The following is a 72,089-nucleotide window of genomic DNA, read 5'->3' on the forward strand; positions in this document are numbered from 1 at the left end:
CACACTCCACACGCCAAAAGGTGACTCTTGTCGATTGTGAGCGGACGGTGAAGCGAACTTGCGCACGGACTCTCCGGGAGATTGCTTGGAGTTCATCAACCATGTCTTCATCTCGGTATTTCAAAATCTCAAGGACTTTGTCAGATTTATTCAAATTTGGGGATTCTTCAAATTTTCTCTCTGATCTAGAATTGGGCAGTGGATTTACAAATTTGATTGGTGAAATTGCTAGTGTTACTCATTGTAAATATTATGCAAAAATTTGAACCGATTTGGATGGTTATTTTCTGTCGAATCGTTGATTGAATGAATGGGGCGGCTAGGATTCTAAAAATCGCCCCTGGACAGTCGCGGACCGTCCGCCAGGATGGCGCGGACAGTCTGGCTCTCTAGCGCGGGCAGTCCGGCCCCCTAGCGCGGACAGTCCGGCCCCTGACAGAAACTTACACTTTCTTTCTCTATATTGTAGCGTTGTCAACTATTCACCAGTGGCTATTTCTCATATATATTTCAGTGGTCTGGGTGGTCTTAGAAAGAAGCTTGTCGGTCGTTTCAAGTCAAAGCGCCCTCGGGCAGATGATGCAGATTATAATCCAACTACAGACTCAGAGGCCCAATCTTCAGCTAGGGGTAGCATTTCTATGGACATAGAAGATGTTCCACACGCTCATCCTGACTATCCAATTGACATCACAGGATGGACTTATCCAAAGAGGAGATTCTCTATGGCTGAGTACTGCTCCAGGAGGACAGTTAATCAGTATGATCTGCCCTCAGACACCAACATTCAATTTTTTCATACTCAGCTTCATTTTGATGTCTTCTGGGGAACACTAATGGATACAAACATTCACAAACACCAAGTTATCGATTGGACTTTTATGCTAGGTCAATCAGTCATGGAGGGATTGATTACAAAATTTGAGGCATTTGGTCTCTATCACTTTATGGGCTAGAGGACAGACTTCAGTGAGATGGCTGTGAAACAATTCCTGGCCACTGCTGAGATTGACAATGATGAGCAATCCATCACTTGGATGACTGGCTTCAAGAGGTATTCTGCAACCTTTGCTGAATTTGCTACTGCAAACAGTTTGGACTATGATACAATTTCAGCTGGGATTGATTTGTACACTGAGGATAACTTTGAAGAATTTGTGCAATTCTATGAGCCAGTAAGGCTAGGCATATCTAGGAGGTTTGGTGAGACTCCAGGACTGAGGCATCATCCTGCTGTTATTAACAAGATTGCTAGAGTGACAATTCTTCCAAAGAGTGGAGATAAGAGCAAGATCAGAGATAAGTTCTAGAACATCATCCACCATATCATGAATGGTGAGGTAATGAATGTGGTGCTATTCATGATGAGACAATTGAATGACCTCAAGATGGACAAGAACCAAAATTTGGCCTATGCTCCATACATCATGGCTCTCATCAAGGCTAAGACCAGATTTGAGGGGCGTTGTGAGATAGCTCACACTCCCTTTAGGCCTTTCAAGATTGAGATTGGATTCTTCACCAGGCCTCTTATACTTTCCCAGATGATGAGGAAGAAGCTGGCGATGATGAAGGAGTTGCTCCTGAAGCTGATGCAGCTCAGCAGATGCCTCCTCCTCCACCTCCTCCTCAGCCTCAGCAGTTCTGGCAGCCTGGTCTAAGCTATTTCGATCCTTACTTTCAGAACATGCAGCACGGGCTCTAGACACACATGTATGGCCGCTTTCAGGGCATGATGACCCATATGGACTAGCGCATGGATGCCATGCAGTCTCGCTTTGATGATAATCTTGATGCGCTGAACTCTGAGCTTTCTGAATTTCGCTCTCACATCCAAGAAACTATTCATGATCCTCTTACGACTAGAATGAACAACATGCAGCAAAGTTTTCAGGATAATATGAGAGCCTTGTCTAGTCAATTTGACAACCTGTCCACCAATGAAAGCATTCAGGATATCTGTTAGGGTCAATAGCAGCTCCAGACTGACTACGGGCAGTTCTCCTCTCTCTTCGACACCTTCAGCACTCATTACTACAGCATGTACCCTCCACCTGGTGATCAGTGAGATCCCTCCTTTGTGGCAATTGATGCCAAAGGGGGAGAGAAGAGAAGTAAGTTGGGGGATGTCATATTCAGGGGGAGCTCATGTGGACATTGAGACTTTGCATATGCATGTTTACAATTTGAACTTTATGTCCTTATGCATTTGGTGAACTATGTCTTATGTTTGTGGACAAATGTTTGTAATATTTTGTGGATTGAACTATGTTTGTTAAATCTTATGTTTTTATTAGTTTGAATTATTCTGTCAATGGTTGATCGAGGAGTGATTAAATATGTTGCGTTTATTTTTACATATTACTTCTTGTATGCCTCGATAACCATGTCTGTAGGAAGATCTCCATCAAAACTCCGATCAATTATGTGTGTCATATCTTCAACTAGAAACATCATGCACACATATAGGGGGAGCTATTCCTACACTCTGAGTTTTGTTAAGACTTATCTATCTCTCGGACGGAACTTCAAATCAAGATAAGTCTTATGAAACTTATCTCTAAAATTATTCTTATACCTAAGGTATGAGGAAGATTTGAAAATCAAAACTTCTCTTTGATAAAATATGTAGTGTTGTCATCAATTACCAAAAAGGGGGAGATTGTGAATCATCTAGGCCCCTTAGTGATGTTTTGGTAATTAATGACAACTACTTGTGGACTAACGGTTCTTGGAGAAATAAGAATGAAGGTTGGACCACATAGAACAGAAAATCTTGGAGACTTACAAGCATTGGTTGTGGATCAAGTGAAGGCAAAGATATAACATAGGATTTTGTTTTTGCCGGTCTCCAGGAGTTTAGAGAAGATATTTGACCGGATTAGTAGGCTAGATGGCCGTACTATTAAGAGGGGTCAATGACTTTGGTTTGTGTAAAACTTAGTGCCTCATAGAGCATATAGTGGTTGCATTTGCATGATGACTAACAGCGCTTCCAATTTCGAGAGTTAAAAATCTTTTCAAAAGTGTGTTTGAAAAGTTGCTAAGTCATGGGATAGGCGGACCATCCGGGCCATGTGGGCGGACCGTCCGTGATTCATCCAGTAGGGTCTAAAGTGTGGTCACTTCGGACTTGTCCTATACTTTTGTACTGCGGACCGTCCGGGCCTTGGGACCGGACCGTCCGCAGTCCTGACCAGAGAAGATTGCTCTCTACACAGACCCTGTATTATTGTGCGGACTGTCCGGCCAGGGTCGGCGGACCGTCCGCAATTGCCAAATGGATTTGGGTAGGGACTGTGTGTTTTTGGGTGTTTGTACTACGGACTGTCCGGGGCCCAAGCCCGGATAGTACTAACTCCCAGGTCGCAGACCCTCCGGCCTTGTATGGCGGACAGTCCACGTGTGTTAATCCTTCGTGGTCAGAGCTCTGGTGCTCCAAGTTGCCAGGTCCCGGACGGTCCGACCAAGGTTGGCGGACTGTCCGGACCTCGCTTTTCTGACAGCTCTGACAAATTTCAAACGGGAAAAATAGTCGTTACTTGTACGGCGGACCGTCCGGTCTCAGGGCGTGGACCGTCCGCGTGTGCGTAGAAAGTGTGCTAGTTGCACATAACGGTTGGATTTTTGAGGTCGTGTGTGAGGGCTCTCTTGGCCATTCCTTGTACACATTGAGCTCATTTGTGATCCTCCCACTCATTCTCTCACACTCCTTGCTTGAGATTGCATTCTAGTGAGAGATTGAGAGTTCCTAGTGCATTTGCATCCATTGGTGATTCTTGAGGCACTAGGTGGTACACCGAGCAAGCGTCATCGGCTTGTTGCTCTTGGAGGTTGCCGCCTCCTAGACGGCTCGGGTGTTGTCTCCGTCGAGCTCTCCAATAAGATTGTGGAGGAGCCTCGGTGTCGATTGTGAGGGGTTCACACCTACCTCACCGGAGCGGCAAAGGTGACATTAGTGGAAATGAGGTATTGAGTGATTTCTTGTCCACTTGGCTCAAAGATCAAGCTACGTCTTGATAGAGGAGCAAGTGAGAGCTTGAAGTCCACCTCAACATGGATTAGGGGTGATCGGCAAATCACTGATACCACGAGATAAAATCTGGTGTCTTTCTTTTCTTGCATTACTTATTGTCGTGCAAGTGATTAGTATTTTGCATATTGTTCTTCTTGTATACAATAACCATAGTTGATTCTCATAGATTGCTTACTTGTTGTCACTAGAGAATTTATACCTCTTGTCATATTGATTAAATTTCTCTAGTGTTTTTTGATTCTAGTCAAAACCGTCTATTCACCCGCCTCCAGCTGGTGTCCCAGATCCTAGAGAGGTGTATGGGGTCTGATCAACTCTGTGGCAAATGGGTAACATGACTTGTGGGTAAAGATGTGCAACCTCTGCAGAGTGTAAAACTGGTATATCAGCCGTGCTCACGGTCTTGAGCAGCTCGGACCCTCACATGATTAACTTATGGAATTAAACTCAATTTGTCATTTGCATTGCATTGTGGGTATTGCGATTAATATTGATCTCTTATTTAATTGGGTTGGTATCTACTTATACCTAGCAACTGCTAATAAATTTTTGACCAACTTTAAAAGCAATGCTCAGCTTTAACCATCTCTTTTGGTAAGCCTTACACTTCACATGGGCTCCCACCTTTTGTGAGTTCATGCACATTATTCCCCACAACTTGTTGAGCGATGAACGTATGTGAGCTCACCCTTGTTGTACTCACATCCCCCAGGTCAAGAACATGTACTGTAGGATGAGGCGCATAAAGGATGCTGTGATGAGTTTGTGAGTGGTCTAGGCCATCGTCTCCCAGTCAACTTTGGGTTGCTGGATCGTTGTCTTCATATGATGTAATTATTTAACTATTTTGTACAGAACTCCGTTATATATTAGTGTTGTGACATTCGTTTCTGTACCATGAGTCATCATAAGTGTAAGACTTGGTCATAGCACACTTGGTGATTATCTCATGCCCGGGTTTTGGTGCCCCTGAAACTCGAGTGTGACAACCAGATAGTGAACAATGTCTTTGTTTAGCAAAGCCGACTATTGCAGCCACCAGCCTCATGGCACACCGGACAGTCCGGTGGCACACCGGACAGTCCAGTGCGGCTTGGTAACCGTTGGTGAAGTCCACGTGTCGTCGGCTGATCCTGCGGCCGACCGTTGGCTGGGCGCTTGGTGTAACACCCCTAGTGTTACTGGCACTAAAACTTGAGCATCACATCATATGCATTGACATTTCATTTTTTTGTCACACCTAGAATGCATCCACTAGGTAAAATTTCAAAGTAAGTTGTGATGTGGTGACTTTTAGTGTGCTTGACCCTAGGGTAGGGTACTTAACCCTAGGATTAGGGCATGTTGGGGGCCTTCGTCTTCCGAAGGTCCTCAAAAACACGACTAACATATTCTCCATGTATCATATATGTACAGGAACCTTCGGACATGGGATGGAGTTATACATGATATGGAAAAGCGCGGATCGGGAGAAGGTTGGACCAGTTCCGAAGCTACCCGTGGAAAGGCTTTGGCTTAGCAGTGGAAAATGAAACCAACTTAAAGGGGAAGAGGTTGTTTAGTCCTCGATAGGTTATCCTTAAAACAATAGTAAATGCCAAGGGTATGAATATAATTTTACACAGGCTGTGTCCTATGCCTATAAATAGATGAACAGTAGCACTGTACTGTTCACGCTGACTTGTATTCACTTGCACGTCACACTCAGATTTTACCTTCTGTCAAGCCGAAGGTACAAATGTAATTGAATATTCTTTATGTTTATTTATGATAATATAATAAAAATGTTCTAATAATGTTATATGATTATTCATGTTGTGATTCATCTTTCATATGCTTATGCTTTCATTATTATGCACTAAAATGATGAAGGACTATCCTTCATAACCTTCGTCTGAAGATCATTATATCCTAAGGGAGATAATGCTTCGAAGGACGAAGGCCTTTATTTATTAACATTTTGTGTTGCATTGTTCTTAACTCATAGCATTTGAGAACAAGTCCCCAACATTGGCGCCCACCTCCGGTGAACTCATTTGACCACCTTCAGCAAGCTCTGACCTTCGTCATGCCACCGAAGAAGTCTTCAGGGCTAGGGGCTGCACTACAGCCACTGGACGTCAACCAAGACTCATTGCGCGAAGCTAGAAGCCAGAAAAGGAAGGCTAATAGTCCGACACCTTAGGAGGAAGAGTTGGACCAAGAGATCAGGGATCTCGAAGCCATTCATCAACAGGTCCAGAGGAAAAAGGAGAAGATGCTTCGTCTCGCCGATCTTCAGAAGAAGATCGATGAGGCTGCTGAAAAAATGCGTCATCTCACTCAAGATGACTAGGACCGAACACTACACCAAAATAGTAAACTTCCTAGAGCCTAAATCCTAGGAAGTTAGGCCTAAACTCTAGGAAGTTAGCGAAACACTCGGAAGTTAAGCCATCCCGTCGAAAGTTTGGCTCTCGAAATTTTTTTGTCAGAAGTTAGCTTAACTTCCTAGAGGGCTCTAGGAAGTTAGCTAACTTCCTACGGCTTAATAAGCCTCTAGGAAGTTAGTAGATTCTCAGAAGTTAGTAGTTTCACGCCGTCAGCGCCGTCAGCTGACTAACTTCCTACGAGTAACTTCCTACGACTAACTGTAGCCCCTAGGAAGTTAGTTGACTAACTTTCTACGACTGACTGTAGCCCCTAGGAAGTTAGTTGGCTAACTTCCTACGGCTTACTGTAGCCCCTAGGAAGTTAATTTGACCAGCAATACATATGTTGTTTATATTTTACACCACATTCCACAACATAACAAATATATCAACAGCTATATAGCACAACATATTTTCGCATAAAACATCTCACACACAATCACATAACAATATTTAAATCCATAGTCTCATCAATTACATCACAAAAGTCTCATCCATAGTCTCATCAATTACATCACAAAAGTCTCATCCATAGTCATAATAATAAGACACATATCATCATCCAGTACTAATAAAAGACAATATCTCATACATAGTCATAATAAAAGTCTCAAGTATCAGAATGCAATAACATAGAAGCTCACGGTCGCCGATCGCCATCGGGTTACAGTGAAGAGTGATGGTCGATACCTCCACTATTGAAGAGGGTTTCAACAAAGTCTAACCCATCCTCTTGTTCATGCGTCGGTAAGGTAGCTGGAGGGGTCTAATATACATGTACAAATGACATTTGCTGAGTTACATCATAATATAACTAACAAGTAAATGATGATGAATATGCATACCTGATGTTCGATAGATGGAGATGTAGGTATAGGTGGAGGTGAAGACCAAGGATAATGAACGGGAGGTGGGGGGGCACCGGGACATGTATCCCTTGGGCCTGTGCTAGTTGCTACAAATTTGTCGAACTCATTCACATCAGCGTTTTAAATCAATACATATCTTAAAGTGAAAGCTATTATCTTTTGAACTTACTTGTATGAGTGTTTGCTGTTGCTGAATCTGTGTAGCATAATATTCATGTTGCACAGCTTGTTGCTTCAAGTAATCCTGATGTCACCTAAGTTCTTCTCGTAGTTGCTCCACTTCTACTGGATCTTGAGTGGAGCGATGGGAGCTACGAGCAGCAGACCTCAATGAACCTCCACGCTGAACCCTCACCTGGCTTGAGTCGATGACGTTAGCAAACATTGTGTACCTACAAAACAAGTAACATCACGACAGGATTAAGAATACATGTATTGCACTCAACCAATGAAACAATATAAGATATGTAGAGTCCTCACCTTCCATGAGCTTTTCCACCACTTGCATACACATCCTGAGGATCAATAGGTGAGGTCCTCCAGTCATAGTCTGGTCCGTGCTGACTAGACATCGCCTAGCCATATGCAGCCTCATACAAAAGAACAATGCAATCTTACATACAAAAATCCATATAAACAGAACCTACCAAACATTTCCAAACACTCACCACACGATCTGTTGCCTTTGGGCTGCACAACACATCTGGATTTGCAGGATCTGGTCCTCTTTGCCCCCTAAGGTATATTTGAACATCACTGGGCATTGCACCAGTGCTAGCTTCCTGTATGTACATTTGACAAACACTATAACCAGAAATTACAGCAAGTCAACTACAGTCAACGAAAATGGCTTAAATTGTACTTACCATTTGTTTTGCCAAACGAAAGTGATCATCACCTCCATACCTGTGATACGACTTGGTTCCACAATTGGAACTGTGTCGCATAGACTTTGCCTTGAATTTAGCCGAAGCCCAGTAACGACATAACGCACGCCAAGCAGCATCATTGGCAGCTATCCATGGATTCGAATGCTGCATGAACACAATTCATTTATAAGTAACTGTAATATCTAGAAGCAATGGAAATTTTTTCAACACAAGCAAAAACATCCATTACCTCAAGATATTGTTGCTCAGTCATATCGAGTCCATACTGTGTCGCCTTGTTCTAACTCTCTGGACGTCGCCCTTCACTACCAAACATGGCTTGACTAATCACCTAGATTCGAGCATAGTACATCATATCCCCAACAACACTTGCCGCATTCCTATGGAACACAGAGTGTGTGTGTTCCGTATGAGTATCTCCTTCAGGCAACTTGTAATGTTTCTAAAAAAAGAACCATAGCCAAAATCAATAATGTGATAGCTTAACAAAAAATTACAACTTGCCGCATTCCTATCGAGATTACAACTTAACAAAAAAAATTAACATACCCAGAAGTCGTGCCAAACTGCAGCTTGTGCATTCCCATGTTGCACATTTATTGCAAGGGCATATTGATCCCATCTTGTGACAGGGACCTCCTTACCATCCTATATCACCAATCCAGGCCATTTCATACGACATGTGCTGCCCAACACTTTCTTTACTTGCCTTCGACAACCTGTGCCAGTGAAACTACTATCGACCCAATCTCAAAAATTTGGAGATTGTTGTGAGTCCCTACTTTGTCATCATGATACCTCAATGTAGGGGCATTGATATTGTGCTCGCCTGCAAAGTATACACTCGTGAACGCTGCTACCTCTTTATATTTGAATTCTTCAGCTATGCACCCTTCAACTCTTCCTTTGTTACCAACCATAGAACTAAGCTTCTTTAATGCCCTTTCAATATGATACATCCACCTGTATTGCACAGGACCTCCAACCTTAGCTTCATATGGAAGGTGGTCAAGTAGATGTTGCATTGGATTGAAGAATCCTGGGGGGAATATTTTTTCCAACTTGCATATAAGGAAAGGAATTTCTGTCTCTAGCTTCTGCATCACATCTTTCTTTATTTCTTTAGCACAAAGTTGTCTATAAAAGTAGCTTAATTCAGCTAACGCCTTCCAAATACTGACATTGAAGTACCCACTAAACATTATAGGGATGAGTCTTTCCATCATTATGTGATAATCATGTCTCTTCAATCCAGTTATTTTATTTGTCTTCAAGTTCATAGCTCTCCTAAACCCTGCCGCATAACCATCTGGGAATTTCAAATTTTTCAACCATTCCATTACTTCTTTCTTCTGTTTAGGTTTTAGACAAAATTGAGCATGTGGCTTTTTTCTATTTTCGTCGAGTTCCTGGGTTGGTCGGTTACAAAGTTTTGCTAAGCCTTTTCTAGCATTTATATTGTCTTTTGTTTTGTCGCCCAGATTCTTGCAAGTAATTAGAATGCTTTCACCAACATTACGTTCCTGATGCATAACGTCAATGTTATGCATCAGAATCAATGTCTTAATATATGGGAGTTCCCATAAACCACATTTATGGGTCCAGTTATGCTTAGTTCCAAACCCGATGTATCCATCACCACTTTCTTTATCTTTCAAATTATTAAGCATAGCCTCATTCTCAAGTCCGCTCAGAAGCCTGGGCGGTCCCTTTGTCACGATAGTGCCCTTCTTAAAGGTGTTAACCTCGAACCTATACAGGTGAGTTTGGGGTAAGAAGCATCTATGGCAATCAAAGTAACAGATCTTCCCCCCAAACTCAAGGCGGAAACAATCTGTATCCTTGCCACATATTGGACATGTTAGAATTCCATGGCAGCTCCATCCAGTAAATAAACTATATGCCATGAAATCATGAATGGACCACAATTAAGCAACTCGGAGTGTGAATCTCTCCTTTTTGTAGCAATCGTATGCTTCAACACCTTCCCATAACTTTTTGAGATCATCGATCAAGGGTTGCATCATCACATTCAGCCCTTTCCCGGGATGGTCTGGTCCAGGAATAATTAGGGAAAGAAACATGTAATCATATTTCATGCACAGATGAGGTGGAAGGTTGTATGGAATAACAAATACAGGCCAACAAGAATATGATGCCGCATTTGTATTGAAAGGTGTAAACCCATCTGTCGCCAACCCAATTCGAATATTTCTCGCTTCACTAGCAAATTCTGGATCAAAGTCATCTAGAGCCTTCCACGCATCACTATCAGATGGGTGTGTCATCACATGAGTGTCCTCTCGTTCATGTTCTTTGTGCCATCTCATGTGCCTAGCTGTGTTTCTCGAAAGAAACAAACGCTTAAGACGAGGCGCAAGAGGCATGTAACGAAGTTGCTTTTGAGCTATTGTTGATGTGACCATTTCACCATCATCGTTTTTTACCTCTACATATCTCGACTTGCCACACTAACACTTCTTATCATTCTGATGATCCTTCCAGAAAAGCATACAATTATCTGGACAAACATCGATTTTTTGATAGTCCATACCTAGACCAGAGAGCAGTTTCCTGCATTGATACACGTCTTTCGGCATCTTGTGATTTGGTGGAAACACTTTGCTGATTAAGATCAAGAGCTCGTTGTAACAATTGTTCGAGAACACGAACTTAGACTTAATAGCCATAAGTCGAGTCACGAAAGCGAGGATGGAAACTTTTGTGTGTTCATGCAATGGTTCTTCCTAGAGGAGGTCGTAGGAAGTTATGTTTATTTCCTAGAGGTACCAGTTGCCTCTCGGAAGCTATTTGTTTTCTACGGTTTGTTATAAAAGCTGTAGGATGTTAAAAAACCGTAGGAAGTGTATGATTTTGGTGTAGTGGAAGGCCTCAGCACAGGGAGCTTCGTCAAGAGGACTCATTCAACGAAGATGAATGGTACGATGACTTTCATCATGGTAACTTTACTTTTGATGATGCTTCTCCCCTGGCAGTAGAATTGCAGGCTATTCCATGGCCACAATCCTACAAGCCACCCCAGTTGCCCATGTACGATGGGCACTCGGACCCAAAGCAATTCTTGATGGGCTATGAGGCAACAATATCCTCATATGGAGCCAACGTTGCTGTCATGGCAAAGTCTTTCGTCATGGTAGTCCGAAGTGTGGCCCAGACATGGTACTCTCTCTCTCCGGCCAGGGACAATCACGTCATGGCAGATGTTGGGACTAGCTCTCCTGGGCAAGATGATCCAACGGGGTTTCGAGCCCCACGGTGGGCGCCAAATGTTGGAACTTGCTCTCCTGGGCAAGATGATCCAACGGGGGAGTAGAAAGAATGCAAACAAGGTTTAACTCGAGATGGCAATTGCTCTGTTAATCCAGCCTCTCAAGGGTACTGTACAGGGGTATTTATAGGTGCCCGGGTGCACAACGTCCCGATGTAAGGACTCATGTGCCCTCAGGCACCTAGACTATCCCTAGAATATTCCCACAAGGGAGGGTTACAGACTGTCATTACAGAAAAGCCATTACAAATCGGGCCCGTAAGACGCTTCTTCGTGCGGGGCCTGTTACAATGGGCTGAATCCCACGTGGGCCTCCAGGTTGGGTGAGGACGTGGGATGGAGAGACTTCGTCGTAGGCCTTCGTCTTGTGGTGAAGAGGACGAAGGGTGGGCCACGCCGGTCAACTTGCCTTCGTTGGTGCAGCGAGGTGACGAAGGCTTGGAGCGAAGGGTAGCATCTTCGCCTTCACCTCAACATTTTCCCTCCGAGGGACCAGTTCGACTAAGTCATCTGGTGCCGAAGACGTCGCTAGATGGTGGAGACGCTGCCCTCGCTCGAAGTGGTTCCGCAGGGGTTTTTGATGTGACCTTTGACGGACGTGGTACTGTTGGACTGCGGGCTTCCCGAAGCGTCGCGTCCTGTGTATAAAAGGGGGGTGGCGCGACTCAGGCTCTCTTACCTTTCTGTGCGCCGCAAAACCCTAGCATTTTGAAGTCATTCGCCCGCTCGCATGCCCTCCTTGCTCCTGTTCATCAGAGATCTAGCCCGCGTCAAGTAGACCGCGCGCCGTCACTGACGGTACGTAGTAATGTCGTCTTCTTCTTCATCCGTTGCGAATACGCCGCTGGGCGAATCATCGTCTGAGGATACCATAAGTGATTTGGCGGCGGTGGAGCTGCACCCGGGCCACACGGTGGAGTTCGGTGTTTCAAGGATCTCCTCGGTTCTCATGCAAGACATGCAGTAGTTGGGGTATTTTGGAACGAAGTTGGACGAGTTCTGGGGGCGGAAGAGATTCCTGAGCCGGAGGGTGAGATAGTTGTGTTCGAGGCATTTTTTACTGCCAGCCTTCGTTACCTGCGCATCGTTTTGTGGCGGAGGTGTTGTAGAGGTATGACGTGCAGATCCATCAATTGACACCTAATGCCGTGGTGGCCCAGGCGAAGTATGTCTGGGCACTGACTTCGTATGGCGGTCATCCCTCCATAGAGGTCTTCGCCAAGAATTATTGTTTGCACTAGCAGAAGAGAAAAGTTGGAAGCAAGATTGCACAATTTAGATCATGCACCTTTACGCCCAGGACTGGTAAGACTTCAGCGGAAGTTGTGGAGCTAGTTCCTTGCGCCCGCAACAAGTGGGGCAATTGGTATGATTATTGGTTTTATGTGGCGGGAGGCGAAGTCGAAGACCTCCCAGTACTCCCGGCGGCCGTGATGTGCTCTCACTGCTATGTGGTGTTCCCGCCGTTTGAGGTGGCGGAGGATGACAGTGATGAAGGGGCCCTTCGTTGTGTTGCCCGCATGAGTAGCGGGCACAATTTAGTTGAGGAATTCATCGGCTATGGAGTGTGGCCCTTGGCGCATGGCTGGGCGTTGGGCGTAGTATGCCCTCGCCAGATGCCCTCCCTGGGCGAGCAGCTAGTGCGAAGTCCTGCCTTCGCGTTGGATCTGCGTGGCCGGGATCCCGCCGCATTCGTGCGTGAAGTGGAAGACGGAGCTGTGCGGATTGTGGGGCGTTATGTGCCAAGGACGGAGGCTCTGCAGAGTTGGGATATCCGTGGATCCAACATTCGCCTGAATAGGGTCTTCGAGCTGAATCGCTTGCCATACGACGGCTATCCCAGGGATGACGTTGTCGTGGCCGTCGACCGCCACGGGAAGAGACCAGTGGCCGTGACTGAGGAAGGCCCTTCGCAGGAGGCTGCCTGTGGCAGAACCGCCCGAATTATTCCAGCTTAAGTGCCTGAGTCACGCCTCAAGGGCCGTAACACACTTAAATCGGAATAACCCATCAGTCCCTCAGATCTAGTCTGATAAAGCCACATAACTAGGATCAAATACCACAATATCACACGAAGGTGAGTCACAGAAGAAATACAATAAAACAGGAAACCTCAAATTAAGTACTGAATTATTACATAGATCGGAGTTTTTCGAGTAGCAAATAAAAGTTCACAAAATAAGATGCAACGGATAAATGATATCGTCGGTAGCGAGGAAATGGGCAAGGCCTGGCCCACTACTCCTCCTGCTCCTCTCCCGTGGAAGCAGCATCCCACTCGACCGTCCAACCCGGTGGCAGGGTGGTAGGCCAAGTCACACCATCAATCATATCCTGCAGCGTACCTGCAAAATTATGCCATAAGCAAGGCTGAGTATACTAATACTCAGCTAGACTTACCTGGTGTGAGGAAACTACTCCTCTACCTCTAGACCATGCAGCTGTTTGGCTGAGGGGTTTGGTTTGCCAAAAGCACTAGCTGTTTCTAAAATCAAGTTTTAGCTTTTCACTTTCTAGCATCATTAGATTAACTAAGTTTGCTCTTTCTAAGCATACATGGTAACAAGCATTTAGTACAATCAACAAGTTATCTCATGTAAACCTCATTTCACTTCTTACTGAATGTAGTACAAGGGGTCAAGCAGTCTCATTAGCTGCGAGAAGCAGATGATTCGAATCGAGTTTTTATCCTTGCAAGGTAAACTTAAACACGCGACATGTCAGGGTACACTGACCCCACACATGTCAACCGTCCCCATCGATTCCCCGTTCGCGGACAGGGCTCACCGCCTTGGTATACAATGCTCCACTGACCCCGGCTGCCGCCATGCAGTGACCGCACTTGTACCCATCATAGCTAGCATGGGAGACCCAGTCTCAGGACGTGTGAGGGATAAAGTCCGCGCCCGGCTTCACTCAGGTACTAGGTTTACGGTTACCATATTTCCCGACATGTGCTTAGTGCGTTCAAACGCTTGACTCAGGTATCCACACATTAATCCTTAATTCTTTTTCTCGTCTCATGAACAAGGAATCCTCCCTAGATCCAAGTCTATAGACCATTATAGATCCCGTTATCAAGATGAATACAATCAATTCCTAACCTCGCGCGAGTGCTGGAAAAATCACTCGACTTCTACCAAGATCCTGATTAGCAAAGCAGCTACTCGACCTAGCATACTAGTATCCATCTCACAAGGGAATCCTAAGTTCATGCAACTAGAGGTTTCAAGCAACTCCTACACTTAAGTGCACATTACAATCCTACAAGCATTAAGTGTAGTAAAGTAGCATATATATAAATACGATTATGCATAAAAACCGGGGCTTGCCTTCAATAGCTGGGGCTGCAGGGAGATCCTCGATGGCAGTCTCGGGAGCTGGCTCCTGGTCCTCCTCTTGGACAGTCCGTTGCTCGGGGATGAGCACGTACTCTCCGTCAGCTAGATTGCAGTCTAATGAATGCAACGAGTAAGATATATGCATGATATCATAGGTAATTTAGCAATTAACTCGATGGTGAATCATTCACTTAAATTAGATAGGGTTTACTCTTGCTACTAAAGATTCTTGTGGTATATTTAGTGATTTAGATCACATTCAGTTAAATGAAGTGGTAAGTCTATCTCGGTGTTCACTGAATCCTTTTTAAAGCCTTGGTGAGAATTTAATAGGATTTCTAGTTGAACTTATTGGAGTGAGGTTTATTATTTTCCTTTCTTCCTCTTATTTCCTTTATGCTTTTAAGATAGGTTTGAACTACAAGTTATATCAATAAATTTTCAAAAATTCTAGAAAAATTACAGTAGCTTTTTACTGGTGTATTATCCTCTGTCTCAAAATTTGGGGTTCAAAAAGTAAGTAGTTCTCTCTAGATAAAATTATTAAATATTAGGGCAGAAGGGGTGGTTTGAGCTACAACTAGCATTTAACAGAAGGTTATTCCTTAAGACATACTAGGTGTGTGCCCGTGCGTTGCAACGGGAGTATGCTAGAATGAGCATCGATACATATCTGATCGGATCTTATATTTCCTTGGAGGTCTGGAGAAAGTTTGCTTGAAAGCCAAACATGTTAAGACCTGACCATGAGTTACCCTTGTGCCCCATCAGCACATTGTTCCACGCTTGTATGAGTCTTGCTAATTTGCATGCCTCGTGCATAGTCTCTATAATATACAGAATCCGTGTGACAAACATTATCAATATCGCACAAACTATTTTAAAGAGTCAATATAGAGTTTTTAATAATAGACAAATATGTCGACAACCATACATTAATCTAATCCTTTTTAATGGCCAACGATCGAACAGCCATGTCAAAACATTTTAGAGTCAAATCTAGATTTACCCTTAATACGTTTTGCAGGTCTTTGACAGATATTTCTATCTTAAAAGGGTTGAAACTTCACACCTATGTCATTCTATAATGCAGCATGACAAAAATCTATATCAAAACTCTACGTAGTTGGTACCTATAAAATAGATAAAACAATAAACACTTACTCTAATGTTGTATCATCTTGAATTGTCATGATGTAATCACATAGAACATCTATTAAATCGACTTTGGTCACTGGCATGTCCTTTGTGGAAAGGCCACTCAGTAAAAATTCATTAGTGCACTCATCGATCGAGATTTTTATAGGAGTTCTTTTATCCCAATCATGAACAAACCACCTTTCTAAGTCTGCTTGAGTGATGGGGCCATCATCATCTTCCATCAATACTTCGCTATCTTCATATACACAAAGTAGTTTCCTCTTCTTAGGATTCGTGGGACTATCTAATATCTGAACATCAGAGGAGCTTCCAGCATCGACTTCTTTGTCATACTTGTATAACAGACACCCCTTTGTCTTGTTTATATCTGAAGATAGTAATATAGCAGCCATTTTTTCCTAAAGTGTGACATGCCATCCTGCAAATAAGAAACAATTTATTTAGCAATTATATGTACAATTGACTGTAGATGTGCATACTATTTTATAGTAGTAATAATATACCTGGGTAAAATTATCAGATAATTCATCCCCTGTCCAGTATTCGATATAGTTTAGTAGAAAGAGGCCACACGAGGAGCTACATCAACCAGATGATAAAAATGTCAATATTAACAGCAATGAATATTAATAGCAACTAAGAAGAATGTATGGTGTACCTATCTGTTTGCTTTGCATATTCCATTTCTATTTCTCTAAGTGGCCAAGAAGCAACTCGGAGGTCTGGCCACCTGTGATCTTTTAACTCCTTACGCTGAGATACCGTATCAATTTGTCTTTGGAGTCCTTTTATCTTGATATTATTATAAAAACATAGAATTATAAGTTGAGATTTTTTTAAGTTAATAAGGGGTTAGTAATTGTTGAGTTTGTGTAAACTCACAGTGTCAATGAGGTCATTGCGATCGGATGATGTACCAAGTGAGTCGAGCACTTGTATCTCCATATTTCTTGCATTGATCACGACAAGATACCAGTGCATTTCTCGGATATTTATTGGAATAAACACCTACATCTCAATTATAAATATTGCAAAAAATACATGTAAACACTAACCGTGTAGATTGCAAACTCTTATTTACCATGTCATGGTCTAGATAAAGTAAAACCCTTCTTTCAGCGCTAGATATTTATGACATGTCTTTAATTGGATATAACTCATCTGTTTTAGTTTCAACATCACCGTCTCGCTTTAGAAAGTTGAACTGAAAAGCATTTTCTATGTGTACACGACCTCCAGATCGGCATTTTAGATGCTCTTGAGCTTTTATTAAATTTATGTAACAGTCTATCACCTACAAGTGTGTAAGTTATGGTTAAAAATACCAGGGTGACTAATATTTTTATATATAGTAAGGCCACAAATGAAAAACTAATCATGAATTACCTCATCACCTAGATATGTGTCCGGTTGAAACAGACATTCCATCCACTTCCTTTCCACAAAGACATCATCAATAAGCACGACTTCTACCCTTGGTTCGCAAGGGATTTCTTTAATCCAATCGATGAGTGCAAGATCACCCTGCGTGCAAATATAATTTAGGAACAAAATAGTCGTGAAATCAAACATAAATCACTTACAATGAAAACAATACAAATGGATCCATACGGTACTATGGAAGTTATCATCTCACCGTTACTCGCATTTCTAGCAAAATTTTTCTGCAGATAGCATCTTTCTAATTTCCAACCCAGTGAAGACAGCAAGTGCCCTTTGTGTTGTGTATACACGAAACACAAGCTTAAGAGGAATCATCAGCTCCTAGGTGCATCAAGCCTTCTTTGTAAGCTTCAAATTCATCGCTCGACCAGCGACACACAAGGTATAGATGGAATGTCGCCATCTGTATCCCATGCAGCCGCTGCAAGAGAGAGACCGAATGAGACTCAATACAATGGAGTAGAAAAGGATAAAAATGAGAATGTGTCGGTTTTCACGTAAACTGGGCGAAAGGGGCTTCCCTTCCTCACAAACTACATGGTCTGCAACTAACTCTACGACACCTCCACCAACAAATGGTAGACTGACTTTTTAATGACCTCTTGGCAGAATTTTAAGCATATATGTAATGCAGACGAGACAGCTGTTGGGACCATGCTTCGTCGCCGAAGGTCCTGCAGAAAGAAACAGCTTCGGCTGAAGCTGTTCGTACGTGATGCCGAAGGTGCCATTTCGTGAAGCTTCGGGATTACAAACCGACTTAAAGATAGAATGACCTTTTAATCCATAAGAGTCCGAGTCATTACTATAAACTTTGATGAGGGGTACGATTGTAATTCCTCACGGGCTGTGTCCTGTGCCTATAAATAGTGAACAGTATTCCTTTACTGTTCACGCATTTTCCTGCAATTGTAACCGCATCACTCGGAAATTATCCTTTGTCAAGGCAGAGGTATAAATGTGTCTAAATATTATGTTTGCACATCTTAAATTTATATAGTATATAAATGATGCTATTTATTTCCAATTTATTTGTCTTTAATGCTTTATGCCTTACGTTATTTTATATTATCTTTGTGAGTTCAATTATGGAGATATAACCTTCGTAGCTCTACCATTATAACCTTCGTCCGGAGTACATCCCTAGGGAAATAATGCTTCAGCAGACGAAGGGCATTGATATTAAACATTTTATGTTGCCTTGTTCTTAATTCATAGCGTTTGAGAACAAGTCCCCAACATTGGCGCCCACCTCTAGTGAATTCACTTCCACTTTTTTGAGCTGATGGCTTCGTTCAACGATCAAGCTGGAGCTGCTTCGGCTCCGAAGCTGGTACTCCCGATAACAGGCGGTTCATGCTCAGAGCCAGCCAACAAGAAGCAGAAGAAGGAAGCACAGAGAAGGGTACAACACGTTGGGGTGCAAGGACCCTTCATCAAGTCAAGATGGTCTCATATTCCAATTACCTTCTCTCAAGAGGATCTCCAACTCAAGGATTACCCACACAATGATGCTATGGTTATCTCTTGTGTGATCAAAGGATTCCTGGTCCATAATGTTTTGGTTGATACAGGCAGCGCAGCTGACATCATATTTGATAAGGCCTTCAGACAGATGCAAGAGCCCGAGGATAAAATTCATGATGCCACACATCCCCTTTGTGGCTTCGGAGGAAGGCAGATCGTAGCACTTGGAAAAATCACAATGCCAATAACCTTCGGATTCATCAACAACACAAGGACTGAACAAGTTGTATTTGATATTGTTGATATGGAATACCCTTACAATGCAATCATTGGTCGTGGTACTCTCAATGCCTTCGAAGCAATCCTTCATCCAACCTATCTTTGCATGAAGATACCTTCGGACCAAGGGCCCATTGCTATTCATGGAAGTCAGGAAGCTGCCAGAAGGACCGAAGGAAATTGGTCAGACTCAAAAGCTATCCATAACATAGATGGAGCTGAAGCTTGTGAGCAATACAAGTTCAGAAGGGAAAAAGTTGCTTCAGCTGATCAGCCGAAGCCCATGCTCTTATGTGAGGACATAGCAGAGCAGAAGGTGCTATTGGGATCTCAACTGTCCGAAGAGCAGGAGAAAACCTTGATAAGGTTTTTGTTCAACAAAAAAGACCTTTTTGCTTGGTCAGCTAATGATCTTTGCAGAGTAAATAGGGATGTTATTGAGCACTCGCTCAATGTTGATCCATCCTTCAGACCAAGAAAGCAAAGGCTTCGGAAGATGTCTGATGACAAAGCCGAAGGTGCTCGCAACGAAGTGAAAAGACTCCTCAGTGCTGGAGTTATCAGAGAGGTAAAGTATCCAGAATGGTTGGCTAACACTGTTATGGTAAAGAAGGCCAATGGTAAATGGCGAATGTGCATCGATTTTACTGATCTCAATAAGGCCTGTCCGAAGGACGAGTTTCCATTGCCAAGGATAGATTCCTTAGTCGATGCAGCAGCTTCATCAGAGCTTATGAGTCTGCTGGATTGCTATTCAGGCTATCACCAAATCTGGATGAAGAAGGAGGATGAACCGAAAACCAGTTTCATAACCCCCAGTGGAACATATTGTTACCTTCGGATGCCTGAGGGGCTCAAGAATGCCGGAGGAAGTTTCAGCAGAATGACAGCGAAGGTCCTCCATTCTCAGATAGGCAGGAATGTGCTAACTTATGTTGATGATATCATTGTAAAAAGCACGAAGCAAGATAACCACATTGCTGATCTGCAGGAGACCTTCGCTAATTTTAGACAGGCTGGCTTAAAGCTGAATCCAGAAAAATGTGTCTTCGGAGTAAAGAAGGGGAAATTTCTTGGCTGCTTAGTTTCAACAAAGGGAATTGAGGCTAATCCAAGCAAAATCGAAGCTATACTTCGAATGGAACCACCAAGTACAAAGAAGGGGGCCCAAAGATTGACAGGAAGGCTAGCATCTCTCAACAGATTCATATCTAGATCAGCAGAGAAAAATTTGCCATTTTTCGAAGTGCTGAAGTCAGCCGAAGTTTTTCAATGGGGACCAGTTCAGCTGAGAGCCTTCGAAGAACTGAAGCAATATTTGATAGATCTAACAACATTAACTCCGCCAACGCCAGGGGCTCCTTTGTTATTATATGTGGCAGATTCGCACTCAGCGGTAAGTGCAACACTTATCCAGGAGAAGCTTGAAGGCCAAGTTAAGAGGCAGGCTCCAATATATTTTGTATCCGAAGTTCTTAGTTTATCAAAGAAACATTATACAGAATTGGAGAAAGTACTATATGTTGTTTTGATGGCCTCTAGGAAGCTTCGGCTTTATTTTCAAGCTTACAACATAATTGTTCCTTCTTCACAACCTCTAAAGGATATTATGAGAAACCGAGAAGCTACTGGAAGGATTGGAAAATGGGCTGCAGAGCTCAATGAATTTTGTATTGATTATGTCCATAGATCTTCGATTCAGTCTCAAGCGTTGGCAGACTTCATTGCTGACTGGACGCCAGGGGCTCAGGAGGAAGAAACGAATAAAGATGCCGAAGCATGGACAGTGTTTTGCGATGGGTCTTGGGGAACCTTCGGAGCAGGAGCGGCTGCTGTGTTGGTTTCACCTTCCAAAGTCAAAACTTGTTATGCGGCAAGACTTGATTTTAGTTGCACAAATAATATCGTTGAGTTCGAAGCTCTGCTCTTGGGTCTTCGGAAGTTAAAGGCAATGGGAATCAGCCATTCTTAAAACTGACTCCCTAGTTATTTCTGGTCATATTGACAAGAGCTACAGAGCAAGAGACCCGAAGCTTGAAAAATATTTAGATACTGTCCGAAGGATTGAGGCTTCCTTCGAAGGATTCTCTGTCAAAAATATTCCTCGTGGAGAAAATGAATACGCTGATCTATTGGCCAAGTCAGCACCACAGGGGCTGCCTTTACCTTCGGAAGTATTTTTCGAAATAATAAAAGCACCTTCGGTCGAGCTTCTTGAAAGAGCGGTTCTTAACATATCCCCTGTCTATAGTGAAGATTGGAGAACTGAAATCATCTCTTTCCTTCAGGGTAATTTTCTTTCAGATGACGAAGCTTATAACAGGAGGATAGAAGCAAGAGCTCGACCATATATCATAATAGAAGGGGAACTATACAAGTGAGGGGTCTGTTCCCCGTTGCTCAAGTGTTTATCCAGATCCGAAGGCATAGAATTGATGAAGGAAATACACGCAGGCCTGTGTGGATCTCACATTGGATCTAGGCCTTTGCTTGGGAATGTTTTTCGTCAAGGATTTTATTGGCCAAAGGGAGCTTCAGATGCAACGGATTTAGTCCAAAAGTGTGAAGGTTGTCAGAAATGTGCAAGAGACCAAAAACAACCTTCGTCTTTAACTCAATTAATACAACCCACTTGGCCGTTGCAAAGGTGGGGCCTTGATTTGCTAGGCCCATTACCACCAGCACAGGGGAACTTAAGATATGTGGTAGTGGTAGTGGAATATTTTTCCAAGTGGATTGAGGCAAAGCCCTTAGCCACAATAACTTCATTTACTATTCAAAAGTTTTTCTGGCAAAACATTGTTTGTCGCTTCGGAGTGCCGAAGGCCATTACCGTGGACAATGGGACACAATTTGATTCTGAAGCCTTCAGAGAATTTTGTGATCAAATTGGCATGAAGATCCATTTTGCATCAGTCCGACATCCAGAGTCAAATGGACTTGTCGAAAGAGCTAATGGGATCATAATGACAGGAATAATGAAGTCAATCTTCAATCAGCCTAGGGAAAGTGGCCAGACGAGTTAATCAAAGTGGTGTGGAGCCATAACACAACCATGATAAGATCAACAGGTTTTACGCCCTTCAAACTATTGTTTGGTGACGAAGCAATAACCCCGGAGGAGGCCAAAGCAGGATCAATAAGAACAGTAGCTTCGGCAGAAGGCGAAGACGAAGCTGATTGCTCTGTAGAAAAAGATGCTATAGAAGGGATCAGACTTCAAGCTGTGGAAAACATCAATAAATATCAAGCTGAAACAATAAAATGGCGTGACAGAAAGGTCAAGCTGAAGAACATTGAACCAGGACACTTGGTACTTCGAAAAGTAGCCAACCCTGAGACAGTAGGCAAATTACAGCTGAAGTGGGAAGGCCCCTTTTTGGTAGTATCTTCGTCAAGACCCGGTTCCTACATATTGAAGGATATGGACGGCAACGACATTCCTAGATCATGGAATGCGGATGAGCTTCGGCGATATTATGTTTAGCTTGATGTAATTTTTTCTATTCTTTTTTGTGGCACACTTTTCCTTTCCAAAGGGGGAGAAAGGTTTTTAATGGGGCCACAACATGTAATTTTCCTTATTTCAATTCTATGAGAGTGATATCCCCCAGAAAATGTAAATGTAAATGCAAAGGAAAAAAGAAAAGGAAACAGGGAGAAGCTCAAAAGTCGTTCCTAAGGGAATGCAGAGCTTACAGCGAAAAATAAACGCTGATTCCGCCGAAAGTAAAAGGCGAAGAAGCTCCTAAGAGAGGCTTACAGCGAAAAATAAACGCTGATTCCGCTGAAAGTAAAAGGCGAAGAAGCTCCCAAGGGAGGCTTACAGCGAAAAGTCAACGCTGATACACTGAAAAGTAAACGGTGAAGCCGAAAAGTAAACGGCAAAAAGATTTGAATCATTCCTTAGGGGATGAAGGGCTATGATTATGGTTTTTGAACATTTGTCCCAATATTCATTTGCACAATACATTTCATCATGTCATTTGCATTCATAAACATTCATTTAGACATATATAGAATCATCATCATACCACACAAAAAAGACAGGAGCTTCAGCAAGGAGGAAAAACTTCGAAGGAAAAATTTTTATGCTTCGTTGTGTACGAAAAGAAGGGAAGGTGTTTTTCGCTTTTGGCTCAAAAGAGAAGTTTCGTCCACAGCAAAGCAGATTGTACACAGTTAGCAGAAACAAAATATATTACAATGTATGTACAAATTTACATGAGTTGTTCCATAACTATATTACAAAAGTCTCTCCAAAATTTTTGCAGGAAAGTACATTGTAAGCAACTATCAAGTTTCAGGCTAGGCTTCGTCAAACTTCAGCTTCGTCATTTTTCAGCTTCGTCATCCTGCGTATATCAGACAGCAGAATAAGAAAGGTGCAAATTTCAAGGAGAAGGTAAAAGTAACAAATACAAGTTTCTTACCGGCTTAAGATGACTTCGAGCTTCGTCACCCGCCATTTTTCGCCCGCCACTTACCCAGATCTGGGTCATGAATCTATTTCCAATGCTTCGGGCCAGGCTTGGGATATCTATCAGATCTGATGCTGATAAGCTGAAGTTTGGTCTATTCACGATATTTCCATGCGTACAGCCAGCCTTCAGAAAAGCGGTAGCTGTGCCCCGAGAAGCTACTAGGGCGCAGAAGTCGGCATGCCCACCAATAACTTCGTCAAGAGCATCAACCTCGCCTTCAATATATTCTAATGTGCTGGGCAGATTTTCAGCTGAAGGTGTAAATTTTTTAGAGCTTGCTCCGATAGAATGAAACACATCCTTCAGCCGCTGCACGCATCGGATGCCGAAGCTTAGACATTTCTCTTGAAGTTCCTTCAAGAATTTTTGCAAATTTGAATTTTTATCCATCTTAGTTTTAAGGCTTGCTTCAAGGTGTTGCTTTTCTTGCTCAAATTTTTCTGATTGTTTCAGCAATTCATTCTTTAAATTGTCGTTTTCTGCTTGGACTTCAGCCAAGGAGCCTTCTATAGACTGGATAACAAAGTCTTTCTTTTCTAATGCACCTTCGTGCTCTTTAACCATGAATTCAAGGTCTTGGATGGTGAAGTCTTTCTTTTTCAGATCAGCTTCGTAATTTTCAACTTTTTCAACCAAATCTTGGATGATGGCTTTGTTCTTCTCGTCTTCGAGGTCTTGTTGCATTTTTAGAACCTTACTTAACAATATGCTCTGTCAAAACAATCTTTGTTAAAAACGACCTAAATAATAATAATAATAATAAAATGGCAATAATATTTGTTACCTTAAAATTAGCATAAAGTAAGCTTCCAGCGATATGGTGTCGTTGGTAGCGACAGAGGTCCGCTTCCAGTTTCGGCACGCCAATGTTTTTAGAGAGGGTTCTAACAATTTTAGCTTCGCTGCGGTTTCGAAGGCATCTCAGCTTTCCTTCGTTAACCCCACCAAATAGTGTAGCCCCTGGCTTATATCCGCAGGATATGGCATATTTTTTAAGCTCTTCTTTTTCAGCATCTGTCAATTCTTGCCCAAGTAAATCTTGAAAGTTAAAATCTCTTTCTTCCAAATGTCTTCAATTTGCTTTTTCCCCTTTTCAGTAGCTGTGCTCGCTGCAGCCACAACAGTTTCTTCATTAGCCATTTTCAGGAGTATATTATCAATAACTTCAAGTGTGTTTTCCAGGTTCGGATCTTCTGTGACCCCGGTTTCGGCCCCGGTAGCTTCGGCTGCGCCGGTTTCAGCTTCGGGGGTTTCCACTCTAGTGGCTTCGGCTGCGGCGCCTTTGGCTTCGGCGGTCTCGACAAAAGCAACTTTTGACACTGTCGCCGGTGGCGGCGTCTGATGAATCACATCTGTTATCTGAATAATTCTTCGTTTTTTCGGCAGTGCAGGACCTTCTTCTGCCAAAGCTGCTTCGTCCTTCTGAAAAAACTTCGTCAGTTCCGGCGCCAGCGGACTTAGCTTGACAGGCAAGGGTTCAGTCATTACCTTCATAATCTCTTCTACATCGGCAGCAGAAGGCGTTGCAGGAGTATCTTCTTCTCGAACCAACGTTTTTGGTTCTGGAGATGCAGTTTTTCTCTTTCTTGCAGCAGCCACCTTCGGCTCAGGGCTCAACTTTTCAGGATTCAGTTTTTCAGAAATCTCCTTTTTCTTTTTGGCCACTTTGGTGCTCTCCTCGTCAACAACGCTGGCAATTCTTTTTCTCTTCGGGCCGCCAGCATCTCCTCCCAATCGCCCATAGTCAGGGTATTCGAAGCCTATAGCATCAAGTACTCTGTTTAGCCTTCGTTTCGGCCGGGTGCCGAAGGCTGCTGTCATCAATTGGTCCTCTTTTTTAGAGTAATTTCCAAGAATTTCAGTACTCATTATTTCAATTGTATCGAGCCATTCTTGGCAGGGTGCCTTAAAATATTTCTTGAACTTACAATGGTAGGGTAGCCGGACAAGCTCCCCCTTTTTCTTCTCCCCTGTGAGCTTCGGCATAGTCCACTCCTTCATAGTTGGAAATACTCTGAAGGCCAGAAATTCCTGCACTAAATCACTAGTGCCAATGTGCTCTGCAATAGTCCTGAATTCAGCCAGCGCGATCCGGGTTGGACCTTCGGCTGTCATATTGCATCGAGGTCTGGTTTCTCCGAAGATTAGTTCAAGTGGACTTTGTACCAGCTTTTCTTTGTCATCGTCAACTTTAACGTAGAACCATTCTGATTTCCAGCCTGTCGGCCACTTGCTTCGGTAGTTGATCACAGGAATTTTTGTGGTTTTCCGATAGGCAAAATTATAACAACCAAAATTTCCGTGTAACCCATCCTCTCTGGCCTTGGTTTGGTAATGTAGCTCGTGTACCCGGCAGAAACCTTCGGCAAATGCCTCAACCGCCTGGCTTCGGAGATCCCAGATATAAACACTAAGCCTAACAATGGAGTTAGGAGTCAGTTGGTGAAAATAGATCCCAAACTTTTGTAGCACATCAGCAATCATCCTATTCAAAGGAAATCTCAAGGCAGCTTTAAGAAAACTCTTGAAAATCACTATTTCATCTTTCTCTGGCTTCGGGGTAGTTTCCTCTCCACCGAAGCGAATCAGCTTTTTCTCATCTTCGATGAAGTAGCCCGACTTCACCATCTTGGGAAAATCAGCCTTGGAGATAATCGACTTTCCGAAGTCCAGATGGCTAGGCTTGCTCGGTACTGTGATATTGTAATCACTATCAGAATTAGCCTCCTCAATGTCTCCTTGTTCTGCCTCGGCAGCGGCTTGTTCTGCTTCGACAGCGGGAACTTCTTCCGATGTCACCAATCTAGATCGCTGCATTGCTTCCGAGATAGGAACAGTCTCCACACCTTCGGCTTCGTCTCCCTCACGCTCAACTCTAGCAGTAGAGCGCACTCTGGCCATTTAATTTTGAATTTCTTGAAAGATTTCTTGGAAATTAACAACCTTTTCTTCCGAAGCTCTCCTTCTGACGAAGCAAATGCCAAACTGGCAGCAAAACAGTGCAATAGCAATGAATGCTGTGGTAACTTCACACCTACCTGTCTGTTTATATAGTGCTGCAGGTAAGAAGGTGAATCGTCAGGATTTTTACACCAGGCAAACAGTTGCTCGCACCCGCTGCGCGGTGGGCCGCAAAAACCAAATAGTGAACCTGCACTGTGGGACCGCTCTGCGCTCAGAAACTGTATCGTTCCTCGACAACGAGCTCAGGGAAGGTGTTTTTTGGACCTTCGGCTTCCTGAAGCCTAAGAGACTTTTTCACGGATCAAGCTCGTTACGAAAAACGATCTAGCACCACGAAGGGGCTACTGTTGGGACCATGCTTCGTCGCCGAAGGTCCTGCAGAAAGAAACAGCTTCGGCTGAAGCTGTTCGTACGTGATGTCGAAGGTGCCATTTCGTGAAGCTTCGGGATTACAAACCGACTTAAAGATAGAATGACCTTTTAATCCATAAGAGTTCGAGTCATTACTGTAAACTTTTATGAGGGGTACGATTGTAATTCCTCACGGGCTGTGTCCTGTGCCTATAAATAGTGAACAGTATTCCTTTACTGTTCACGCATTTTCCTGCAATTGTAACCGCATCACTCGGAAATTATCCTTTGTCAAGGCAGAGGTATAAATGTGTCTAAATATTATGTTTGGACATCTTAAATTTATATAGTATATAAATGATGCTATTTATTTCCAATTTATTTGTCTTTAATGCTTTATGCCTTACGTTATTTTATATTATCTTTGTGAATTCAATTAGGGAGGTATAACCTTCGTAGCTCTATCATTATAACCTTCGTCCGGAGTACATCCCTGGGGAAATAATGCTTCAGCAGACGAAGGGCATTGATATTTAACATTTTATGTTGCCTTATTCTTAATTCATAGCGTTTGAGAACAAGTCCCCAACAACAGCAAACCTTTGTTCAAGCGAACTGGAAGTCCTTGCTTGCGTAGAAAGGGCTCCATCTCATGTGTGAACTGTTCCAGAGGGCCTTCCTTAAGCTCAACCTGAGGAATTGTAAATGTTTTTTTAAAAGGTTTTGTATATTTGGCGAAACACATTATACAGGAAACCAAAAATGGCACTAAGGAGCTACCGCAAATAAGTTTCATTGTCAACTTCCTAGTGAGTCTATTTGAAGAAACCAAACCAGGGATATAAATGAAAAAGCAAAACCAGAATACCGTATCTACCGCAGTACATCCTGTCCTTGCAAAATCATGCTCCTCAAATTCTCGAAACATCCTGCCAGTATGATATACATGGCCATATAAAAATCTTCATATATAAAGCTAAAACAAGAAATGCGAGTAACAGTGACGGCATCCGGATACTACCTCTCAACATCATCCCTTGGAAGATTGGTGAAGAACAGACCAGAGTTACCTTGAAGGAACTAAACACAGCGAAGTTACTTCGGTCAAAACCTCATACTGATGGTCTGAGGAAACTGGAATACAATGCCTACTAAATTCTGAAAAAGGGAATAGCTCTCGCCTTGGAAAGTTTGTGGAGGCCTGTCTTAGCTTCATCAGCAGGCGGACGCCCCAACCCTATCTGCATAACCTTCTTCCCAGCGAAAAAGGGAACAGAAAAATATTGTGGCGGGTGTATCGTGGCTTGCGGGCGTTCGCGGCGGCGGCTGGCGTTCGCGACGGTAGGCGAGGTTCTATTGAGCTCGGGGCGGATAGAGGCGGGCGGGCGAATTGCAGCAGCGGGAGGTTCCCGACGGGCGGGGTTTGCAGCAGGTCGCGACAGGTCTCGACGGGCGTACCGCGGCACACGTGCGGGCTGTTCGCGGCGTTTGCGGAGCGGTCGCGACAGGTGAGATTCGCGGCGGTCGGGCGTTCGCGCCTTGCATTTGGCGACGGTCGGGGGTCATGGCGGGATCGGGCGGACGGTTGTTGGCGGGGGCAGTCTACAGTACCGTCTTAATAGTTAGTACAAATATATATATATTTGCTATTCTGCTCACATTTTTACCTCACAATGTTGTAGGGTGGTTTCATCTGGCAAGAACTGTATTACCTTCTGAAAGACGAGAAAGAAGGGGTTTCTAATGAACCTGATCAAAGGGATCAGCCGAGAAGAGTGGACACGCATGTGGAACAGGCTAAAGGAAGTGGAAAAGCACTTTGAGTACCAATACCCATCTCAGACCGATGATGTCGTGCAGATGATATGGAAGGCCATTGCTCGGAAGGTGCCGCCTATCAGTCTGAAGATTAACAGACTGCAAAGATTTGATTTATGCTGAAATGGGGGGCTAGAGTTGCTCCAAGATGTAAAAAAATCGCATCATGTTATTAATGGATTTTTAGAATTAACATCTACGTATACGTTGTAGGTGAATTTTATTGAAGCAAAAATTTGATAGTTAGATGGTGTTTTCTATTTGAGCAGTAAATGGTGTTTGTTCTTGTACTTAATGGCAGATCCAAAATAGAAGGAAGAGAAGCATATGAGAAAGAGAATTGTGAACGGATACAACTCACCGTACACAAATCATACTATTAGCTAAGCCTTACCAATATCATTAGATAAATAGCATCAACCTCTATATACAGGAGGTATGCATATAAACTTTAGACTACCCCAATAAATACCCGAAATACACACAAGTTTGGAATATTATACTATAGAAAAGCCAAAGTGACCAATAATTAGGAACACAGGGAGTAGATAATAATGTAAAAATAACAAAAAATCACCTCCCATGGTGCAGGATAGATACAGTAGTTTTACATGTTATAGTAGTAAGAAAAATCTGTTTAAGGAAAAAAATGGAATCCAAAATAAAATTAACAATAGCATAATATTTTCTTAATTGATCTCTTATGATTATTATTTAATTTGTTAAAAAATGCTCAGTGAATTGCCGGAATTCCTTGGTGGCACTTGTACCTGTCCTGAATACGGAGGCTGCCTTAAGGCTGAAAAGGGACCATGGAAGGACCCAAACATACTTAACAGAAAATAGGGTAACATAAAACAAGGTACATTGGTAAAGCCTTCACCTCTGCTTCAGATTATAGCTCAAATGCAAGTTATGTGGAGAACAGCTTCAACAGTAGAGGATAGGAAATAGCTTGATACCTTTACCGCCTGGGGACTTGGGAGTGGTGACGTGGAGAACCTTTGTAGGGATCCTGACAGGTCCCTTAACCCTCAAATGATTGTCCTTGGCTCCCTTTACCAAATTCACACAATCTAAAATGTACCAGAAACCGCACAAATTTATCACTTCAATAATTCATTGAAAATAACTCGACAACGACAGTCCAATACTTTGGTGTAGCTTGCATCATAGCCAATGAACAAATGCAGATTAATCAGACTAATGATAGAAGGTAGTAAGTATATACAAAAGGAGATGAGTGTAAAACTTCGATTCTCAATTCCTTCCTTCAATACCATCCAACAGAGCAAACAAAGCACTTAGTCATTGCACCACCCCTTGTGCATAAGCAAATAGCAAATCGAATCGCGCATAGAAAATGGGTTCGCACACCCAGCTATTGTAATCCACGATTAACTGTCTCAGAGAAAGATTGTACATGTTCTCTGAAATCTGGACAGAAATATGGAAAGAAATCTCGAAGTTTTGGGCTGCACCTCCAATGCAAGCATTTTCATTTGGTTAGATGCTCTAAATCAGTGTTGGACTGCAGTCAGGTTAAAAAACTCATCTAACGTTTCCTTTATGTCACCACCTATCATATACCACAACGACTTAAAAAACTTCACTGTAAATCCATCATGACAAGGAGCAGTGTTACTCTTCATGCAGTTTACTTTTTTCCTTTTGATACAAAGTTTCCAAATATTGTTTAAGCTACTTTGGTTCTTATTTATTTGCTAGCCAAGTATGATATTTGATCTACATAGCCATTATCAAGATCCTTATATCACTTGAAACGTTGCACTTAGGTTTTGGACTTGCTTGAGGTTCTACAGTTTAGATGTTTTGATACTTCAACGAAGTATCCACAGCTGCTTTCCAGCTTGGGAATCGAATCGAAGGTATGGCCTTTCAACTTCCAGTTCCATAGATTTTTTAGTTCTCACTACATCTTGGTACACAGATTGAAGAGATCCTAAGGAACTCTGCCAATTTTGAAAATGGTGGTGTATATTATTATTCAGAGAGAGGTGACCGACTGATTGATCTTGATGCTTTCCATGAAAAACTTCTCCAGGTTCTGTGTTCATTCTTATGTGTCCTTGTTCTATTCATTTTTTCCAAAATTGATCTCATGTTTAATGAATTCTTTTTGTTACTCAGATTTCACAAGAATTGAACTCACAATTAACCGAGCCTGAGAAAGCTGGACTAAAAGAATCAGTTCATTGTTTCCTCAAATGGGCGTGGCGATATAACAAAAATCTTGAAGAGCAGGCTGCCCAACTTCACATGTTGACTGGTGTTGGGACCATGCTTCGTCGCCGAAGGTCCTGCAGGAGGAAACAGCTTCGGCTAAAGTTGCTTATACATGATGACCGAAGCTACCACTCAAGAAGCTTCGGTGTTATAACGTATCCGAAGATGAAGGGTCGAACCGACTTAAAGATAGAATGACAGTTTAGTCCATAAGGGTCTGAGTCATTGTTGTAAACTTTTATAAGGGGCATAATTGTAATTCCTTACAGGCTGTGTCCTATGCCTATAAATAGTGAACAGTATTCCTTTACTGTTCACGCATTCCTGTAATTGCAATTGCATCATTCGGGAATCAATCTTTGTCAAGGCAAAGGTATAATTGTATTCAGTGCTTAAATATAATCAATTTAATGTGAAAGTAATGTTGTTCATTTGTAATTTATTTACCTTTGACGTTTCATATTCTATATAACTTTATTCAATCTATTACGAAGACTTAACCTTCGTAATTGTATTTCCTTTAACCTTCGTCCAAAGTTCATTAATCCTTAAGGGAATAATGCTTCGTTGGACGAAGGGCATCAACATTTAACACTTTGTGTTGCCTTGTTCTTAATTCATAGCATTTGAGAACAAGTCCCCAACATTGGCGCCCACCTCCGGTCAACTCACTTCCACTTTTTGAGCTGATGGCTTCGATTAGCGATCAAGCTGGAGCTGCTTCGGCCCCGAAGCTAGTGCTCCCGATAACAGGTGGTTCATGCTCAGAGCCAGCCAACAAAAAGCAGAAGAAAGAAGCGCAGAGAAGGGTACAACATGTTGGAGTGCAGGGACCCTTCATCAAGTCAAGATGGTCCCACATTCCAATCACCTTCTCCCAAGAGGATCTTCAACTCAAGGATTTTCCACACAACGATGCTATGGTTATTTCTTGCGTTATCAAAGGGTTTCTGGTCCACAATGTTTTGGTTGACACAGGCAGTGCAGCTGATATTATATTTGCTAAGGCCTTCAGACAAATGCAAGAGCCAGAAGATAAGATCCATGATGCTACACACCCTCTCTGTGGCTTCGGAGGAAGACAGATTGTAGCACTGGGCAAGATCACCATGCCAGTGACCTTCGGATTCATCAACAACACCAGGACTGAGCAAGTTGTGTTTGACATTGTTGACATGGAATACCCTTACAATGCAATTATTGGTCGTGGCACCCTCAATGCTTTCGAAGCAATTCTTCATCCTGCTTATCTTTGCATGAAGATACCTTCGGATCAAGGACCCATTGCTATTCATGGAAGTCAGGAAGCTGCCAGATGGGCCGAAGGAAACTGGACTGACTCAAAAGCAATCCATAATATAGATGGAGCTGAAGCTTGTGAACAGTACAAATTCAGAAGAGAGAAAGCAGCTTCGGCAGATCAGCCGAAGCCCATGCTCTTATGTGAGGACATAGCAGAGCAGAAGGTGCTGTTGGGCTCCCAATTATCCGAAGAGCAGGAGAAAACCTTGATAAGGTTTTTGTTCAACAACAAAGATGTTTTTGCATGGTCAGCTAATGATCTTTGCGGAGTTAACAGGGATGTTATTGAACACTCGCTCAATGTTGACCCATCCTTCAGACCCAGAAAGCAGAGGCTTCAGAAAATGTCTGATGACAAGGCCGAAGGAGCTCGGAATGAAGTCAAAAGACTCCTCAGTGCAGGAGTTATCAGAGAAGTAAAGTACCCAGAATGGCTAGCTAACTCTGTTATGGTAAAAAAGGCCAATGGCAAATGGCGAATGTGTATCGATTTTACGGATCTCAACAAGGCCTGTCCGAAGGACGAATTCCCATTGCCAAGGATAGACTCCTTAGTCGATGCAGCAACTTCGTTAGAGCTTATTAGTCTTTTAGATTGTTATTCAGGCTATCATCAAATTTGGATGAAGAAGGTGGATGAGCCGAAGACCAGTTTCATAACCCCTAGTGGAACATATTGTTACCTTCGGATGCCTGAGGGGCTCAAGAATGCTGGAGGAAGTTTCAGCAGAATGACTTCGAAGGTTCTTCAGTCTCAGATAGGCAGAAATGTGCTAACTTATGTTGATGATATCATTGTAAAAAGCACGAAACAAGAAAATCACATTGCTGATTTGCAGGAGACCTTCGCCAGTTTTAGACAAGCTGGTCTAAAGCTGAATCCAGAAAAATGTGTCTTCGGAGTAAAGAAGGGGAAATTTCTTGGATGCTTGGTTTCAACAAAGGGAATTGGAGCTAATCCAAGTAAAATTGAAGTTATACTTCGAATGGAGCCACCAAATACAAAAAAGGGGGCCCAAAGATTGACGGGGAGGCTGGCATCTCTCAATAGATTCATATCCAGATCAGCAGAGAGAAACTTACCATTCTTCGAAGTGCTGAAATCAGTCGAAGTCTTTCAACGGGGACCAAGCCAACAAAAAGCTTTCGAGGAACTGAAACAATATTTGATGGATCTAACAACATTAACTCCACCAACACCAGGGGCTCCTTTGTTATTATATGTGGCAGGTTCGCACTCAGCGGTAAGTGCAGCACTTGTCCAGGAGAAGCTTGATGGCCAAGTCAAGAAGCAGGTCCCAGTATATTTTGTATCTGAGGTTCTTAGTGTATCAAAGAAAAACTATACAGAATTGGAGAAGGTGTTATATGCTGTTTTGATGGCATCTAGGAAGCTTCGGCATTACTTTCAAGCATACAATATTGTTGTTCCTTCTTCGCAACCGTTGAAGGATATTATGAGAAATAGAGAAGCTATTGGACGGATTGGAAAATGGGCCGCAGAGCTCAATGAATTTTGCATTGATTATGTGCATAGATCTTCGATCCAGTCTCAAGCGCTGGCAGATTTCATTGCCGACTGGACGCCAGGGGCTCAGGATGAAGAAACAAATAAAGATGCCGAAGTATGGACAGTGTTTTGCGATGGGTCGTGGGGAACCTTCGGAGCAGGAGCAGCTGCTGTGTTGGTCTCACCATCCAAAGTTAAAACTTGTTATGCGGCAAGACTCGATTTTAGTTGTACAAACAATATTACTGAGTATGAAGCCCTGCTTTTGGGTCTTCGGAAGTTAAAAGCAATGGGAATCAGAAGGGCCATTCTTAAAACTGATTCCTAGGTTGTTTCCGGTCATATTGACAAGAGTTGTAAGGCTAAAGATCCGAAGCTCGAAAAATATCTAGACACGGTCCGGAGGATTGAAGCTTCTTTCCAAGGATTTTCTGTCAAAAATATTCCTCGAGGAGAAAATGAGCATGCTGATTTGCTAGCTAAGTCAGCGGCACAGGGGCTGCCCTTACCTTCGGATGTGTTCTTCGAAACAATAAAAGCACCTTCAGTGGAGCTTCTTGAAAGAGCAGTCCTCAATATATCTCCTGTTTATAGTGAAGACTGGAGAACTGAGATCATCTCTTACCTTCAGGGTAACTTCCTTTCAGATGACGAAACTTATAACAGGAGGATAGAGGCAAGAGCTCGTCCATATGTCATAATAAAAGGGGAGTTGTACAAGCATGGAGTTTGTGCTCCATTACTCAAGTGTTTGTCCAGAGCCGAAGGCATAGAATTGATGAAAGAAATACATGCAGGCCTGTGTGGATCTCACATTGGATCTAGGCCGTTACTTGGAAAAGTTTTTCGTCAAGGGTTTTATTGGCCGAAGGCAGCTTCGGATGCAGCGGAATTAGTTCAAAAGTGCGAAGGTTGTCAGAAATGTGCAAGAGATCAAAAACAACCTTCGTCTCTAACTCAGCTGATACAACCCATCTGGCCATTGCAAAGGTGGGGCCTTGATTTGTTAGGTCCGTTACCACCGGCCCAAGGAAACTTAAGATATGTTGTAGTGGCCGTGGAATATTTTTCTAAATGGATTGAGGCAAAGCCTTTAGCCACAATAACTTCGGCCACTATTCAAAAGTTTTTCTGGCAGAATATTGTTTGTTGTTTCGGAGTACCAAAGGCTATCACTGTAGATAATGGAACACAGTTCGACTCCGAAGATTTCAGACAATTTTGTGATCAAATTGGCACGAAGATCCATTTTGCATCAGTTAGACATCCGGAGTCAAATGGACTTGTTGAAAGAGCTAATGGCATCATAATGACAGGAATAATGAAGTTAATCTTCAATCAACCCAGGGGAAAATGGCCAGATCAATTAATCAAAGTGGTGTGGAGCCACAATACAACAACATTAAGGTCAACAGGCTTTACTCCATTCAAATTATTGTTTGGTGACGAAGCAATAACTCCGGAGGAAGCTAAAACCGGATCAATAAGAGTAGTAGCTTCGACAGAATCAGATTCCGAAGCTGATCATTCTGTGGAAAAAGATGCTATAGAAGGGATCAGGCTTCAAGCTGTGGAGAACATCAATAAATATCAAGCCGAAACAATCAAATGGCGTGATAGAAAGGTTCGGCTAAAGAATATTGAGCCAGGACATTTGGTGCTTCGGAGAGTGGCTAACCCAGATACAGTGGGCAAGTTGCAGTTGAAATGGGAGGGACCTTTTTTGGTAGTATCTTCGTCAAGACCCGGTTCATACAGATTGAAGGATATGGACGGCAACGACATTCCTAGATCTTGGAATGCGGATGAGCTTCGGCGATATTATGTATAACTTGATGTAATTTTTTATATATTTTTTATTTTTCTTTTATGGCACCCTTTTCCTTTCTGAAGGGGGAGAAAGGTTTTTAATGGGGCCATCACATGTAATTTCTTTTTTATTTCAGTTCTATAAGAGCAAAATCCCCCAGAGATGTAAATGTAAAAACTGAGAACGCACCATCGAGTGCCGAAAAGAAAAAAAAGAAACAGGGAAGAAGCTCGAAAGCCGTCCCTAAAGGGATGCGGAGCACGACGAAGCTACTAAAGAAGTCGCTCCAAAGAGGGCGTAGTGTAAGTTTTCTGCTCAAAAGTCGTTCCAAAGGGAATGCAGAGCTTACAGCGAAAAGTCAACGCTGATACCGCCGAAAGTAAAAGGCGAAGAAGCTCCTAAGGGAGGTTTACAGCGAAAAGTCAACGCTGATACCGCCGAAAGTAAAAGGCGAAGAAGATCCTAAGGGAGGCTTACAGCGAAAAGTCAACGCTGATACCGCCGAAAGTAAAAGGCGAAGAAGCTCCTAAGGGAGGCTTACAGCGAAAAATCAACGCTGATATGTGGTTGTTTCTAAGGAAATAACGGTTGTGATTACGGCTTTGGATATGTGTTTGGACATTCATTTGCACACCACATTACATCATAACATTTGCATTCATAAACATTCATCCAGGCATATGTAGGATAGTCATCATCATAGCATAAGTGGTTGCTTCGGAAAAAAGAAAAAAAAACTGTCTTTTGTACTTCGTCGTATACGAAAAGGAGAGCTTCGGCAGAAAGGAAAAGCTGCTTTATGCTTCGCTGTGTACGAAAAGAAGGGAAGGTGTTTTTTTCGCCTTAGGCTCAAAAAGATAATTTCGTCCACATCGAAGCACCTTATACATTAATGGAAGGGTAAGAGCATATTACAAGGTATGAGCAAAATTCATTTAAAACAGTTTAGCCATATTTACAAAAGTTATTTCAAAAGTTTCTTGAGTTTTTCTGCAGTCTACTCCTACTGATCTTCATGGGGCCTCAGCTTCGGCGTCATACTCTTTAAGCATCGGTCTCGGCTTCGTCACCCTACATGAATTAAGTTGTTGTGAGTCAAAACCAAGTTTGAAGGAAAAGGTAAACACAAGGTATGATTTCTTACTGGTTCAAGATGACTCCGAGCTTCGTCTCTAGCCTTTTCTCGCCCGCCTTTTGTCCATATCATCTTTACAAATCTATTAGAAATGCTTCGGGCGAGGTCAGGAATGTCATCTAAAATTGATGGTGATAGGGTGAAATTGGGCCTATTAACAATTTTTCCATGGTCGCAGCCAGCTTTCAGAAAAGCCGCAGTGCCCCGAGAAGCTACCCAGGCACAGAAGTCACCGTGCCCGGCTATAACTTCGTCAAGCTCATCAATTTCACCCTCAATATGTTCGAAGGTCTTTTGTAAATCTTCAGTTGACGGGGTGAATTTCTCACTGCTAGCCCCAACTGAGTGGAATATCTTTCTCAGTCGTTGAATACATTTATTGCTAAACTCCAAACATTTGTCTTGAAGGCTTGCCAATAATTTTTTCAAATTTGAATTTTGTTGGACTTCGGCTTCAAGTTTCGCATTAAGTTCTTGCTTTTCTTGTTCAAACTGTTCAGATTGGCAGAGGAGCTTCAAATTCAATTCTGCTATTTTAGCTTCGGCTTCTGCCAATAAGCCTTCAGTTGTCTGAAGCTCGAAGTTTTTCTTTTCAATAGTAGCTGATTGCTCTGTTATTTTGCTCTCTAAATTTCCAATTATAACTTCGTGTTTTTTGTCTTCCAGATCCTGCTGCATTTTCAAAGCCTTACTCAACAGCATACTCTGCGCATAAACAACCTTCGTTAGAAATGTCTTCATTATTAAAACAATAAAAGTCAAGGGAAAAGTAGTTCACCTTGAAATTGGAATAAAATAAACTACCAACGATATGTTGTCGTCGGTAGCGGCTGATATCCGTTTCCAGCTTCGGAAAACCAATACTCTTTGATAGAGTGCCGATAATCTTAGCTCCAGTTTGATCCCGGATACAGCCTAATTTTTCATCGTCAATACCTCCGAAGAGGAGTGCTCCTGGTTTATATCCGCAAGATTTGGCATATTCTTTAAGCTCTTCTATTTCGGTTTTTGACAATTCTTGTCCAACTAAATTTTGAAACATGAAGGTTTCGTCCTCCGAAGTATCGTCAGCTATTTCTTTTCCTTTCCCAGACACTGCGGCCATGGTCTCTTCAGCGGTAGTAGTAGTTTCTTCTGTGGCCATGTCTAGCAGTATTTTGTCGATATGCTCGATTGTGGTTTCCAAGTTCAAATCTTCGGCTGAGGTAGCTTCGGTAGCCATGATTTCCGAAGGTGCGACTTCAACATTTGATGTTTCCTCAGCCGCTGGTGTCTTCCGAGCTGAAGCTCTCGGTGGTGTCTTGTCAATGACTTCAGTCACTGCGATGATTCTTTGTCTCTTTGTTTTAGTTGTTTTCTTCGTTTTTTCGGGCTCCTTTTCCTTCTGAAAAAACTTTGTCAGTTGAGGCCCTAATGGACTTAGCTTCACAGGCAGGGATTCAGTCATTACCTTCAAAATCTCTTCCACGTCAGTGGCAGAGTGTGATGCAGGAGTCTCTTCTTCGTCAGATACTTTTCGCTTCGGAGATGATACTTTTCTCTTCTTCAGAATATTCTTCTCTTTTGGTGGTTCTTTCTCATCTTCATTTAAAGCTTCGGCTACCCTTCTCCTTTTCCGGCCTTCGACAATTTTATTCAGCTGTTCGTAGTCAGGGTATTCAAAACCCAAGGCGTCCAGCACTCGATTCAGTCTTCGCTTCGGACGGGTACCGAAGGCCGCAGTCATCAACTGATCTTCTTTTTTGGAGTAATTACCGAGTATTTTATTGCACATTATTTCAATTGTTTCCAGCCACTCTTGGCAAGGTGTTTTAAAGTATTTCTTAAACTTGTAATAGTAAGGTAACCGCACAAGTTCCCCTTCTTTCTTCTCCCCCTCTAGCTTCGGCATTTCCCATTCTTTTAAAGTAGGAAAAACCGTGAAGGCCAAAAACTCTTGAACCAGGTCCCTAGTGCTGATATGTTCTGAAACAATTTTAAACTCAGCCAGTGCAGCCCAAGTGGGACCTTCTAATGACATTTGGCATCGCGGTCTTGTTTCTCCGAAGATCAATTCAAGAGGGCTTTGTACCAGCTTCTCTTTGTCTTCGTCAACTTTCACATAAAACCATTCTGACTTCCAGCCTGCCGGCCATTTGCTTCGGTAGCTGATTACAGGAAACTTTGTGGTTTTCCGATAGGCAAAATTATAGCAACCAAAGTTATCATGCAATCCATCTTTTCTAGCCTTCGTCTGGTAATGCAGCTCATGAACTCGACAAAAGCTGTCGGCGAACGGCTCCACCGCCTGGCTTCGGAGCGCCCAGATATAAACACTAAGCCTAACGATAGTGTTAGGAGTCAGCTGATGAAAGTAGATCCCAAACTTCTTCAATACATCTGCAATAATCCTATGAAGGGGGAATCTCAACCCAGCCTTTAGAAAGCTCTTGAAAATGACTATTTCATCCTTCTCTGGCTTCGGGGTAGTTTCTTCCCCCCCGAAGCGAAGTAGCTTCTTCTCACTCTCACTGAAATAACCCGACTTCACCATTTTGGAGAGATCAGCCTTAGAGACAGTTGACTTTCCGAAGTCCAAGTGGCTGGGCTTACTTGGCATGGCAATATGATAATCATCTTCGGAATCAGTTTCCTCAATATTTCCTTCCTCCGCGTCGGCAGCAACTTCGGAGATGGGGACAGTCTGCTCTGTCTCAGCGGTACGGATTCCTTCCGAGGTTACCAGTCCGGATCGTTGCATCGCTTCGGAGATGGGAACAGTCTCCGATCCTTCAGCTTCGCCTCCCTCACGCTCAACCCTAGCGGTAGAACGCACTCTGGCCATTTAATTCTGAATTTTTTGGGAACTGAGTACTTTTTCTTCCGAAGCTTTTTCTTCTGACGAAGTAGGCTTCAAATTGGAGCTTCGTTTGATTACGAGAGTCAAGCTTCGGCTATGGTTAAAAATTTTGGCAGCAAAACAGTGCAAATAGCAATGAATGCTGTGGTAACTTCACACCTATCCGTCTGTTTATATAGTGATGCAGGTAAGAAGGTGAATCGCCAGGATTTTTACACCAGGTGAACAGCTGCTAGCACCCGCTGCAAGGTGGGACCGCTACGCGCTCGGAAACTAAATCGTTTCTCGACAACGAGCTTAGGGAAGGTGTTTTTCGGACCTTCGGCTTCCCGAAGCCTAAGAGACTTTTTTCACGGATCAAGCTCGTTACGAAAAACGATCTAGCACCGCGAAGGGGCTACTGTTGGGACCATGCTTCGTCGCAGAAGGTCCTGCAGGAGGAAACAGCTTCGGCTAAAGTTGCTTATACATGATGACCGAAGCTACCACTCAAGAAGCTTCGGTGTTATAACGTATCCGAAGATGAAGGGTCGAACTGACTTAAAGATAGAATGACAGTTTAGTCCATAAGGGTCTGAGTCATTGTTGTAAACTTTTATAAGGGGCATAATTGTAATTCCTTATAGGCTGTGTCCTGTGCCTATAAATAGTGAACAATATTCCTTTACTGTTCACGCATTCCTGTAATTGCAATTGCATCATTCAGGAATCAATCTTTGTCAAGGCAAAGGTATAATTGTATTTAGTGCTTAAATATAATCAATTTAATGTGAAAGTAATGTTGTTCATTTGTAATTTATTTACCTTTGACGTTTCATATTCTATATAACTTTATTCAATCTATTACGAAGACTTAACCTTCGTAATTGTATTTCCTTTAACCTTCATCCAAAGTTCATTAATCCTTAAGGGAATAATGCTTCGTTAGACGAAGGGCATCAACATTTAACATTTTGTGTTGCCTTGTTCTTAATTCATAGCATTTGAGAACAAGTCCCCAACAACTGGCTGGTCACAGATTGTTGAAGTGAGTTGGGTTTATGCTCACTTGCTTATCATTTGTGTAGGTTATAAAATTGTATTTGATGCACTGATATCTGTTTATGAGAATCAGGTTGCTGTATCAAGAAGGATGTCATTATTCGAGGACTGTTATCAGCTATTGTTTGAGTGAGTGATGCCTCCCTTGATGCAAAATGAAAAACTATTGTTTTGATAATTGTACTGATATTGTTTTATGCAGACTGCTTGATGCTTCGTTGAATGCCTGTTTTGTCCATTCTAGGAGAAGCATACCAAGTTCTCAGTGACCCTACACAGCGCCAAGCTTATGACTCGCATGGGAAAGACGGCATCTCAACGTACGTTCAGGATCAAATAAATTACTTGCTGCCGCTTTTCAATGGAACCAGGGCTTGTTGGAACATGGGAAAGTTTCCTATTTCTATGTGAATCAAACTGTTTCAAACCAGTCCAGTGCCTTTTTTTTGGCACTGCTGCTGCTCTCAGCAGGAAAATAAAACTTGAAGTGCTACCAAGTGTCATGATTCTGCTGCATCTTATTAGTAGGAAACAGAGGTTGTACCAAAAGGGAGGGTGTTAAGCTCAGAGAGTCAGGATTCATGATTAACCATCATGTATATTGTATTTGGAACTTTAGAGAAAATTTTATCCCCTGCTGAAGATGGTATTTTGTTGGATTAACTGATGATTTCAATCATGCTGCAAATAATCTTATAAGAGAGCAAAATACTTACTCACATGGTTTCAACGTTCGACAGGGAGGGGATAATTGATCCTGCAACAATTTTTGCAATTCTGTTTGGTAGTGAGCTTTTTGAGGAATATATTAGTCAACTGGCAATGGCATCAATGGCTTCAGTTGATAATTTTTGTGAAGATGAGCAGATTGATGCAAGAAAGCTGCAAGAGAATTCTGTTTGGTAGTGAGCTTTTTGAGGAATATATTGGTCAACTGGCAATGGCATCAATGGCTTCACTTGATAATTTTGGTGAAGATGAGCAGATTGATGCAAGAAAGCTGCAAGAGAGAATGCAGGTATGTTCCTTTAGCAGGATTGTTCTATAAAATTCCAGATAGTTGGTTAATATCATCCAGCATGCTGAAGGAGAGGTGTCCAAACTTAGAAATGTAGGTTTTAGCCATTACTAATCAGCCCTTCTGTCCCTCGATGCTAAATATGTTTTTTTTTTCTTTTGATTCTATGCTGTCTGTGTTCTTAGTTGGCATATGGTATGGAATAAGTTTTTCTTGTCTCTTTTATTTATTATATGGTTCAATATATAGTTAAATATCTTGACAAGTATTACTGCATTTGATGTCACTCTTAAAACTATTAACTTTAGTTGAACGTTGAAACATAACTGGATATCTATTTTTTTACAACCACTTATTGAGTTTCTTCGCCTAAATGCCAGAAAATACAAGCACAAGAAGCACATTCGAGTTTCTTAATGCCCTCTTAACTAAGAACTAAAAACAAAGTTTGAAACCGACCTCTTATCTGATGTAAAAACATAATATTACAGCTGGCAGATATGCCATTCTCCTTTGTCCCTGAAGTTATGACAGTGTCATAATCCTATGGGATTTTTTTGCCAAACCTGTTGTTTAGTGTTATCAGTATGCACTCTTTGTGCACTTTAGGCTATTCTTCTCATCTGTTCTTTTCCAGGTAAGAAGTTGTGCTCTGTTAACTGAAGTTTTTGGGTGTTCCATTTATTGCCGAATGGTTTAGGGACAAAGGGCATTTTATCAAATCCCAAGTAACAGCTGCCACAGGTAACATAGAACTAATCATTGTTTATCTGGGAGTTCTGTCTGAAAATCTTAGAAGCATGTAATGCAGCTTTTGGCATCATCTATTAACGAATTAACAGTAAAGTTCCTATAGTTGTCCAAAATACATAGCACTACATCCCTCTCAAGCCGCATGACCTGCTCTTGTACAAGAACATCCTTGTCCTTGCAGAGACCTTAGAACCTTGGGTATTTAAATTCTAAAGGAACTTCCCCTAGAAAAGAAGGTCCCGTCCCCATTGTAATTTTGACATGAATTTATCTGCTCTAGGGACACGAATTAACAAATCTGGAAGGAGAACGCATGGTATACCTTGGTCGAGGCACCCGCGACCGAAGCAATATTAGAATTCCTTCCTCTCAGACAGAGGGGCAAGCTCCTTTTCCTTTGGATCCTCCAGGGACGGGGGCGTGGGAATGTAGGGGAAAGAGGATGTTGGCATGCGGGGATATGATCAATGGAAGGCGCAGTGAGTAGGATTAGGGATTTTGTCCCGCCGCAATCGACGCGCAACGGATTTGAGGTGGCTGCAGTGGCCACGACAGGATTTGCGGGATTGCCGCGTGCTGGCGTGAGGGCGGGCGTTAGGGCGGTTCGCCATGGGTCGCGACTTGGTTTGAGGCGTGCGGGGTTCCATGGATCGACCATGGCGTGCGGCAATGGTCGGCGCGGGCGGTTCGCGGAGGTCGCGACGGATGCATAGGCGTGTGGGGCGTGTGGGATTGTGGCGTGCGAGCGGCTTTCGCGGCGGTCTCATCGGGCTTGCGGCGTGGGGATGGTGGTAGGGCGGCTCGCAGATTTCGCAGCGGACGTGGTGGGATTGCAGCGTGGGAGCAGGCGAACGGAGTTGGGCGGATGTAGGCGGATTTGGTGGCGAGGTTTCCGACGTGCGCAGGCGAGCGGAGGTGGGTGGTGGTGGGCGGATTTGGTGGCGAGGTTTCCGGCGTGCGCAGGTGGGCGGAGGTGGGCGTGGGGTTTTAGGGGGCGGGGGCGGTCTACAAAGCGATCTTAATTATTAGTAGAGATTTTTGCTGGCATCTAGATGTTATATCTTGACTTTGCATAAATCTCTAGTCATTAATACTTACTAGTCATTTTATTATGATTTTCCAAAGTTTCTAGCCAAAGGGGTGCTCTCTACTACCACTATATTTGAAAAATATCAAACAACAAATTTCTGATTTTTCCTAGCTTCTATTTTGTGCAAGAGCAATCATTCTGAAGTTTGGCATCTTTTTGTTTAAGGGAGAGGTGGTAGGAATTATTTGGACTAAATGGCCTTTTTCATGAAGTGTTGGCAATGGTTATTATTCTACATCTTTCAAATGGATTTGCATTTTTCTCTGGTGGCCTATCTCATTATTGATCTAGCAAAATTTTGTTTGCCCAGAATTGCATTACTTTAGGGTTACTCATGATTTATTTGGAATAGGACCTAATATCAAGTTTTATTTATTTACCCTACTTAAACTGATGGGCTGGGGTGTTTATTATTTTTGCAGTGGGGTTTTGGTGGTCACAAGTCCACTGGATTTTTATTAACAAGTTTGGGTCTGTTTTTATAATTCCAATAATTGTTTTCTAGTTGGAATAATGCTAAATAAAACATTTCACTTAAATTCTATTCTGGACTAATGGTCTTTTTATTTTTCCTAGGTTCTCTGTTACTTAAGTAGGCTAGGAAAAATAATTGCACTTACTGTTCATTATCTTTTAATGCCTTTCTGATTTTTCTAAGTTTTAGGCAAAATGGCTTTTAATAGATATCCCTACTTAAATTTTCAATACTGGGGTTCCCACTATTTTTAAACAGTGTTTAATTAAGGTTTGAACATCTACAAATTTTCTCAAGCCTAGCACAGAAGTATAAAAATTTTCTTTAATTAAATAGGGTTTGGTCAGTTTCTATATTTAATTCCAAACTCTAAAAATTAAAACAGAAAGCATGAGGTTTAGTATTTTTAATTGATAGACCATAATATTTAGAATTCAGCAAAATTGGTTTGACAAATTTTGGTTAAGTATTTCTCAAGTTATGAATTTCCTATGTCTTCTGCTGAATAATAAAAGATTAATTCGAAATGGTTTAAAGAAAAACAGTTTTGCGCTGGCGTCCCTGGCGAAAGTTCTTAAAAGAATTATAGACAAGTACCCGGGGCAGTATTCATTTGAGTCTACGGCTCTGCAGAAAACCCACTAGGGTTTCTGGAAATCGAACCTGCAGTCCTATCCCCAATTAAACAGTACCCGCGGTGGAGAAACGGGCCGAGGGGCTTACCGGAGGTGAGGTTGCTCCAGTGAGGTGGTCGAGGACGTAGGGGAGGTCTCGGGGATCACAGCGATGTGCTGGTTGCCGTCAGGGATGGTCGGAGTCGGCCGTCGGGGATCACAGCGATGTGCTGGTTGCCGTCAGGGATAGGCAGAGATGCTCGTCGGCGGCGAGGAATTCGGCCTACTCACGGCACAATAGGTCAATTGAACGGGACAGATGGCTTCACTAGGTGCTAGGGACGACGTGGGTGCAAGGAATTTGAAAATGGCTTACCGGAGAGCTCGGTCCACGCGCGACGGCGGACGACCGAAGTCCGGCGAGGGTGATCCCGGGCTTCCGGTGAAGTTCTGCCGGGTACGAGGACTTGGAAAGTTTCACGGGCTAATGGCGAAGCTAACCAAGGGGTTGGCACAGCTTGGACACGACTGGAGGGAGCTGGCCACGGCGGCTGAGGCTCGGAAAGCTTGGCGGGCGGTGGCACGGCGTGCTCGGGTCAAGTTCCGGTGGTCTCTGGCTTGAGCAAGACTTGTGAGCACGCGGGGAGGGATGGTCGAGGCTCTGGGCTACCTTATAGGCACGACGCGGTGCACGGTCGACCGTGGACCGGTGAGCGCGCGCGGGCGTGCGCTGGGGAGTGCGGGTGCGCGAACGGGCGTGAACTAGGGGTGTCAGCCACGGTTGAACACGTGGAACTGTAGCCTCTGCCCAAGTTCTAACGCCAATTGGGCGCAAATCTTCACGAATTTGGGCAAGATCGCTGTGAAGGATTTGTTCTCCTGACATTGCTTTGTCTTTTGTGTATGGACGTCGTGCGGTTTTAGGCTAGGGACAGGGAGTTGTAGCGTCACCAAGGTGCCAGCGTCAGAATGCCTGGTCCCGAGGTCAAGCTGCGCCAAAACCGTGTCAAATGAATTTGGTTTGAGTTCAAAATTTTCCAGAGCATGTTCAAGGAAATTTGGCACAACTTTGATATTTGGACTTCCTGGTTTTGAGTTTTGAAAAACAGAGAACGCAGCTGATCTTTGGAAAGGGTTCTGAAATTCAGAATTCTGAATTCTGAATTTCCCCATGGGACCATGGTTCAAGGGCTGATTTGCGGATTTTGGAAACACCAAATGGCCAAACTTTCTTACTATGATTTGTTAGTTATTTGGTGAGCTAAAACTTTGTAATTTGGTCTTTTCTAAAATTTGTATTTTCCCCCAAGATTTCTCCCAATTACCCTTTATGCTTGATTTGCTCACTTAGGATTTATTAGGGTTTGAGAGTCTTCCTTCTTAAGGTTCATGGCCATATTAAGGAGAATTTGAGGAGACTCAATATAAGTCTTTGATCTTAATCTTTGATGTTCATTCCTTCACTAGGTTTACATGTGATAATAGGTTGGGGTTAGCTTAAGGAAGAAACCCTAGGTGACATTGGGGTGTCACAACCTTCCCCCCTTAAAGGAATCTCGTCCCGAGATTCGGGTCGTAGTCCTACCGGGGTGAAGCAAAGGGTGAGACTTACTTCAAGTGGATGCTTTCCTTATTAAGGCAAACTGCTCTTCGAATGTCATTCTCTTTGCAACTTCAGAAGGAAGTCCTTTAGAATTTTGGTTTTATAACTTATTCTTTTCAATTCAAGATTATTTTACTGAAATTTAGATTCGACTCAACTTCAGGAGGAGGGGCTGGACATGAATACGTACCAAGTTCCATAGGCAGATAATCAGGAAAGTTGGAACGCAGAAATTCTTCAGTCTCCCAAGTAGCCTCTTCCTCTGAGTGATTACTCCATTGGATCTTATACATCTTGATCGATTTTGCCCGAGTTGATCTTTCTTTGCAATCTAGAATCTTGGAAGGGTACTCTTGGTACGATAGATCTAGTTCTATCCCCAATTCTGGTTCTGCTATGATCTTAGTCGGTAATCGAACACATTTCTTCAGTTGAGATACATGGAACACACTGTGGATGGCAGACATTTTTGGAGGTAACTTCAACTTGTATGCCACGGGTCCACATGCTTCTATGATCTCATAAGGTCCAATGTAGCGAGGGGCTAACTTGCCTTTGATCCCAAACCTCTGCACTCCCTTGGTGGGTGATACTTTGAGATAGACGAAATCTTCCACCTTGAACTGGAGAGGTTTCCATCTCTTATCATGGTAACTCTTTTGCTTGGCCTGAGCAGCTTCTAGATTTTTCCTGATTAGTTTGACCTTCCTTTCGGCTTCAGTCACTAAGTCAGGTCTGAAAACTTCTCTTTCTCCAGGCTGAGACCAATTGAGTGGTGTTCTGCATCTTCTCCCATAGAGAGCTTCGAAAGGTGCCATCTTTAGGCTAGATTGATAAATATTGTTATAAGCAAACTCTGCCAAGGAGAGGTTCTTATCCCAGTTCTTGCCACAATCGATTGCACAAGCTCTCAGCATATCTTCAAGAATTTGATTTACCCTCTCAGTCTGACCATCAGTTTGTGGGTGGCAAGCCGAACTTCTGATTAGCTTGGTTCCTAATGACCCTTGCAGTTGTTCCCAAAATTTGGCAACAAACGGGGCGCCTCGGTCAGAAACAATGGTCCTGGGCAATCCGTGCAAACACACGATCCGGTCAATGTACAACTCTACATACTTTTGAGCCTTATCAGTGGTGTGCACAGGGAGAAAATGTGCCACTTTCGTCAGTCGGTCCACAATAACCCAAATCGAATCATGATGACGAGAGGTGTTGGGCAGACCCACTATGAAATCCATGCTGAAGTCATCCCATTTCCACGAAGGTATGGGCAGGGGCTGCAAGGCTCCAGCTGATTTCAAGTGGCTTGCCTTTATCCTCTGACATGTGTCACATTCTGATACATATCGGGCTATCTCCCTCTTCATTCTGGTCCACCAATACAAGGGCTTCAGATCGTGGTACATTTTGGTGCTCCCTGGATGCATGGAGAATTTGGAGAGATGAGCCTCATCCAAGCTTCTCTTCTTGAGATCCTCATTTTTAGGAACCACCAATCTGCTTCCAAACCACAATATACCCTTTCCATCTTGGCAGAAACATTTATATTTCTCAGTCTTCTGATGGAGATTTTCTACTTGATAACCTGCACTCCCTTGTCACTGAGCTGGGCCATGATGATCTAGTCATGCAAAGCTGGCTCAACAGAAACGTGAGACAAAGCACTAGAAGGAATTACTTCAATCTTCATTTTGCACAACTCATCACACAAGGTGTTAATACGAGAATCCATCAGAACACAATTGCACTGCAACTTCCGACTCAAGGCATATGCTACCACATTGGCCTTTCCTGGGTGATAATGTACCTCCAGGTCATAATCCTTGATCAGCTCTAGCCATCTTCTTTGCCTCATGTTGAGATCAGCTTGAGTAAAGATATACTTAAGGCTCTTATGATCAGTGAATATGTTGCAGTGGGTTCCCATCAAATAGTGCCTTCACATTTTTAATGCATGAACCACCGCTGCTAGCTACAGGTCATGAGTAGGATAATTCTACTCGTGAGGCCTGAGTGCTCTTGATGCATAAGCAATGACTCAGTTGTCTTGCATCAAGACACAACCTAGTCCAGTGCCAGAGGCATCACAGTACACATCAAATGGCTTGCTGGTGTCGGGTTGTGCTAACACTGGTGCTGTGGTAAGATGTTGCCTCAGTGCATGGAAGGCATCTTCACACTTCTGACCCCAAACAAACTTGGCTTCCTTCTTCAATAGCTCAGTTATGGGCTTCGCAATTTGAGAGAAATCCGGAATGAATCTTCGGTAATAACCAGCTAATCCCAGAAAACTCCAAATCTGACGGACAGTCGTGGGTGGCTTCCAGTTCATCACCTCTTGCAATTTATGAGGATCAACATCTATGCCTGCCTGAGAGATAGTGTGACCCAAGAATTTGATCTCCTTTAGCCAAAAATCACATTTTGACAACTTGGCATAAAGGTGGTGCTCTCGCAGACGTTGAAGCACTACATGCAAATGCCCGGCATGCTCTTCTTCGTTCTTTGAGTATACCAAGATATCATCGATGAAAACCACTACAAATTTGTCCAATTCAGGCATGAACATAGAATTCATCAGATACATAAAATATGCTGGTGCATTCGTGAGCCAGAAAGACATCACCAATAATTCATATAGCCCATATCTAGTTGAGAAAGCCGTCTTCGGAATATCACTTGCCCGTATCTTGATCTGATGATAGCCAGAGCGAAGATCTATCTTGGAAAACACATTGGCTCCGACCAACTGATCGAAAAGAACATCAATACGAGGCATGGGATACTTGTTCTTGATAGTCACCGCATTAAGAGGGTGGTAGTCTATACACAGCCTCAAGCTTTCATCCTTCTTCTTCACAAACAAGGCTGGACATCCCCAAGGCGAAGTACTTGGGCGAATAAATCCCTTGTCCAGCAACTCTTGCAATTGCTTCTTCAATTCTGCCAACTCAGCGGGTGGCATCCAGTAAGGCCTCTTGGAAATAGGTGTCGTTCCCAGTTGCAACTCGATGGCAAATTCAATGTCCCGGTCCGGTGGCATTCCTGGCAATTCATCAGGAAAGACATCTGCATACTCATAGACCACTGGAATCTTCTTCAGAGGTAACTCCATCATAGAGAAAGCACATGACTGAGTAGAACCTTGACTGGGCAAAATTAAGGTGAAACTCCCACAGAACGGGGAATTGACTTCCACGATGCGGCTGGCCACATCAAGCACTACTTGGTGCAGGTTCATCCAATTAGTGCCCAGAATAATATCCACACTTTCCAAACCCAACACGAGAAGGGTGGTTTTGATAATGTGGCTTCCCAGTTGAATGACAGAAGGGCACACTTCGGATTAATTGGTTGGTTACAGTTTTACCCCCAGGTGTGGTTATCATAAATGACCCTTTTGCATGACAGAAGGGCAATTGGCATTTAGCACTGAACTTCTGGCTAATGAAACTATGAGATGCACCAGAATCAAATAGAATTAATGCAGGTTGATTAAAAACTGAAAAGGTACCAGTCATGATGGGGGCTCCCTCAGGTAACTGTAGGATTACGGGGCGGCTACACTAGCGCAAAACAAAATTTTCAACCCCATAATACCAAGAACTACTGCGGTTATAGGTCATGGAATTACCACTAGACGCGCAGAGCAGCGGAAGGCGTCTCGATGTAGACGAACGCGTCGAGCAGTGCCGTGCAGTCGCCGACGTCCTTCACGTCCTCGCACAGTTCGTCCAAGTGCTCCAGATGCAGCACCTCCGAGGTATCCACACGTACAGGGAGGAAGCGCCGCGTACCGAACTGCTAGGTTCGCGACGGCGGCTTGGCGAGGGCGAGAGGTGGGCGGCGGCTGTTAGTTCGTAGGTGGCGAATTAGGTTATCCTTAACCGCGCCCCCGCCCCTCATTATATAGGCGTTATGGTGGGCTTCTGACTCCGAGGCCCATCATTAACCCTAAAGCCCAGTCTAATTTCGGATCTAATCCGAATTAGGCTTCCTTCCCCTTAAGTGTGTGACCCTATAGGTTCACGTACAAATAGACATAGCCCGAGTACTCTTACTTGGCCCAATAATTGACAGCGGCCTCTAGCAAGACATGTCAACTCCTATGTGTACGTAAAGATCATATCAGACGAACCATTGCGACATTAAGTACATGTTGTTCCCTTTGTCTCACGATATTTGGTCTGGCTCTAAGCTGACCTCTCTTTCTCGATACTGTGAATTGGAATCCTTTCAATGGTTAACTCTTAACCCTAGCACGGCCATGCATTTCTTGATCCAATCACTCGAGGGGCCCAGAGATATCTCTCTCACAAAGAGAGGGACAAATTCCATCTTGACTGACCATGCCTCATAGCATGCTTCCTGACAAACCCAAAACTACCTTTATAACTACCCAGTTACGGGATAGCGTTTGATAGTCCCTAAGTAAGTCAATTCACATCTTGAGAACATGCGACAATCTCAGGTCTAAGGATACAGTATTCATGTTGCAAGAAGAGAACTATATTACAATATCTCACGTTGGGTCGGTCCAGCCTCATGTCATACATGCGCCCACATTATTAATTTAACATCTCCATGTTCATGACTTGTGAAATGTAGTCATCAACTAATACATGTGCTAGTCATCGACTCTGACTAGGGACATCATTTAGAATAACCATATAAGTAAAGAATCTCACAAACAATTCACATAATTGCTAATCAATACAAGGTGCCTTCCATGGATATTCAATTAAGCAATATATAAATCATGGATACAAAGAAATATGCTCATCTCTATGATTATCTGTAGGGCATATTTCTAACAGTAACTCCTCTAGAGTAGTGAAGTTGAGCTTCTCTTGTCTGACTTGCACCTTCTGCTTCCTCCCCTTGTCTTGACTTGGTGCTGGCATCTGCCTCTGCTGATTTCTGGGGCAGTTCTTGGCATAGTGGCCCACATTGCCACAAGTGAAGCACTTGTTCCCATTGCCCTGGCGGAACTGCTAATGCTGTGGAAGCTGATTGTTCCTTGGGGCGGGAGCTGGAAAGAGATTGGGTGCCGGCTGCTGCTGCTGAGGTGGCCTGATCACCCATCTGCCTGTCTGCTGCTGAAAACCCCTGCTCTGATTGTGAGAAACAATCCTGAACCTCTGGGCCTGAGCGGATGGCGCTACCATTGGTGCCTTCCTCTTCTTCTCTGCCTGGTGAGCTACAATACAGTCCTCCTGTGAGATGGCCAGGTTGACCAACTCATTGAAGCTATCAGCCCGGACAGTGTTGAGACGTTCCCGCAGCTTGGTGTTGAGACCCCTGCGGAAGCGGTCTCTCTTCTTCTCATTAGAATCAGCATGGTAACCTACATACTGGCACAAGTCGTTGAAGGCCTGAGCATACTGCAAGACCGTGCGGGTTCCTTAATTGAGTGCCAGAAATTCATTCAGCATGCGATTAAGAATTCCTGCTAGAATGTGGTGCCCTCTGAAAGCGGTCTTGAATTCCTCCCAAGACACTTCGCGATCAGCGGGTAGCATAGCACAGAAGTGGTCCCACCATGTCCGAGCAGGGCCACGAAGCTGCTGCGTGGTGAAGCGAGCCTTGGCATCATCAGGGCAGTCTCCCATGAGGAGGGGAAACTTGGACTCAATGACGCGAAGCCACATGTCGGCATCCAACGGATCCTCTGCCTTAGTGAACAAGGGTGGCCGCGTGCTCAGGAACTCCTGGTAGGTTGCTGCTACCGGAGGTCGCTGATGCTGGCCTCCACCATGCTGCTGAGGGTGGGGCTGGCGCTGCAAGAGCTGTCGTAGAATCTCATTCTGCTGGGCCATCAGCTCCTGCACTGTGGGAGCTGGAGGAGGTGGCGGGGGAACCTGCTCGTTATGCCCACGATGCTGCCTAGCTGCCATCTGAGAATAGAGATTGTCGCCAATGTTATTCCAACTCGCAATTTCGAACGACAAGCTATTATCTCATATGGTAAGAAAATACCATAATCATAATATTAAGTTCGAATGAAGATAACATGGTTACAACATCCCACAGATCTCAAAAGTTCTCAAGGGTTACATCAATTAGGGGAAAGTACCCGTAAGCCTAGTCCAAAATCTTTCATTAACTAAGCTCACGTAGGTTTCTATCCACCTAAAACATCAAAGCGACTGATCAACCCTGAGCGGTGGAAGCGACACTGGATGCGGGTGAAGGGGGCATCGTGGAGGTAGTCCCATTGGCACCAGGGGCTGGTCCTAACTCCTCGGGAGCCTCTTCTCCCTCGCTTCCAACTTTATTTGCCTCCATCTCCAAAGTGGTCATTAGTTTCTTCGAGTTCCCGCTGCACATCGTGGAGCTAGTTTTTCAAGACATCAATAGTGTTGTCTCGGATCTCCACCTGCTGCTCCAAGGTGGTGATACGCTGGCTCAGCCTTTCCACCTGCAGATCCTTCTCCACCAACTCGGAGGACAAGTCGACCACAAAATCTTCTCGGCTATCAAGGGTGAGCTTGGTAGTTTGAGCGATGTTAGCAAGATGTGCCATAGCGTCGCTCTGAAGGGCCTGAAGGCGGTACCGCACTCATGCACTGAACAGTGACCCTCCCAACCATGTCAGGATACATTGCCCACACGTCCTTCACGTGGCTCACACGGTTACACCACATGGGGTCATCCTTCTTCTCAGCAGGGAAAAGTCCCAAGGGGTGCATCACCATCTCTAGGGGATGGTAGCCACAGAAAGTCGTCAGAGTCTACATGGCTGCTGCTTCAATGGTGTCGTCCGCCCTAAATCCAATCGTCTCGGAGTCAAGAGAACGCCAACCTGGCTGAAGGGGATTAGCCTCCAAAGTCAGCCAGACTCGGCAACAAGGTACCCGATGCTCCTCATACAACTGCACCGTGTACAAAGGGGGCGTAGGGTAACCGACGGAGTTAAGCACTTCCCACAAGATGGAAGGAAAGCCATCGTGAGAAAGGAAGTCAGAGCTGAAACGAGTGTCTCCTCCGCTGGTGGGGGTGGGTGAATTCATCTGCGGAAGGGTATCAGATCTAAGGATTATGGTGGAAGGAAGAAAATAAAGGAGCCTGGATGGTTTGAAAAGAAGTGGGTTAGCTTGAAATTTTACATCTTTAATTCTTAGTCCTTCAAATTTTATATATGCATGCATGCTGAAAAAAATAACGACTCCACTCCGAAATAAAGGGTGCTCCTAAGGCATCCTTCAAGAATCTAAGTACTGGCCCACAGGGCCTACTTACTCAGCCACCTATTCTCCCACTATCACTAAGGCATTTCGTCCTAGGTATAGCGGCCTAGTCCTAACGATTCTTAGCAGTTTGCTAAGCAAGTTTTAGATTTTGAAAATTGGTATTCATGGTTTATTGTCCTTCTCTGTGGTGATATTTGCTCCGATACCAGCTATGGCAGAACCGCCCAAATTATTCCATCTTAAGTGCCAGAGTCACGCCTCAAGGGCCGTAACACACTTAAATCGGAATAACCCGTCAGTCCCTCAGATCTAGTCTGATAAAGCCACTTAACCAGGATCAAATACCACAATCTCACACGAAGGTGAGTCATAGAAGAAATACAATAAAACAGGAAACCTCAAATTAAGTACTAAATTATTACATAGATCGGAGTTTTTCGAATAGCAAATAAAAGTTCACAAAATAAGATGCAGCAGATAATTGATATCGTCGGTAGCGAGGAAATGGGCAAGGCCTGGCCCACTACTCCTCCTGCTCCTCTGTCGTGGAAGCAACATCCCACTCGACCGTCCAACCCGGTGGCAGGGTGGTAGGCCAAGTCACACCATCAACTATATCCTGCAGCGTACCTGCAAAATTATGCCACAAGCAAGGCTGAGTATACTAATACTCAGCTAGACTTACCCGGTGTGAGAAAACTACTCCTCTACCTCTAGACCATGCAACTGTTTGGCTGAGGGGTTTGGTTTGCCAAAAGCACTAGCTATTTCTAAAATCAAGTTTTAGCTTTTCACTTTCTAGCATCATTAGATTAACTAAGTTTGCTCTTTCTAAGCATACATGGTAACAAGTATTTAGTACAATCAATAAGTTATCTCATGTAAACCTCATTTCACTTCTTACTCAATGTAGTACAAGGGGTCAAGCAGTCTCATTAGCTGCGAGAAGCAGACGATTCGAATCGAGTTTTTATCCTTGCAAGCTAAACCTAAACACACGACATGTCAGGGTACACCGACCCCACACATGTCAACCGTCCCCATCGATTCCCCGTTCGTGGCCAGGGCTCACTGCCTTGGCATACAATGCTCCACTGATCCCGGCTGCCGCCGTGCAGTGACCGCACTTGTAACCACCATAGCTAGCATGGGAGACCCAGTCTTAGGACGAGTGAGGGATAAAGTCCGCGCCCGGCTTCACTCAGGTACTAGGTTTACCGGTTACCATATTTTCCGACATGTGCTTAGTACGTTCAAACGCTTGACTCAAGTATCCACACATTAATCCTTAATTCTTTTTCCTGTCTGATGAACAAGGCATCCTCCCTGGATCCAAGTCCATAGACCATTATAGATCTCGTTATCAAGATGAATACAATCAATTCCTGACCTCGCGCGAGTGCTGGAAAAATCACTCGACTTCTACCGAGATCCTGATTAGCAAAGCAGCTACTCGACCTAGCATACTAGTATCCATCTCACAAGGGAATCCTAAGTTCATGCAACTAGAGGTTTCAGGCAACTCCTACACTTAAGTGCACATTACAATCCTACAAGCATTAAGTGTAGTAAAGTAGCATATATATAAATACAGTTATACATAAAAACCGGGGCTTGCCTTCAATAGCTAGGGCTGCGGGGAGATCCTCGATGGCAGTCTCGGGAGCTAGCTCCTGGTCCTCCTCTTGGACAGTCCCTTGCTCGGGGATGAGCACGTACTCTCTGTCAGCTAGATTGCAGTCTAATGAATGCAACGAGTAAGATATATGCATGATATTATAGGTAATTTAGCAATTAACTCGATGGTGAATGATTCACTTAAATTAGATAGGGTTTACTCTTGCTACTAAAGATTCTTGTGGTATATTTAGTGATTTAGATCATATTCATTTAAATAAAGTGGTAAGTCTATCTCGGTGTTCCACTGAATCCTTTTTAAAGCCTTGGTGAGAATTTAATAGGATTTCTAGTTGAACTTATTGGAGCGAGGTTTATTATTTTCCTTTCTTCATCTTATTTCCTTTATGAATTTTAAGATAGGTTTGAACTACAAGTTATATCAATAAATTTCAAAAATTCTGGAAACATTACAGTAGCCTTTTACAAGTGTATAATCCTCTGTCTCAAAATTTGGGGTTTAAAAAGTAAGTAGTTCTCTCTGGATAAAATTATTAAATATTAGGGCAGAAGGAATGGGTTGAACTACAACTACCATTTAACAGACGGTTATTCCTTAAGACATATTTTTGCTGGCATCTAGATGTTATAACATGACTTTGCACAAATTTCTAGTCACTAATACTTACTAGTTATTTTATTATGATTTTCCAAATTTTCTAGCCAAAGGGGTGCTCTCTACTACCATTATATTTGAAAAATATCAAACAACATATTTCTGATTTTTCCTAGCTTCTATTTTGTGCAAGAGCAATCATTCTAAAGTTTGGCATCTTTTTGCTTAAGGGAAAGGTGGTAGGAATTATTTGGATTAAATGGCCTTTTTCATGAAGTGTTGGCAATGGTTATTATTCTACATCTTTCAAATGGATTTGCATTTTTCTCTGGTGGCCTATCTCATTATTGATCTAGCAAAATTTTGTTTGCCTAGAATTGCATTACTTTAGGGTTACTCATGATTTATTTGGAATAGGACCTAATATCAAGTTTTATTTATTTACCCTACTTAAATTGATGGGCTGGGGTGTTTATTATTTTTGCAGTGGGGTTTTGGTGGTCACAAGTCCACTGGATTTTTATTAACAAGTTTGGGTCTGTTTTTATAATTCCAATAATTGTTTTCTAGTTGGAATAATGCTAAATAAAACAATTCACTTAAATTCTATTCTGTACTAATGATCTTTTTATTTTTCCTAGGTTCTCTGTTACTTAAGTAGGGTAGGAAAAATAATTGCACTTACTGTTCATTATCTTTTAATGCCTTTCTGATTTTCTAAGTTTTGGGCAAAATGGCTTTTAATAGATATCCCTACATAAATTTTCAATACTGGGGTTTCCACTATTTTAAAACAGTGTTTAATTGAGGTTTGAACATCTACAAATTTTCTCAAGCCTAGCATAGAAGTATAAAAATTTTCTTTAATTAAATAGGGTTTGGTCAGTTTCTGTATTTAATTCCAAACTCTAAAAATTAGAACAGAAAGTATGGGGTTTAGTATTTTTAATTGACAGTCCATAATATTTAGAATTCAGCAAAATTTGTTTGACAAATTTTGGTTAAGTATTTCTCAAGTTATGAATTTCCTATGTCTTCTGCTGAATAATAAAAGATTAATTCGAAATGGTTTAAAGAAAAACAGTTTTACGCTGGGGTCCCTTGCGAAAGTTCTTAAAAGAATTACAAACAGGTCCCCGAGGCACTATTCTTTTGAGTCTACGACTCTGCAGAAAACCCCCTAGGGTTTCTGGAAATCGAACCCGTGGTCCTGTCCCCAATTAAACAGTACCCACGACGGAGAAAAGGGCGGAGGGGCTTACCGGCGGTGAGGTTGCTCCGGTGAGGTGGTCGAGGACATAGGGGAGGTCTCGGGTATCACGGCGATGTGCGGGTCACCGTCGGGGATGGTCGGAGTCGGTCGGTCCGTGTGCGCAGGCGGAGATGCTCGTCAGCGGCGAGGAATCTAGCCTACTCACGGCGCAATAGGTCAATTGAACGGGTCAGAGGGCTTCACTGGGTGCTAGGGATGACGTGGGTGCAAGGAATTTGAAAATGGCTTACCGGAGAGCTCGGTCCACGCGCGGTGGCGGACGACCGAAGTCCGGCGAGGGCAATCCCGGGTTTCCGGTGAAGTTCTGCCGGGTCCGAGGACTTGGAAAGCTTCACGGGCTAATGGCGAAGCTAACCAAGGGGTTGGCGCGGCTTGGACGCGACTGGAGGGAGCTGGCCACGGCGGCCGATGCTCGGAAAGCTTGGCAGGCGGTGGCGCGTCGTGCTCGGGGCAAATTCCGGTGATCTCTGGCTTGGGCAAGACTTTTGAGCACGCGAGGAGGGATGGCCGAGGCTCTGGGCTGCTTTATAGGCACGGCGCGGTGCACGGGCGGCCGTGGACCGGCGAGCGCACGCGGGTGCACGAACGGGCGTGAACCAGGGGTGTCAGCCACAGTCGAACACGTGGAACCGTTGCCTCACCCAAGTTCTAACGCCGATTGGGCGCAAATCTTCGCGAATTTGGGCAAGATCGCTGTGAAGGATTTGTTCTCCTGACATTGCTTTGTCTTTTGTGTATGGACGTCACACGGTTTTAGGCTAGGGACAGGGAGTTGTAGCGTCACTAAGGTGCCAGTGTCAGAATGCCTGGTCCCAAGGTCAAGCTGCGCCAAAACCATGTCAAATGAATTTGGTTTGAGTTCAAAATTTTCCAGAGCGTGTTCAAGGAAATTTGGCACAACTTTCATATTTGGACTTCCTGGTTTTGAGTTTTGAAAAACAGAGAACGCAACTAATCTTTGGAAAGGGTTCTGAAATTCAGAATTCTGAATTTCCCCATGGGACCAAATGGCCAAACTTTCTTACTATGATTTGTTAGTTATTTGGTGAGCTAAAACTTTGTAATTTGGTCTTTTCTAAAATTTGTATTTTCCCCCCAAGATTTCTCCCAATTACCCTTTATGCTTGATTTGCTCACTTAGGATTTATTAGGGTTTTAGAGTCTTCCTTCTTAAGGTTCATGGCAAGATTAAGGAGAATTTGAGGAGACTCTATATAAGTCTTTGATCTTAATCTTTGATGTTCATTCCTTCACTAGGTTTACATGTGATAATAGGTTGGGGTTAGCTTAAGGAAGAAACCCTAGGTGACACTAGGGTGTCACACTACCCCAGCCACTAAGAATAGAAAAATAGGTACTGCAGTGGGGGGACTGGGGGTCTCTGATAGTTTTGCTGTGGAGTTGATGGGGACATGCGCAGCCCTCGAGGTAGGGATGTCTTTGCCCGAGCTCCGGGAGTCTTCGGCGCGAATGCTGAAGGTTATCGGGGGTCGATGGCCAAAGAATGTTCCGATCCCCCGCGCGGCTAGCGAAGACTTTTTTACGTCTCGCATGGCTCGTGACTTGAAGATTTTTCCTTACGGATGGAATATTGCTGCTGTTGTATCGTTAATGATGGAGAAGGATCGTCAAGACGCTGCGGAGAAGCGCAGGGCGGTCGTTAGGATCGGGGATCCTTTCCGCGAGGCGAAGAAGGCGTGGGGAGGCGCGAAGTCTGCCTCCCCGAGCAGTAGCAAACCATTGCCGACTGCGAAACCGGCCGCCCCAGGCCCAGCAAGGCTTCGGCGGGTGCGAAGGCTGCTGCTTCTGGCACGGGCAAGCCACCCTCAGGCGGGCCCGCAAAGGGGCGAAGGCTGCCTTCGCCGGCGCGTACGGACGAGGCGGCGACGCGTTTTGCTGACTTCGACACGGACATCTGTGTCGGGGATTATTTTGTTGGTAAGTTTTTTTTAGACTAGGTCTTTAACCAACATCATGGTGCAGGGTCGGATGTGGGGCAACTGGCTATTGTCTCGACTCCGGTGGCGGCCACTTCGCCAATGGCGGCGGTTGGGGCAAAGGGTGCCACGCGGGACCCGTGGTCCACCTTGTGCGTGAGCGGCGAGATTTTGTCGGCCGCCGCCGCTAAGGACGTGGCGAGCTCCGTGTCCCGGCAACTAAGGCAAGCGTCGCAGCAGCTGTCGCAGCAGCTGAAGCATGTAAGAGTGTTGGACTTCGATAGTTCGTTGTTTTTATGAGGTTGCGAGTCATGGTTTTTTGTGGCAGGCGGCCGACTTCGCCGACCATGTCGCGTCGGGTGCTCTGTCTGTGGAATTTCCTGCCAAAGTCGAGTGGCTCCGTACGCAGCATACGGATGCTGTTCGGGAGAAGTCGGCTGCGGAAAGTAAAAACCGCAGGCTGACAGAGAGGTTGGCCGCTACGGAGGCTGAGAAGGTGATCTCCGGCGCCAGTTGGTGGAGGAGAGGAGGGAGGCGAACAAGGCCATTGCTGATGCGCAGGCTGCGCAAGCCGACGCCAAACTTGCATGGGCGGAGGGCAGTCTCGCCTACCAACGTGCCGAGGAGCTGGAGGCAAGGTTCAACAGCCTGCGCAACCGCGTGGACAAAGCCGAGGCCTCGACGCGCGCGGAGGTCGAGCGGACGCATGCGCAGTTCGTCGACGCGTACCGGGAACTGGGTGCGCGGACTGCCGCCTTCGAAGCGCCCGGCCAAGAGGCGGGCCTCCACTTCCTTGAATGGTTACAGGAGGAGTTGGGGGTGCTCCCGACGATCATGACGGGCCTCATGTCCTTTTCCTCCCTCGTCACCTGCAAGGGGGCCGTAAATGCTTTGTCCCGCGAGGGGTGCGGGCATTTTGTGGTCTTCGACCAATCGTGTCGGGGACCATAATTAGGGGTACCCTCAAGACGCCTAATTCTCAGCTGGTAACCCCCATCAGCATAAAGCTGCAAAGGCCTGATGGGTGCGATTAAGTCAGGAATCAGTCCATACGAGTGACTCGATCACGCTTCGCCCGAGCCTAGCCTCGGACAAGGGCAGCCGACCTCGAGGGACTTCCGTCTCGCCCGAGGCCCCCCTTTTAACGGCGGACACATCTCCGGCTCGCCCAAGGCCTTGGCTTCGATAAGAAGCAACCCTGACTAAATCGCCGCACCGACTGACCGAGTTGCAGGAGCATTTAACGCAAAGGCGGCCTGACACCTTTATCCTGACGCGCGCCCCCCGGCAGAGCCGAAGTGACCGCCGTCACTCCGCCGCTCCACTGGCCGGTCTGACAGAAGGACAGCGCCGCCTGCGCCACTCCAACTACAGCGCCGCTCGACAGAGTGAGTCTGACAGGCAGTCAGACCTTGCCAAAGGCGCCATAGGAAGCTCCGCTCCGCCCGACCCAGGGCTCGGACACGAGCTAAGACCCAGAAGACGGCGAACTCCGCTCCGCCCGACCTAGGGCTCAGACTCGGGCTAAGACCCGGAAGACGGCGAACTCCGCTCCGCCCGACCCAGGGCTCGGACTCGGGCTAAGACCCGGAAGACGGCGAACTCCACTCCGCCCGACCCAGGGCTCGGACTCGGGCTAAGACCCGGAAGACGGCGAACTCCGCTCCGCCCGGCCCAGGGCTCGGACTCGGGCACAGCCCCAGAAGACGACGAACTCCGCTTCGCCCGACCACAGGGCTCAGACTCCGCCCTGGCCTCTGCCGAATGATCTCCGCCTCGCCCGACCCAGGGGCTCGGGCTTGGCCTCGGCCACGAAAGACAGACTCGACCTCGGCTTCCGAGGAGCCCCCATGTCGTCCGACCTAGGGCACAGGCCCGCCACGTCAACGGGAAGCGCCATCATCATCCTACCCCTAGCCGACTCGGGTCACAGAGAACAAGACCGGTGTCCCATCTGGCTAGCTCCGCCAGATGGGCAATGATGGTGCCCCACAAGCTCTGTGACGACGGCGGCTCTCAGCTCTCTTACGGAAGCAGGGGGACGTCAGCAAGGACTCGACCGCACCGACAGCTGTCCCTCCGCCAGGCTCCGTTGCTCCTCCGACAGCCACGACATCACGCCAGCAGGGTGCCAAGATCTCTCCGGCTGCCACATTGGCATGTACTTAGGGCGCTAGCTCTCCCTCCGCTAGACACGTAGCACTCTGCTACACCCCCATTGTACACCTGGATCCTCTCCTTACGCCTATAAAAGGAAGGACCAGGGCCTTCTTAGAGAAGGTTGGCCGCGCGGGACCGAGGACGGGACAGGCGCTCTCTTGGGGCCGCTCGCTTCCCTCACCCGCGTGGACGCTTGTAACCCCCCTACTGCAAGCGCACCCGACCTGGGCGCGGGACGAACATGAAGGCCGCGGGATTTCCACCTCTCTCACGCCCGTCTCCGGCCACCTCGCCTTTCCCCCCTTCGCGCTCGCCCACGCGCTCGACCCATCTGGGCTGGGGCACGCGACACACTCACTCGTCGGCTTAGGGACCCCCCGGTCTCGAAACGCCGACAGTTGGCGCGCCAGGTAGGGGCCTGCTGCGTGCTGACGAACAGCTTCCCGTCAAGCTCCAGATGGGCAGTCTCCAGCAACCTCTCCGGCCCGGGACGGTGCTCCGTTTCGGGAGTCTTGAGTTCATGTCCTTCGACGGCAGCTACGACATGATACTCCTTCCACCGCCGCGCGACAACGACAATGGCGGCCGACAACCCGCCCGCCGGCGGCGGAATCGACGACATCTTCCCCGCGGGGTGGAAGAACAACATTCGAGCTCGCCCCGTCCTCTCCCCCGCCAACGTTGGAGGAGGCGGGGCAACCAAGGCCAAGCGGGAGGCCGCGCTTCGTCGGTCGTCGAGCGAATCGACGTTCCCAGCGCCCCAACGGAGGGCACGCCGGGCGTCGACCTCGCGTTCGAGACGAAGGCAAGCGCCGTCCCCCCGCGACGCGCTGATCCCGAGCAAGAAGACGACGCCAGCGCGCTCGCGGAGAGCTTGCAGGACGTCGCCCTCGTACCTGAGACGACGGTGCAACCAGTCCCCGATGTGACTACGTCGCTCCTCGTCGACCAAAAGGTACTGACTAACTCCCATCTTACGTCATTTCGACTCGGCCCCAACCCGCCTAGCGACCTCGCTTTGGCGGGCGCTCTCATTGAGGCGAGTGCAACCCCACTGGGGTTTCGTATGCGGTCGCCTTGGGACCGATTGACGGACGTCTCGACCTACGGGCTCTCTGGGTCCGAGGAAGATGACGATCCCAGCATCTGTTGGGATTTCTCTGGATTTGGCAACCCCAGTGCCATGCGGGACTTCATGACCGCATGTGACTACTGCCTCTCTGACTGTTCCGACGGAAGCCGCAGCCTTGGCGACGAGGACTGCGGCCCAAGCCGCGAATGTTTCCACGTCGAGCTAGGGGATCCCTCTGAAGGCAACCATCTTGGCATGCCAGAGGACGGTGATTTTCCTAGGCCGGTGCCTCGCGCCGACATCCCGCGGGAGCTAGCTGTGGTCCCCGTTTCGGCGGGGGGTCACGACCCACAGCTCGAGCAAGTCCGCGGGGCGCAGGCCAGGCTCGACGAGGGAACAGGGGCGCTTGAGACGATCCGCCGGGACGTCGGGCAGGTATGGGCGGGCCAACCCCCGGCCGGAGAAATACGTCACCTGCCCCAAGGTCTCCAGCGCCGTGTCGCCAACGACGTCAGGGTCAGGCCGCCGCCCGCATCCAGCGGGGTCGGTCAGAACCTGGCAGCCGCAGCGATGCTCCTCCGCACGATGCCGGAGCCATCAACCACCGAGGGTCGGCGAATCCAGGGAGAGCTCAGGAATCTCCTGGAAGACGCTGCGGCCCGACGGGCCGAGAGCTCTGCCTCCCGAAGGCAGGGGTACCCCTCGGAACCTCATGCCGCGACTTCCCGATTCATGCGGGAAGCCTCGGTCTACACTGGGCGCACGCGCAACACCGCGCCTGTGGCCCCGGGTCACCTCGGCAACGAGCACCATCGACGCGACCGTCGGGCCCACCTCGACGAAAGGGTGCACCGAGGCTACCACCCCAGGCGTGCGGGGCGCTACGACAGCGGGGAGGATCGGAGTCCCTCGCCCGAACCGCCCGGTCCGCAGGCCTTCAGTCGGGCCATCCGACGGGCGCTGTTCCCGACCCGGTTCTGACCCCCGACTACTATCACAAAGTACTCGGGGGAAACGAGGCCGGAACTGTGGCTCGCGGACTACCGCCTGGCCTGCCAACTGGGTGGAACGGACGACGACAACCTCATCATCCGTAACCTTCCCCTGTTCCTCTCCGACACTGCTCGCGCCTGGTTGGAGCACCTGCCTCCGGGGCAGATCTCCAACTGGGACGATTTGGTCCAAGCCTTCGCCGGCAATTTCCAGGGCACGTACGTGCACCCCGGGAATTCCTGGGACCTTCGGAGCTGCCGGCAACAGCCGGGAGAGTCTCTCCGGGACTACATCTGGCGATTCTCGAAGCAGCGCACCGAGCTGCCCAACATCACCGACTCGGATGTCATCGGCGCGTTCCTTGCCGGCACCACCTGCCGCGACCTGGTGAGTAAGTTGGGTCGCAAGACCCCCACCAGGGTGAGCGAGCTGATGGACATCGCCACCAAGTTCGCCTCTGGCCAGGAGGCGGTCGAGGCTATCTTCCGAAAGGACAAGCAGCCCCAGGGCCGCCCATCGGAAGAGGCTCCCAAGGCGTCTACTCCGCGCGGCGCCAAGAAGAAAGGCAAGAAGAAGTCGCAATCGAAACGCGACGCCGCCGACACGGACCTTGTCGCCGCCGCCGAGTACAAGAACCCTCGGAAGCCCCCCGGAGGTGTTAACCTCTTCGACAAGATGCTCAAGGAGCCGTGCCCCTATCATCAGGGGCCCGTCAAGCACACCCTCGAGGAGTGCGTCATGCTTCGGCGCCACTTCCACAGGGCCGGGCCACCCGCAGAGGGTGGCAGGGCCCACGACGACGACAAGAAGGAAGATCACCAAGCAGGAGAGTTCCCCGAGGTCCGCGACTGCTTCATGATCTACGGTGGGCATGCGGCGAATGCCTCGGCTCGGCATCGCAAGCAAGAGCGCCGGGAGGTCTGCTCGGTGAAGGTGGCGGCGCCAGTCTACCTAGACTAGTCCGACAAGCCCATCACCTTCAACCAGGCTGACCACCCCGACCACGTGCCGAGCCCGGGGAAATACCCGCTCGTCATCGACCCCATCGTCGGCGACGTCAGGCTCACCAAGGTCCTGATGGATGGGGTCAGCTGCCTCAACATCATCTACGCCGAGACCCTCAGGCTCCTGCGCGTCGATCTGTCCTCCGTCCGAGCAGGCGCTGCGCCCTTCCACGGGATCATCCCTGGGAAGCGCGTCCAGCCCCTCGGACGACTCGACCTCCCCGTCTGCTTCGGAACGCCCTCCAACTTCCGAAGGGAGACCTTGACGTTCGAGGTGGTCGGGTTCCGAGGAACCTACCACGCGGTATTGGGAAGGCCATGCTACGCGAAGTTCATGGCCGTCCCCAACTACACCTACCTGAAGCTCAAGATGCCGGGCCCCAACGGGGTCATCACCGTCGGCCCCATGTAAAACACGCGTTCGAATGCGACGTGGAGTGCGTGGAGTACGCCGAGGCCCTCGCCGAGTCTGAGGCCCTCATCGCCGACCTGGAGAACCTCTCCAAAGAGGTGCCAGATGTGAAGCGTCATGCCGGCAATTCGAGCCAGCGGAGACGGTTAAAGCCGTCCCTCTCGACCACACTGGCGACACCTCCAAGCAGATCCGGATTGGTTCCGGGCTCGGCCCCAAATAGGAAGCAGTGCTCGTCGACTTTCTCCGCGCAAACGCCGACGTCTTTGCGTGGAGTCCCTCGGACATGCCCGGCATACCGAGGGATGTCGCCGGGCACTCGCTGGATATTCGGGCCGGAGCCCGACCCGTCAGGCAGCCTCTGCGCCGATTCGACGAGGAGAAGCGCAGAGTGATAGGCGAGGAGATCCACAAGCTAATGGCAGCAGGGTTCATCAAAGAGGTATTCCATCCTGAATGGCTTGCCAACCCTGTGCTTGTGTGGAAGAAAGGGGGGAGATGGCGGATGTGTGTAGACTACACTGGTCTCAACAAAGCATGTCCGAAGGTTCCCTACCCTCTGCCTCGCATCGATCAAATCGTGGATTCCACTGCTGGGTGCGAAACCCTGTCCTTCCTCGATGCCTACTCAGGGTATCACCAGATCCGGATGAAAGAGTCCGACCAGCTCACGACTTCTTTCATCACGCCCTTCGGCATGTACTGCTATGTCACCATGTCGTTCGGTTTGAGGAATGCGGGCGCGACGTACCAGCGGTGCATGAACCATGTGTTCGGCGAACACATCGGTCGCACAGTCGAGGCCTACGTCGATGACATCGTAGTCAAGACAAGGAAGGCTTCCGACCTCCTCTCCGACCTTGAAGTGACATTCCGATGTCTCAAGGCGAAAGGACTCAAGCTCAATCCCGAGAAGTGTGTCTTCGGGGTGCCCCGGGGCATGCTCCTGGGGTTCATTGTCTCCGAGCGAGGCATCGAAGCCAACCCGGAGAAGATCGCAGCCATCACCAGCATGGGGCCTATCAAGGACTTAAAAGGCGTACAGAGGGTCATGGGATGTCTTGCGGCCCTGAGCCGCTTCATCTCACGCCTCGGCGAAAGAGGTCTACCTCTGTACCGCCTCTTAAGGAAGACCGAGTGCTTCGCTTGGACCCCTGAGGCCGAGGAAGCCCTCGGGAACCTGAAGGCGCTCCTTACAAAGGCGCCTGTCTTGGTGCCCCCAGCTGATGGAGAAGCCCTCTTGGTCTACGTCGCCGCTACCACTCAGGTGGTTAGCGCCGCGATTGTGGTCGAGAGGCAAGAGGAAGGGCATGCATTGCCCGTTCAGAGGCCAGTCTACTTCGTCAGCGAGGTACTGTCCGAGACCAAGATCCGCTACCCACAAGTTCAGAAGCTGCTGTATGCTGTGATCCTGACGAGGCGGAAGTTACGACATTACTTCGAGTCTCATCCGGTAACTGTGGTGTCATCCTTCCCCCTGGGGGAGATCATCCAGTGCCGAGAGGCCTCGGGCAGGATCGCAAAGTGGGCGGTGGAAATCATGGGCGAAACAATCTCGTTCGCCCCTCGGAAGGCCATCAAGTCCCAGGTGTTGGCGGACTTCGTAGCCGAATGGGTCGACACCCAGCTACCGACGGCTCCGATCCAACCGGAGCTCTGGACCATGTTTTTCGACGGGTCGCTGATGAAGACGGGAGCCGGCGCGGGCCTGCTCTTCATCTCGCCCCTCGGGAAGCACCTACGAGGCTCTGGTCAACGGGTTGCGGATCGCCATCGAGCTAGGGGTCAGACGCCTCGACGCCCGCGGTGACTCGCAGCTCGTCATGGACCAAGTCATGAAGAACTCCCACTGCCGCGACCCAAAGATGGAGGCCTACTGCGATGAAGTTCGGCGCCTGGAAGACAAGTTCTACGGGCTCGAGCTCAACCACATCGCTCGGCGCTACAACGAGACTGCGGACGAGCTGGCTAAAATAGCCTCGGGGCGAACGACGGTCCCCCCGGACGTCTTCTCCCAGGATCTGCATCAATCCTCCATCAAGATCGACGACGCTCCCGAGCCCGAGGCACCCTCGGCACAGCCCAAGGCACCCTCGGCACAGCCCGAGGCGTCTGCGGTTCAGCCCGAGGTACCCTCGGCCCCCGAGGGCGAGGCACTGGACGTCGAAGAGGAGCAGAGCGGGGCCACGCCTGATCGAAATTGGCAGGCCCCGTACCTGCAATATCTCCGCCGAGGAGAGCTACCCCTCGACCAAGCCGAGGCTCGGCGGGTAGCACGACGCGCCAAGTCATTCGTCTTGCTGGGCGATGAGGAGGAGCTCTACCACCGCAGCCCCTCGGGCATACTACAGCGATGCATCTCCATCGCCGAAGGTCAGGAACTCCTGCGAGAAATACACTCGGGGGCTTGCGGCCATCACGCAGCGCCTCGAGCCCTTGTCGGGAATGCCTTCCGGCAAGGCTTCTACTGGCCAACGGCGGTGGCTGATGCCACTAGAATTGTCCGCACCTGCGAAGGGTGCCAATTCTATGCGAAGCAGACCCACCTGCCCGCTCATGCTCTGCAGACGATACCCATCACCTGGCCCTTTGCTGTATGGGGTCTGCACCTCGTCGGTCCCTTGCAGAAGGCGCCCGGGGGCTACACGCACCTGCTGGTCGCCATCGACAAATTCTCCAAGTGGATCGAGGTCCGACCCCTGAACAGCATCAGGTCCGAGCAGGCGGTGGCGTCCTTCACCAACATCATCCATCGCTTCGGGGTCCCAAACTCCATCATCACCGACAACGGTACCCAGTTCATCGGCAAAAAATTCTTGGATTTTTGCGAGGATCACCACATCCGGGTGGACTGGGCCGCCGTGGCCCATCCCATGTCGAATGGGCAAGTGGAGCGTGCCAACGGCATGATTCTGCAAGGGCTCAAGCCCCAGATCTACAACGGCCTCAACAAGTTCGGCAAGCGATGGATGAAGGAACTCCCCTCGGTGGTCTGGAGCCTGAGGACGACGCCAAGCCGAGCCACGGGTTTCACGCCGTTCTTCCTGGTCTACGGGGCCGAGGCCATCTTGCCCACTGACCTGGAATACGGCTCCCCGAGGACGAGGGCCTACAACGGTCAAAGCAACCAAGCTAGCCGAGAAGACTCACTGGACCAGCTGGAAGAGGCTCGGGACAAGGCCTTACTACACTCGGCGCGGTACCAGCAATCCCTGCGACGCTACCACGCCCGAGGGGTCCGGTCTCGAGACCTCCAGGTGGGCGACCTGGTGCTTCGGCTGTGGCAAGACGCCCGAGGGAGGCACAAGCTCACGCCCCCTGGGAGGGGCCATTCGTCATCGCCAAAGTTCTGAAGCCCGGAACATACAAGCTGGCCAACAATCAAGGCGAGATCTACGGCAACGCTTGGAACATCAAACAGCTACGTCGCTTCTACCCTTAAGATGTTTTCAAGTTGTTCATACACCTCGCGCCCACGCAAAAGTTTAGTCATCAAGGAAGGGTCGGCCTCGCCTCGGCAAAGCTCGACCCTCCCTCGGGTGCTAAAAGGGGGGAGACCCCCTCTGCGTCGAATTTTTTCCTCGAAAAAAGATCTCTTTTTAGCAGAATTTCTTTCGTGCTTTTTGACTACTTCGAAAAGCGGATCCTGGAAACGACGGAGTACACGTAAGCAGCCAAGGCTGACCGAGCCGAGGGACTCCTACGCCTCCGGGATACGGATACCTCACTCATCACCTTCTACGATAAGTAACTCGCGTTCGGATAAAGTGACTCCGTGGACCGGACAAGTCTTTACGTTCGGAAGCTCTTCTGCCGAAGCGGATCCTTCGAGCCTTCTCGATTGAGTCGGAGACAGGGCCTCATGGACAGGTGAAAGTATGCGTAAGCGGCAAGGCTGGCCGAGCCGAGGGATTCCCACGCCTCTGGGATACGGATACCTCACTCATCACCTTCCGCGAGAAGCAACTCTCGCCCGCACAAACATCCCTGCTACCGACAAAAAGTCCAGATGCTCGAAGTAAGAGGAAAGGAGACGCAGCTTTACAGCGCGGCGAGGATGTGTTTTCTGGCCTCGGCGGCCGCAGAAGGCACACGCTACAAGGCGATCTGATCCTGCAGGCTCGGGTCTTCACGCTGGAAGGGGGCTAGCACCCTCGGCATCGACGACACCTTCAGCGAGATCCGACCCAGCCTCGGACGGCGACGCAGTCTAGGGACTTCTCCGGGAATCCGGCCCGAGCAGGCGGCTCGGCCGGTTACCCCTGGGACTTCGGCCGACCATCTTCCAAGGGCGCCAGCCCGACCCGAGGCCTCGGCTGATCGACTCCGGCGTCGGCCCCGCTGACGGACAACCCGGCTAGGCTCCGGCCAACCAGGTTCCCATTTTCGAGCCAACTCCGCCTCTGCTCGTACTGATATCGCTACCCCTGGCCTCGGCTCGTCGAAGAGCGGCCAAGGGGTCTCCTTAACTAAGCTAGAGGAGCCCCAGACAACAAGGCCGATCGAGCCGAGGGACTCCTACGCCTCCGGGATACGGACACCTCACTCGTCACCTTGACACGGGGTGACTCATGCTTGGTGAAGCGGTTCAGATAATCAACAGGCGAGACTTAGTGCTCGAAAATGAGGAAAAAACACGGCTCCGTGCCGAAACTACATACATGTTCAGGCCTCGACAACCACAATGAACAAAAACACTGGCATTCGAAGTGCCATTACAAATGGAACTCCGGTTCCCCCTCCGCAGGTACGAACAACCCCACTCCATGGGGGAAGGCCTGCGGAGCAACAGAAGACTGACGAGCGGCTCGCCGCCGCCCGTTCTGACTACGACGACAACGACCCCCGCCTCGGATGGTCGAGCTGCAGCAGCGCAGGCCTCAGGGTGGGCGCTGCTGCAATCTTGCCCTCGCCCACACCGACGCTCGAGGGGCGAGGACAGGTGCGAAGAGCTGGGGGCCAGAGGCGCGGATGGTGGCGGTGACCCCGTCGGTGATGGGGACTTCTCGAGCCGCCTCCGCCTCGGCACCGACGGCAGGGCCCACCGGCTCCCCGGCAGATCCCCACTCAAACCCTCCCGGGTGAGTGGGGCATCGACCTCCTCGTGAGGGCGCCATCCCGGTGCAAAGGCAGGACCACCCCAGAACACGAACGCCGCCCTAGCAGCGCGCGGCATCTTGGGTGGTCCTCCCGTGCACACGGCGCAGCAGCCGCCCTCCGACAGGAGGGGCCGCCGGGAGCCAAGCCGACGGGCCCGACACGCTAAAGGTGACGACGCCCGCCGTCGACCCAGCCCCGCGTTGTCGAAGTCCGGGCCGCCCGCAGGGCCAGTGAGCGCCCTCTCCCTCGAACACCGTGGGAAGGGGTGACCCGCGAACCCGCGTGGGAGGTAGAGCGCCGGCTCAGCCCAGCCCCCACCCTAGCGAGGATGATGAACATCCTTGAAGCTGAGGGTGGGACCAAGATCGCAGCCCGGCTTGCTTCTCCCCACCCAGGAACTGGCGGTCACCGTCTTGGGTGACCACCAGCGGGGGGAAGCGATCGGGCCGCATGATGAAAATCCTTGAAGCCGAACGATGGCTGAAAGGTACCAACTCCCGCGGAGTTGCGTTCCTCCGACGATGAGGCGAGAAGACGGCGGGTACCCCCCATCCGGGGGCTTGGGAGGTGAAAAGACGCGACGCATGAGGGAGGAAGGAGACATGGTTGCCTTCCAAAAGGGGTCACCCTCCTTTTAAAGGCAACTCTCCCTACGTGCGCCCCCAAACGCCACGGGCTGAGTCTTCTCCAACACACTCCAAGGCCCTCCCCTGCGGCGCGGGGGCTGGGTCCCGCATGTCATGCAAACCGACTCAGAGCAGAAGAAGCCAGAGCCCGCGCGCGGTGCACGCAACCGCCCAGCGGTTACAAGCGACCCCCCACTTATGCCCAGACCAACGGGCGGAAGGAGTGGGCAGCCATGCAGGCGGCATGCAACCGTGCCAAGTGGACACGCTCCTCCGACTCCCAGCGCGCCAGCACGGAGGCCCAGGCCCACGCGTCACGCAAGCAGCGCACCGGATGCTGCATGCAGGCAACTGCACCGCCACTTGCGCCACCGCCGCGCCTCTTCGGTTGCGGAACCAATGCCGCGACTCGAGGCGACCCAGCGGCGCCAGCCTGGCGCGACGGTCAATACGGCCGAAAGTGGGCCGACAGTAATGACGGTGGCAGGCGGGCGGGAGCAGCAGTCACGTCGTCAGCCAGGCTCACGTCCCATCTAAGGGCAGCAAGAGAGCCTCCTCCCACGACGTGAAGACGGTGCGCCTGGGACCCGTTCCTCGAACGGCTCGCGCACGCGCAACGGCCGCCCCGCCAACCACTCGCCCCGTCGCATTAACTCCGCGGCGGGACAGGCGGCGCCTCTGGCAGGAGAAGCGGGCGACGCTTCACCTTCGCCGTAATAACCGCGCCAAAAAAGGTACGCCGCGTCGTTCGATTTCGTATCCTTTTCCTTTTTTCCTCTTTCTCTATCTCTTGCAACAGGGACCGGGAAAGGGGGATACCCCGAAAAGGATCCTTCCTTGTGAAGGAACCAGGCTCCGAGCCCCCCTACTGATCAGAGGTTCGAAGGCTGGCCCTCCGAAGGGTTCAACAGCCGCCTCAGATCGCGTGGGCCCGACACCCACTACTGGTCAGGGGTTCGAAGGCCGGCCCCCCGAAGGGCTCCATGGCCGCCTCAGGCTACTCGGGCTCCACGCCCATTACTGATCAGGGGTTCGAAGGCTGGCCCCCGAAGGGTTCACAGTCGCCTCAGACGCCGAGCGAGGGATGACCAGGGGTACGTTCGATACATAACCGAGGCTCGGGCTGCGCTCCCGAGGTACCCTAGGACATTTCCGAGACCAGCGGGAGCGATCTTGTAACGGAATCCCATCGGAGGGAGGCATCGAGCCCTCGGACCCCGTCGCCAGGGGACCGGGTCCGGCAGATCACCCGCAGGTACTTTTGGGCGTGCCTCTGGGCCCCTAGCCGACCCCCAACGAACGGGGCACGGACGTCCACTCGGATTACCCGCTTGCAGCTCACCGGAGACACCATGTTCGGTGCCCATCGAGGGTAACATGGCGCTCTCCCCCCTCCTCCTTGCGGAAAGGCGACGTAGGGGCGTATGTAAAAAGCCGAGTCTGTCCCTGATCGCCCTCTCGCCCTGTGCGGAGGCTCGGGGGCTGCTCTCGCAAACCCGGCTCCGGCCAGACCGTTGACAGCGTCAACATACCAGCCCGAGAGCTTGGGCCCCGACCGTGCACCCGGGCTACGGCCAGTTCGCATGAGGGAACAACCAGACCAGCCGAAGCATTACGCAAGGCATTAAGACCTCGAAGGAGTGAAACCACTCCTCCGAGGCCTCGGGGGCTACACCCGGTGGGTGCGCTCGCGCGCACCCACCGGAACAAAATGCAACTGAGAAAGGCTGGTCCCCTTGCAAAAAAGTGCGACGAAAGCCTCCAAGCGAGTGCTAACACTCCCTTCGAGGCTCGGGGGCTACTGTCGGGGACCATAATTAGGGGTACCCTCAAGACGCCTAATTCT

General features: G+C 47.0%; 1 protein-coding gene and 1 non-coding gene across 2 annotated transcripts; one reads left to right on the forward strand and one right to left on the reverse strand.

Moving 5' to 3' along the window:
• Nucleotides 1-17,942: 17,942 nt before the first annotated feature.
• Nucleotides 17,943-28,067, reverse strand: LOC103644890 (uncharacterized). The gene is made up of 4 exons (XR_002266732.1): nucleotides 28,007-28,067; nucleotides 27,854-27,914; nucleotides 27,586-27,676; nucleotides 17,943-18,003 (listed from the first exon to the last, which is right to left on the reverse strand). It is a non-coding gene; the product is annotated as an uncharacterized protein (transcript).
• Nucleotides 28,068-28,770: 703 nt separating this feature from the next.
• On the forward strand, nucleotides 28,771-40,956 carry LOC109941381 (nuclear pore complex protein NUP205-like). The gene is made up of 7 exons (XM_020542178.1): nucleotides 28,771-28,872; nucleotides 30,600-30,692; nucleotides 30,755-30,868; nucleotides 30,955-31,093; nucleotides 40,654-40,673; nucleotides 40,761-40,816; nucleotides 40,890-40,956. The coding sequence occupies exons 1-7, from the start codon at nucleotides 28,771-28,773 to the stop codon at nucleotides 40,954-40,956; spliced, it is 591 nt and encodes a 196-aa protein (XP_020397767.1).
• The last annotated feature ends 31,133 nt before the right edge of the window (nucleotides 40,957-72,089 follow it).

Source organism: Zea mays, chromosome 1 (assembly GCF_902167145.1).
Source record: "Zea mays cultivar B73 chromosome 1, Zm-B73-REFERENCE-NAM-5.0, whole genome shotgun sequence".
Lineage (NCBI taxonomy): Eukaryota > Viridiplantae > Streptophyta > Magnoliopsida > Poales > Poaceae > Zea > Zea mays.

What these genes read in the sequence shown, in the direction of transcription:
- LOC109941381 (XM_020542178.1), top strand. Translation starts at nt 28,771, where the DNA reads ATGTGGAACAGGCTAAAGGAAGTGGAAAAGCACTTTGAGTACCAATAC. An exon ending in GCTTGGGAATCGAATCGAAG is followed by an intron (nt 30,693 to 30,754) that starts GTATGGCCTTTC and finishes CTTGGTACACAG; the next exon opens with ATTGAAGAGATCCTAAGGAA. An exon ending in TCCATGAAAAACTTCTCCAG is followed by an intron (nt 30,869 to 30,954) that starts GTTCTGTGTTCA and finishes TTTGTTACTCAG; the next exon opens with ATTTCACAAGAATTGAACTC.